General features: G+C 43.5%; 1 protein-coding gene across 1 annotated transcript; it reads left to right on the top strand.

Annotated features, from left to right (window-relative positions):
- The first annotated feature begins 24,094 nt into the window (after positions 1-24,094).
- LOC139550175 (uncharacterized) lies at positions 24,095-47,440 on the top strand. The gene is made up of 3 exons (XM_071360870.1): positions 24,095-25,387; positions 28,636-29,661; positions 46,880-47,440. Exons 1-2 carry the CDS (start codon positions 24,950-24,952, stop codon positions 29,563-29,565), a joined length of 1,368 nt encoding a protein of 455 aa, XP_071216971.1. The 5' UTR covers positions 24,095-24,949; the 3' UTR covers positions 29,566-29,661; positions 46,880-47,440.
- The last annotated feature ends 8,482 nt before the right edge of the window (positions 47,441-55,922 follow it).

Here is a 55,922-nt window from a genome sequence, read left to right as displayed (position 1 = left end):
ATACACTATACACAATACACTATACACTATACACTATACACAACACACTATACACAATACACTATACACTATACACAATACACAATACACAATACACAATACCCAACACACAATACACAATACACTATACACTATAAACAATACACTATACACAATACCCAATACACAATACCCAATACACAATACACTATACACAATACACTATACACTATACACTATAAACAATACACTATACACAATACCCAATACACAATACACTATACACAATACACTATACACAATACACTATACACAATACACTATACACAATACACTATACACAATACACTATACACTATAAACAATACACTATACACAATACCCAACACACAATACACAATACACTATACACTATACACTATACACTATACACAATACACTATACACAATACACTATACACTATACACTATACACAATACACTATACACTATACACTATACACTATACACTATACACTATAAACAATACACTATACACAATACACTATACACTATACACAATACACTATACACTATACACAATACACTATACACTATACACTATACACTATACACAATACACTATACACTATAAACAATACATTATACACTATACACTATACACAATACACAATACACTATACACTATACACTATACATTATACACTATACACTATACACTATACACTATACACAATACACTATACACTATACACTATACACTATACACTATACACAATACACAATACCCAACACACAATACACAATACACTATACACTATAAACAATACACTATACACAATACCCAATACACAATACACTATACACAATACACTATACACTATACACTATAAACAATACACTATACACAATACCCAATACACAATACACTATACACAATACACTATACACAATACACTATACACTATACACAATACACTATACACAATACACTATACACTATAAACAATACACTATACACAATACCCAACACACAATACACTATACACTATACACTATACACTATACACAATACACTATACACAATACACTATACACTATACACTATACACAATACACTATACACTATACACTATACACTATACACTATACACTATACACTATAAACAATACACTATACACAATACACTATACACTATACACAATACACTATACACTATACACAATACACTATACACTATACACTATACACTATACACAATACACTATACACTATAAACAATACATTATACACTATACACTATACACAATACACAATACACTATACACTATACACTATACATTATACACTATACACTATACACTATACACAATACACTATACACTATACACTATACACAATACACTATACACTATACACTATACACTATACACTATACACTATACACAATACACTATACACTATACACTATACACTATACACTATACACTATACACTATACACTATACACTATACACTATACACTATACACTATACACTATACACTATACACAATACACTATACATTATACACTATACACTATACACGATACACGATACACGATACACGATACACGATACACGATACACTATACACTATACACTATACACGATACACGATACACTATACACTATACACTATACACTATACACTATACACTATACACTATACACTATACACTATACACAACACACTATACACTATACACTATACATTATACACTATACACTATACACTATACACAATACACTATACACTATACACAATACACAATACATTATACACTATACACTATACACTATACACAATACACTATACACTATACACAATACACAATACATTATACATTATACACTATACACTATACACTATATACTATACACTATACACAATACCCCGTATGTCAAAGGGGAATTATGCTTTTAAAAATTCTTACAAATTAATAAAAAATGGAAAGATGAAATGTGAATCAATAAGTATTCAACTCTTTTGTTATGGAAGCCTAAATAAGTTCAAGAGTAAAAATGTGCCTTTAACAAGTCACATAATAAATTGCATGGACTCACCCTGTGTCCAATAATAGTGTTTAACATGATTGTTGAACGACTACCTCGTCTCTGTACCCCTCACATAAAAAATATCTGTAAGTTCCCTCAGTCGAGCAGTGAATTTCAAACACAGATTCAACCACAAAGACCTGGGAGGTGTTCCAATGTCTCACGTGTCTTTCTGAAGGCACTGTTCTCAGCACCTTCCTCGTCACGCCCTGACTTCCTCTCCCGGGCCCATGACTAGATCCAGCTGTGGGGAGGTAATAACAACATCTGTGAAGTGGGAACTGGCTCTCTGACCTTTGACCTCATAGTGGTTTGTGAGGGCCACTAACTGCCACATTCCAGGGTCATGTTTAGTAGGTACGGAGAATAGAAAAAGAGGGAGGAGGATGATGTTGTTTTATACAACGGGTGGGTCTAATCCCCAATGCTGATTGGTTTTAAACCGCATTCCAGACGGTGTCATAAGACTCCTGAACAGCTAACCAAATGGCTACCCGGACTATTTGCATTGTCAAGCCCGTGGGGCTCAGTTGGTAGAGCATGGCACTTGCAGAGCCAGGGTTGTGGGTTTGATTCCCACTGGGGACCAGTGTGAAAAAAGTCTGACTTTACTACTGTAAGTTGCTCTGGATAAGCACATCTGCCAAATGATGTAGAGCTGACACCTTAACCATTATGCCAAACAGTGAATACAGGAGATTTGTCATACAGAATATCATCACAAGATCATTCACTGCATGTGCTGCTGATCTAGGTCATTCATTCTAAATTCTCAAACGTAGTAGGTAGGGTGCCATTTGGGATGCAGGTGGTATCCTGGAACAGACTCAATATTCAGCACACAGAACTGTCAAGCTCTTTCAATGGGGCTTTATTCATCTTAAAGCTATCTACTGAATCAGTAACGACCCACAGTAGCTTTGACTTGATGCAATGAACTGGTTAGTAATATCTGATTTTATTTATAGGGAAACTTTCTTTTGGAGGCAGAGACACTGTGGTTGTTCCCCAGATAACACCTTTTGGTTGTGGGAACGTTCCCTGAACGTTGCACCAATGTTCCCCAAAGGTTGAAATCGTTGGTTTTCATAACGTTCTTTGAACATTCTCTTTTGGTTGTATATAGGTAGCGGGGATCATTCTGGGAACGTTCTCTGAAGGTTACATGAAAGTAGCTGGGAGCGTTCTGGAGAATGTCGTGGAAATTCTAAAGAATTAGGAGAGACTTGGATTATACTTCAAGCAATCAAACACTATTCAAATATTGTTAACAAGGGAGCAGGTCAATACAACACACACATACAGGGTGAATCGATTGAGTGCTCGAATAGTACAGAAACGCAAGGGGTTTACGTAGAAACCCCAAAACTGCTTAGTCATCGTTGTTCCACCCTTCCCCGGAAGATCAAGGCATCATAAGCTACCTTGTTTTCTATTTGTGGCCAGGTATATTGGGTGTGTGAGGTCATAGTGATGACGGCAGTTCCGTTTACTCCTTTCTCTACCAAGCTAGCCTCCGTTCCCTTCTATCTCTCCACAGCTGTGCACTTAGAAGAGAGTAAAAGAACAGGATGGACTGACAAACTGTGGTCACTCTCAGAGGCTCTTTGTCTTATGCCGTGTGACCAGGTTACTCAAGAAGCAAAGGTGATTGAAAACAATACAGGTCTGTTCCTCAAGTTTGTCTCGATCCCATGTCCTTGACGACACGCCTAGACCAGCTACGGGGAGTGAACGTGGAAGAGATGAACCATCTTTTCTCAGAAGCACAGCATTGGCACTAAATAAATGTATTTACTATTGTTAAGCATATTAATTGTTAACTATTAATATTAAACAAATCAGGTAAATACATAATTTTTCTCTCACAGAACATTCTCTGAAGATTCTGAGGACCGGAGTTGCCAATGTTACCTAAAGGTTCAAACGGATGGTTTTCTTAATGTTCTTTTGAACATTCTCTTTTGGTTGTATAAAGGTAGTGGGAAACGTTCTGGGAATGTTCTCTGAAGGTAACCAATGTTCCCTAAAGGTTCAAATGGATGGTTTTCTTAAAACATACTCTTTTGGTTGTATGAAGGTAGCGGTGAACAGTCTGGGAACGTTCTCTGAAGGTTACAAAGTTAGGAACGTTCTGTGAAGGTTACAAAGTTAGGAACGTTCGATGAATGTTCTCTGAAGGTTAAAAAGTCAGGAACACACACACACAACCAGGATTACATAACTAATCTGAACAATTAACACAATTATGATTTCTGTTATCAATTAGTTTTATAACACGGGTTCTGCAATCTGATTGGCACAGACACACCTTTACCTCCTCGGACCGAGGCCCAAACTCGGCGTTCCTCACTGCAGGCACTTCATCCACACTCTTGTTTGGTTCAAGCTACTGGAACACGTATTTCATTGGCAGCAACTCCGGTCCCCAGTAGCTCCACTCCTTTGGCGGGAGCTTCATCCGGGTGGACTGAGCTCTGTCAAAACTGCTCTCCCAGTTCCCGCCCCAGCCCTTGCATCCAGCAACTTGAGGGAGGTCTGTCAAATGCTCAGTCTGCTCTGCTCTCACGTGATTGGCCAGGGACCTTGGCAAAGTCTCTGCTCACTCAACAAATAGCTGCAGATGACCCTATGCCTGTTAGCTCTGATTGGAATGAGCTGAATACCCCTTCTGACTTTAAATCTCATAAGGGTTTGGGCTAATGCACCTAAATGTGTGAAGTATGATTTAATTTTAAAAAAAGGACACAATTTACATTTGGGTACAGGACTCATGACATCCTGACATTCTGGTTCTCTCAGAAACCTGGTTAAATTGTTCTGTCTCTGATAAAGGCATTGAAGTAAATTATTATAATCTATTAAGATGTGACAAATTACAGAAAGGGGGAGGAATGGCCGTATATGTAAAACCTATTTCATGGCATCCCAATCTGTAAATATTTCTGTTCCCAAGAAATTTGAGCACTTGGTTGTATTAATTATTTTATTTATTTAAATCACTAGATGTAGATGTGTCCATAAACCAGAATACACATTTATTTGTTGCTGGGATTTACCGCCGCCCTGCTGCCACGGCCGTTGCTATTGGTGGTATATGTGGTCATTTTAGGCGATTTGAATCTGGGTTGGCTATCCTTGGCCTCAGATCAATTTAAGAGTATATGGATTGATTTTAATCTGACTCAATTGATCTCAAAACCCACACGGCTAAATGTGAAAACCCCTGTTAACTCCTTAGTGATTGATTTAATTCTTACTAATAACCTCCATAAATATTTGCCTAGTGGAGTATTTGCATATGATCTCAGTGATCATTGTCCCATTGAATGTATTAGAGATATGAAACAGCAAAATACTAATCCTCGTTTAATTAAGAAGATAAATGTTTTCTCTCCTCAAGGGTTTTCACATGACGTGTTCTACTCTGATTTATTTCTGTCTCCTGTATTCCTCCTGACCCTGAGTTGGCTCTAGAAAATGTATCCTCCATATTTATTTATCTGTCAGATAAATGCACATTTTAAACACTTCAGAGTGAAAGATAAATCTAACCCTTGGTTTTCTTCTAAGCTATCAGGCCTGGGCCAAAGTAAGGACAACTGACTCAGTACTGGAGTGGCAATTTCTCAGACAATTGAGAAACATATGTACTATCTTGATTAAGAAAGCTAAATCAAGCTATTTTTTAAGCTCTATCTCTGACTCTGCTGGTGATCCTTCTAAATGTTGGAAAACAGTAAATGCACTAAAGTGTTAAAAAATCCTCTTCTTCCCTGCCTAAGCAAGTTCTGTCTGCCTCTGGCATCATAACTGAGAAGAAGGGGATAGATTATGCTTTTAACCATAATTTTATCTCGGTAGGCTTTTTATTTGAGAGAAACAGTGGTTTAATTGACCCTGTTCAGTCAACCTGTAACGTCTGCTTCCAACTCACACCCTCAAACACATAGATCTCCTGAACACAGCTCACTTTCCAGCCCACTCTCTCAAACACATAGATCTTCTGAAGACAGCTCACTTTCCAGATCCCAATCACCGGAATTCTGATCACCTGTTCACACACCTGTAGGTCACGTACACACTATTTAGTTCAGTTCTTTGCACCCCATCACTCTGAGATATTGTTTGTTTTGTGGCACACATCTTTCGGAGCACTGAGTTTCCCGTGTTTGATAGTTTTTGCCTGCCTCACTAACGATGCCTTTTACCTATTCCCTGCCTGTACTTTAGCCTATCGGATTTCCTGTTATCAATCTATTGCCTGATCTCCTGGATGACGTTACTAGCCTTTTCCCTGCCTGTACTTTTGCCCTTTTGGACCCCCTGTGTATGACCTTCTGCCTGCCCCTGGACCCAGCTACCTGCCTCCTCCTGTGGTCCTTTGCAATCAACAGCTGCTATGCCATGCGCTTGAAACCAACTCTCTGTCTCCCCTCGTGTTCTTTACACAACCGACTGCTCTTCTCTCTAGCTGACTTGACAGTTAACACGTCAACTTCTAGTGAATCTTTGTTTTCATTTCAGCAATTTACTATCTGTGATGTGCTAGATGCCTTGCTTTAAAAAATTCCACTGGGCTTGATATGCTTGATATGCATTTCTGCTGCAGCTCTCTGCCCTCCTAATTGCTGAATCATTAACCCATATTTTTAACCTGACGATTATATCTGGTACTATCCCCAATGTTTGAAAGGCAGCCCATGTGCTCCCCCTTCACAAAGGTGGTGACCCTTGTGACCTAAATATCTATCATCCTATTTCTAACTGTTCTTGCCTAGCCAAAATATTAGAATCCTTGATTAATTCTCAGCTAAGATCTTTCTTATCTTAGAATACATTTCAAAATGTACATCAGTTGGGTGTTAGACCAGGTCATACCTGTCAAAGGCTTTCGATACTGTTGATCACTCACTGCTAATTCAGAGGCTTTCCTCAAATGGCCTTGAACAGGCTGCATGTAACAGGTTTAAAAATCACTTGGCAGATAGAACTCAATGTGTATCTACTGATGGTGTTAAATCAGGTTTCCTGTATATTACGAAAGGTATCCCGCAGGGGTCAATTTTGGGTCCTGTACATTTTACTGTTTACATTAACAATATCGACTTGTCTGTAAAAAAAAAGATATATATAATTGAAACCTGCACTTGTATGACTATGATACTGTTGTGTATGCTATTGCCCCCCATGGTTGACCAGGCTCTATCTGAACTACAGTCTTCATTGTATTACAGAAACTTTATTGACCTGATATTAGTATTGAATACAGGTAAAACTAAGTATATGTTCTCTAGAGCTCACAAAAAGAACTCTGATTTAAGCATATGTACTTTGGATGGTGTCCACATTGATCGTGTGTCTGCTTACAAGTATCTGGATAGATGACAAGCTGTCTTTTAAAAATAATATTGACGAGTTAAGAAGCTGAGAATAAAAATGGGCTTCTTCTATAGAATTGGTCCTGCCCATCGATTTAAATAGTAGAAAACCAGTTTATTCAGTCGACGTTGATATCGGTCTTAGACTATGGCGACATCATCTATATGACCACAGCTGCTACTTCATTAAAGCTTATAGATGCAGTGTATCATAGCGCACTGTGCTTTATTACAGGCAACAAATGTAGCGCTCATCACTGCATTCTCTACCAGAAAGTTGGCTGGTCCTCTTTGATGTCACGTAGGCTGATAGACCATTGCTATGTTTTCATTTATAAAGCATTTTTACAAAAAAAATCCCACTGTACCAAACATCATTACTAAACTTTAGACATAGGAGTTACCACCCCTGGTCTCAGGGATGGTTAACTCTAGAAATTCCCTTGGTCTCTCCTGAGTTAGGTAAGTCAGCTTTTAGTGTTCTTGCACCTTATTTGTGGGACGATCTTCAAAATGTTCTGAAATGTGATGTTGTGGTGCCTCTGGGGCAGTTCAGAATGCTGATTGAGGACCTTATTACGGATCAATGCGTTTGTTTTTTATGACAGTTTTTTTCTTTCTTTCTGCTTGCGTTCTGTATTTATATTGATGTGTGTAATTTATGTAATTCAGGGCTCATCTATAAAAGAGACCGTGTTCTCAGTATATGACTCCCTGATAAAATAAAGGTTAAATAAAATAAATACCTCTTTTTGAACTTGACGCCAACCGTCCTCGTCACTCTGCTTCCATCTACACTCAGCTTCTCCTCAACAGTCATCGCTGCACCTGCCACCACATCTAATTTATCCTCACTCTCGTCACTCTACATCTTCTCAAGTTCTTCCAAAAGTTCTGTGAAAATGCATATAAATGCATATTCCCTCATAACCATTTACACGGTTCTCCTTTTTGGGGAGATAAACTACTAGTTAAGTATTTACAAAATGATGTGCACTCACCTCCACACACAATTTATCTCCTTCAGCAGTTTGATCCAATATGGCCCCAAGATATGCAACGTTCCCAGAACAACCAAATGGGAACCACTGGGGAACGTTATGTAAAAGGGGTAATTCACCCCCCCCAAAACATTTTTTATGAGGTTATTTGAACGTTCTTAGAACACCGTTTTTTTACTTTACCGAAATAGCAACGTTCCCTAAAGGTTCTCCTTTGTTTCTTAGAACAATACCTTTCCCACAACGTTCCCAGAATATTCTGTGAAATATATTTTTTTCAGGAACCTTTAGAGCAACGTTCTGTGCTAGCTGGGTCTGCAGTTTAGTAGAGGAGGAGGAAAGGAGGACTTGTTTGCTACCCTCTGGAGAAGGAAGTAACACACACACACACACACACACACACACGCACACACGCACGCACGCACACACACACACACACACACACACACACACACACACACACACACACACACACACACACACACACACACACACACACACACACACACACACACACACACACACACACACACACACACACACACACACACACACACACACACAGTGTCTACTTGTACAGTTCCACCACTATAACATTCCTGAGAAAAAAATTTGAAAAAAATTCTGAGAGACTGCTGTTGAATTTTAAAGCTCTGATGTTAACCATAGTTACTTCACAACCTAGATTTTCTTTCTGAAGAGTGGATGAACCATGATGACCTGTCATTCACACAGGGTGAGTGTTAAAGTGATGTGTTTTCATTGAGGCCCCTTTGTCACTGTGTCTATAGGAATCAATCCCAGTGAGACAGACTCTCCTGCCCGTGACGCCAGAGGGATTCAAATAAACAGCAGAGATGAGCTTCTACTCACGTATTGGGATGTGCTGCATCATACTGTATGTATGCAGTGCTTGACTTGGACTAAAATACGTGTTGGTACTCATTTTGAGTGCCAATACTGTTTATATTTAGGTGCAGCGACTCCACAATACTTAAAGCTAATAGTCAATGAGGTGCAGGAACTCAAGGAGTAGAATCATTTCAGACTTGAGTTGCCCTAATGAAAAATGTATCAACCCCTACAAAAACGTCCATTACTTATAATCCACATAATTATTAAAATGTCCTGTTGCTGCTGTACTCATTTCCTGCTGTAGCAAACTGGCACAAATTAAAATCCCACATCTGTAAATCCTCTTCGTCCCGGGGGGACATAAGACAACAACAATCTTTGCAGCATAAGATGGAATATTTACGATAGATGGATATGAGAGATGAAGATGTAGAGAAGAAGGAAGCTCCTCCAGTCATCCTGAATAGACTTTAGTCACTGTAATAATCTGCTAGGAATAACCTTGATGCCTGTGCATCATTTTAAAAAAAATAAAAAAAATAAACTGTTGATGAATAAGATCATCCACACAATAGAAATACATTTTGGTCTCAAATCTTCCCCGGCCGTCCTTTCATATGAGTTGAATTAATTGGGCAGACTCTGTTCCAGACACAGTGTTCAGTTCTGTCACTGAAAGCTACCGTGTACCCAGATAATGTCTGAGTCCCAACTGGCATCTTATTTCCTACATAGTGCACTACTTTTGACCCTGTGGGTCCTGGTAAAAAATCTCGCTTTACATAGGAAATAGGGTTTCATTTGGAACGCAGGTAATGTGAGCCCTTTACAGAGCGTCGTTATATTTGGGTCTTTGTGTCTCTCAGGCCCTCCAGATGATTCTGGTTCTCATTGTGTTGTGTCCTTGTGTGCCGTTGTCAAATAATTACCCCCCCCCCTTCTTTGGGAAGCTCTTCTTATGTCTCTCTCTCTCTCTCTCTCTCTCTCTCTCTCTCTCTCTCTCTCTCTCTCTCTCTTTCTCTTTCTCTTTCTCTCTCTCTCTCTCTCTCTCTCTCTCTCTCTCTCTCTCTCTCTCTCTCTCTCTCTCTCTCTCTCTCTCTCTCTCTCTCTCTCTCTCTCTCTCTCTCTCTCTCTCTCTCTCTCTCTCTCTCTCTCTCTCTCTCTCTCTCTCTCTCTCTCTCTCTTTCTCTCTCTCTCTCTCTCGCTCTCTTGCTCTCTCTCTCTCTCTCTCTCTCTCTCTCTCTCTCTCTCTCTCTCTCTCTCTCTCTCTCTCTCTCTCTCTCTCTCTCTCTCTCTCTCTCTCTCTCTCTCTCTCTCTCTCTCTCTCTCTCTCTCTCTTTCTCTCTCTCTCTCGCTCTCTCTCGCTCTCTCTCTCTCTCTCTCTCTCTCTCTCAATTCAATTCAATTAAAATGTCATATATATATACAGTGTAACAATGTGCAAATAGTTAAAGTGCAAATGTAAAAACATAAATAAATATAAATATGGGTTGTATTTACTTTGGTGATTGTTCTTCACTGGTTGCCCTTTTCTTGTGGCAACAGGTCACAAATCTTGCTGCTGTAATGGCACACTGTGGTATTTCACCCAGTAGATATGGGATTTAATCAAATTTGGATTAGTTTTAGAAATATATTTTTTTTGTATTTAATTTTTTTGAAGGGGGTGATCATCTTTAATACTGCAGATAGATTGTGGCTTCCGTCAACACAATTGTCTGAATCATTTCCAATCCCCCACCTTTTTTTTGTAAATATATACAGCGCATTCGGAAAGTTCAGACCCCTTGACTTTTTCCACATTTTGTTACGTTACAGCCTTATTCTTAAAGGGATTCAATCGTTTCCCTTCATCCATCAATACACAATACCCCTTTAGGTGCCTTTTGGCAAACTCCAAGCGGGCTGTGATATGCCTTTTATTGAGGAGTGTCTTCCGTCTGGCCACTCGATCATAAAGGCCTGATTGGTGGAGTGCTTTTATATATTTTCCTTTATTATTTCTAACCCCACCATACCTCCTGTAATTGGAGTAAACTAATGGACAACAACACTGAGGCTTCTACTTCCAGCTCATAGTAAATACATTTTACGGACACAGTACATTATACAATAGTTATATTTAGTTTGTTTTTAGTCAGCTCCACTTAACCACTCCCATCTAGTGCATTGGGAAAGTATTCAGACCCCTTGACTTTTTTTCAAATTTTGTTACATTACAGCCTTATTCTAAGTTGGATTAAATCGTTTTTTCCCCCTCATCAATCTACACTCAATACCCCATAATGACATCACAATACCCCATAATGACAAAAAACTACAACAACTGAATTTCCACGTTTACATACATAATTATTCAGACCCTTTACTCAGTACTTTGTTGAAGAACCTTTGGCAGCGATTACAGTCTCGAGTCTTCTTGGGTATGATGCTACAAGCTTGGCACACTTGTATTTGGGGAGTTTCTCCCATCCTTCTCTGCAGATCCTCTCAAGCTCTGTCAGGTTGGATGGGGAGCTTTGCTGCACAGCTATTTTCAGGTCTTTTCAGAGATGTTCAATCGGGTTCAAGTCCGGGTTCTGGCTGGGCCACTTAAGGACATTCAGAGACTTGTCCCAAAGCCACTCCTGCGTTGTCTTGGCTATGTGCTTAGGGTTGTTGTCCTTTTGGAAGGTGAACCTTCGCCCCAGTCTGAGGTCCTGAGCGCTCTGGAGCAGGTTTTCATCAAGGATCTCTCTGTATTATGTTCCGTTCAGCTTTCTCTTGATCCTGACTAGTCTCCCAGTCCCTGCCACTGAAAAACATCCTCACACCCTCCTTCCATCTGGCCACTCTACCATAAAAGTCTGATTGGTGGAGTGCTGCAGAGATGGTTGTCCTTCTGGAAGGTTCTCCCATCTCCACAGAGGAACTCTGGAGCTCTGTCAGATCGACCATCGGGTTCTTGGTCACTTCCCTGACCAAGGTCCGTCTCCCCGATTGCTCAGTTTGCCGGGCGGCCAGCTCTAGGAAGAGTCTTGGGGATTCCAAACTTCTTCCATTTAAGAATGATGGAGGCCACTCTGTTCTTTGGGACCTTCAACGCTGCCAACAATTTTTAGTACCCTTCCCCAGATCTGTGCCTTGACATAATCCTGTCTCGGAGCTCTACGGACAATTCCTTTGACCTTATGACTTGGTTTTTGCTCTGTCATGCACTGTCAACTGTGGAACCGTATATATACAGGTGTGTGCCTTTCCAAATCATGTCCAATCAATTGAATTTACCACAGGTGGACTCCAATGAAGTTGTCGAAACATCTCAAGGATGATCAATGGAAACAGGATGCACCTGAGCTCAATTTCGAGTCTCATAGCGAAAAGTCTAAATACTTATGTAAATAAGGTGTTTATGTTTTTTATTTGTAAGAAATTTGCTAAATTTTCTAAAAACCTGCTTTCTCTTTGTCATTATAGGGTTTTGTGTGTAGATTGATGAGGATTTTTATTTATTTAATCCATTTTAGTATAAGTAACAAATTGTGGAATAAGTCAATTGGTCTGAATACTATTATTGTAAATTAAAGATATATTTTTTTGCTAAGAGTATTATATCAATCATCGATTGATCGATTGACTATGACTTTTTAAATCCCCCAGCAGTGCTATTTGCAGAGTTAGCTCCAGGTAAATGTTGGAATTCTTCAGCCATCCCTGAACCTGTGACCAAATACAAGCGACACACGGACAGGACCAAAATAAATGATCTAATGATTCTGTCCCTTTGCAGCAAAATCTGCAGAGCTGGGATGGTTGTAGCCCACATATATAACATGTTATTGGTTGCAAAAAGTTTGTATAACAATTTACATTAAAAAAAATTGGAATACAGCTTTGTTTTGTGTATCAGTTATGTGCTACGGAATCGGTACGCCCTACTATTTAGCTATTTATATGGCACAGCTGTCATTTTTTGCATCCTTAAATGAAACCGGTATTCTTTTTTATTTATCACAATTTTCTTTAGCCAATGTTTTTTTTTAATGCAGGGACAACATAAAAGTTCCTTACTTTCTCCCCTTTCCACTTCCATTTTTGGGGTAATGCTGCAGTTACTGTAGTTGGTTGTAATTTTGAGTAGAACGGACATTTCCATATATTTTTGTTAGCTGCTTGTGTGACAACTCCACCAGTCCTATTTATGATATAATTTACAAAGATTAAACTTTTATTTTTTGTATTCTAAAAATATATCTTTTTTTTGTATATTTGAGTTTAACCATAATATTTCTTGTAATATTTGTTCTGTCTTTTCTGGTGGATTAAACTGAAATTGCAACCAAATTTCTATGACTTGTTTTAAAAATAGTGATATTTTGGAGATTATTGTCACGTTCCTGACCTTATTTCCTTTGTTCAGTCTTTGTTTAGTTGGTCAGGACGTGAGCTGGGTGGGCATTCTATGTTATGTGTTTCTATGTTTGGTTTAGGGTTGTCTAACTAGCCTGATATGGTTCTCAATCAGCGGCAGGTGTTTTACGTTGTCTCTGATTGGGAACCATATTTAGGTAGGCTGTTCTCACTGTTTGTTTGTGGGTGATTGTTCCTGTTCGTGCGTTCATTGTTTTTTCATTGTTCTCTTGTTCAGGACTGTAGCGTCGTTGGTTTCGTTTTGTTTATTGTTTTGTTCGTCTAGAAAAGTATTCTAATAAATATGGATACATACCACGCTGCGTTTTGGTCCTCCTCTCCTTCAACCAACGACGAGAGTCGTTACAATTATTTCATTTTCAAAAAACTGAAAGTGAGAGGTTGTAATCTAAATAAAGGGAAAGATACCATTTTTTAACATGGGGTGAGACATTCATACTAGTCTGCTAGAGTACCAGTTCAGATTTAAGTAGAACTTTTGTATGACTGGAGCCTTTAGTGAGAGGTCCAATGCTTTAATGTTGAATAATTACTGCCCTCCGAATTCATATTCATCAAGCCCGTGTGTCTTGCACACCGTTCCAAATAAAATTGAATATTTTTAGCTCATATAATGCTCTCCGTGTATCATACAGTCCATCCATACTGCAGAGGGAGACACATTCAAAACTAGCGTGCAGACAGCCTGCCCGCTGTCCCACCATAGATGGAGCCCCATCTGTGCAAAAGTCCACCATTCGATCCCATATGGAATCTGTTTTTCGTCAATATTTCCACGCAGCACACTGAACATTCCCTATGCCGTTCATGCTCAGGAATCGCGAGACAGAACAATATGTCCTTGTGAATAGCATCCCCCGACAAAAGTCAATGCATGGGCATCTCGGCCCACACGTCCATTTGGAGAGCATCTGCTGGGGAGTTTCTGAGTCGTTCACTCACAGCATAAATGAGTTGTTTAACATTGTTAGGTATTGATGTGAGTTTCTCTGCCTCCCCACACATTGTTTTCACCATATCAATTGCGGCGGGTAATATCAAAGACTCTGCAATAGTGTGTGGTTTCATAGCGTAGCAGGCCTAGCCGTTCACTGTGGGAATGATTCAAGTGCAACAGTCAAGTGAGGCCTTTTCCCATGATCTAAGGGAGCTCTCTGGTTGAATTGGATCTTTTAGATTTGAATAACTTTTGTTTTCGATTTTTAAAGTTAACCACATTACAATGATTTTATGATACCAATAATGATATTATAATATACCGTACCAGTCAAAAGTTTGGACACACCTACTCATGCAAAGGTTTTTCTTTAAAAAAAAACTTTTTTCTACATTGTAGAATAATAGTGAAGACATCAAAACTATGAATTAACACATATATGGAATCACGTAGTAACCAAAAAAGTGTTAAACGAATAAGTAGTCACCGGGAATACATTTCTATTAACAGGTGTGCCTTAAAGGTTCATTTGTGGAATTTATTTCCTTCTTAATGCGTTTGAGCCAATCAGTTGTGTTGTGACAAGGTAGGAGTGGTATACAGAAGATAGACCTATTATGGCAAGAACAGCTCAAATAAGCAAAGAGAAACGACAGTCCATCATTACTCTAAGACATGAAGGTCAGTCACTCTGGAAAATGCCAAAAACTTTGAAAGTTTCTTCAAGTGCAGTCGCAAAAACCATCAAGTAGAGGATACGTTTATTAGACTGCTTGACGTTTATTAGACATCAACTGTTCAGAGGAGACTGCTTGAATCAGGCCTTTGTGGTCGAATTACTGCAAGAAACCACTACTAAAGGACACCAATAATAAGAAGAGACTTGCTTGGGCCAAGAAACACGAGCAATGGACATTCGATCGGTGGAAATCTGTCCTTTGGTCTGATGAGTCCAAATGTTTGATTTTTTGGTTCCAACCTCCATGTCTTTGTGAGACACAGAGTAGGTGAATGGATTATCTCTGCATGTGTAGTTCCCACTGTGAAGCATGGAGGAGGAGGTGTGATGGTGTGACAGTGCTTTGCTCCAGACACTGTCAGGGATTTATTTAGAATTCAAGGCACACTTAACCAGCATTTCTACCACAGCATTCTGCAGCGATATGCCATCCCATTTGGTTTGCGCTTAGTGGGACTATCATTTTTTTTTCAACAGGATAATGAGCCAACAATCCTCCAGGCTTTGTAAGGGCTATTTGACCAAGAAAGGGAGTGATGGAGTGCTGCATCAGATGACCTGACCTCCACAATCACCTGACCTCAACTCATTTGAGATGGTTTAGGATGAGTTGGACCACTGAGTGAAGGAAAAGCAGCCAACAAGTGCTCAGCATATGTGGGAACTCCTTCAAGACTGTTGGAAAAGCATTCCAGGTGAAGCTGATTGAGAGAATGCCAAGAGTGTGCAAAGCTGTCATCAATGAAACTCTCTGTTATTATCTATGCATAAGTCACTTTCTCTGTTATCTCTGTTATCTCTGTTATCTATGCATAAGTCACTTTAATAACTCTAACTACATGTATATATTACCTCAATTACCTCGACTAACTGGTGCCCCCACACATCGACTCTGTACCGGTACCCCCTGTATATAGCCTCACTATTGTTATTTTACTGCTGCTCTTTAATTATTTGTTACTGTATTTCATATTTTTCTTTAGGTATTTTTCTTTAAAATGCATTGCTGGTTTAGGGCTTGTAAGTAAGCATTTCACTGTAAGGTAAACACAACACCTGTTGTATTTGGTGATTGTGACAAATACAATTTGATTTGATTTGAAAGCAAAGGGTGACTACTTTGAAGAATCTCAAATATAAAATATATTTTGATTTGTTTAACACTTTTTTGTTTTGGTTACTACATGGTTCCATATGTGTTATTTCATAGTGTTGATGTCTTCACTATTATTCTACAATGTAGAAAATAGTAAAAATAAAGAAAAACCCTTGAATGTGTCACGCCCTGATTTGTTTCATCTGTCCTTGTGCTTGTCTCCACCCCCTCCAGGTGTCACCCATCTTCTCCATTATCCCCTGTGTACTTATACCTGTGTTTTCTGTTTGTCTGTTGCCAGTTCGTCTTGTTTGTCAAGCTTACCAGCATTTGTTCTCGACTCATCGCTTTATCCATCCGGATCGATGGTCGGCTACGGGAACGTAGGAGGGAGAATAGGTCCGATTGCGGTCCCAATCACTCACTCAGGGATCCCACCTTGCAGCTGATGAACTCCGGTAGTCTACGGCGTCTGCGTCCCCGAGAGGATCCGAGCTTACCCGAGTCCCTCCAAGAGCCTCCGGAGACTACCAATTCACCTCTTCCCGAGCCGATGCATCTCGGCAGGGCTAGGCTGTCTCCCACCGAACGCGTACGCAGAGACGCAGAGTTGTCTGTATTCCGGTACTGCAGGTCATTTTGTGTCTACCTGTCCCTTCAAGAGACCTAACTCATTCATTGGAGTGAGTACACTGGTGGGTCTTCAAGATCCTTTTTCTTCTCCCCTTACTCACCCCCCTCTTCATGCCACCCTGCTGTGGAGCGACCAGTCCAAGTCTCTCCAGGTACTCATCGACTCGGGGGCAGATGTGAGTCTAATGGAAGTCACCCTGGCGTCCGAGCTGGGCATCCCCACTCAACCCCTTTCCATTCCCATGGGTGTTAGAGCACTGGACGGGCGCTCTATAGGCCGGGTCGCGCACCAGACCACCCCCGCCAACCTACGAGTGTCGGGGAACCACAGCGAGACGATCCAATTCCTGCTGGTTGAGTCTCCGCAGGTTCACGTGGTATTGGGATTCTCTTGGCTCCAGCGACACAATCCCGCCATTGACTGGGCTACTGGTGCCATCGTGGGATGGAGCCCGTCCTGCGGCACTCATTGCCTGAAGTCAGCTCTGCCTGCCCCGGGACATATTCCTGGGGGCTTGGAAATTGCCCCGGACCTCTCCTCCAGCTCCGCAGAATACCAGGACTTCCGGGAGGGGTTCAGTAAGGCCCTGGCCACTTCGCTTCCGCATCACCGACCGGTACTGTCACGCCCTAATCTGTTTCACCTGTGCTTGTCTCCATCCCCTCCAGGTGTCACCCATCTTCCCCATTATCCCCTGTGTACTTATACCCCGTGTTTTCTGTTTGTCTGTTACCAGTTCGTCTTGTTTGTCAAGCTTACCAGCGTTTGTCCTGTCAGCACCTCTTTTCCAAGCCTCTCTTTTTCTCGTTCTCCTGGTTTTTGACCCTTGCCTGTCCTGACCCTGTACCCTCCTGCCTGACCACTCTGCCTGTCCCCGACCCTGAGCCTGCCTGCCGTCCAGTACCTTTGCTCCACCTCTGGATTACTGAACTCTGCCGGCCTTGACCTGTTGTTTGCCTGCCCCTGTTACAATAAACATTGTTACTTCACACAGTCTGCACTTTGGTCTTACCTTGATACATGATAGAATGAGTAGGTGTGTCCAAACTCTTTACTGGTACTGTATATATCTTTTTTTTCTTCAGGATTTTGGAAATTCTCCCGCAACCCCACATGGCCCCTGGTTTGGGAACCGCTGAACTAAGTACAGGCTAAATCCTGAAGGAAAACCTGGCCCGGTCTGCTTTCCAACAGACACTGCGAGACAAATTCACCTATCAGAAAAACAAAAACCTAAAACACAAGGCCAAATATACACTGAAGTTGCTTACCAAGAAGACATTGAATGAGCCTGAGTGGCCCAACTATTGTTTTGACTTAAATCATCTTCAAAATATATGTCAAGACTTAAAAATGGCTGTTTAGCAATGATTAACAACATGACAGAGGATGAAGAATAAATAATTTTTTTTAAAGAATGTGCAAATATTGTACAATCCAGGTGTGCAAAGCTCTTAGAGACTTACCCAGAAAGACTTACAGCTGTAATCAAGGTGATTCTAACATGTATTGTAATGACTCAAGGGTGTGAATACTTATGTAAATGAGATATTTCTGCGTTTCATTTTCAATAAATGTGCAAAAAATGTCTAAAAACATGTTTTCACTTTGTCGTTAGTTCAGGGCGGCAGGTAGCCTAGTGGTTAGAGCGTTGGACTAGTAACCGGAAGGTTGCAAGATTGAATCCCTGAGCTGACAAGGTAAAAATCTGTCGTTCTGCCCCTGAACAAGGCAGTTAACCCACTGTTCCTAGGCTGTCATTGAAAATAAGAATTTGTTCTTAAATTACTTGCCTAGTTAAATATATTCACAAGTCACGAAATGATTGATTACAACACACTGTTTGGCAATGAATGTCTACAGTAGCCTCAGCAGCACTCTGTAGGGTAGCACCATGGTGTAGCCGGAGGACAGCTAGCTTCCGTCCTCCTTTGGGTACATGGACTTCATTACAAAACCTAGGAGGCTCATGGTTCTCACTCCCTTCCATAGACTTACACAGTAATAATGACAACTTCCGGAGGACGTCCTCCAACCTTTCAGAGCTCTTGTAGCATAAACTAACATGTTGTCCACCCAATCAAAATATCTAGTACTGAAAGCATAGGCTACAGCTAGCTAGCACTGCAGTGCATAACATGTGGTGAGTAGTTGATTCAAAGAGAGAGAAAGACAACAGTTGAACAGTTTTGAACAAATTAACTTCTTAAAAAACCAAGAAGTAAGAGAGAGAGAGAGAGAGACAGAGAGAGAGAGAGAGAGAGAGAGAGAGAGAGAGAGAGAGAGAGAGAGAGAGAGAGAGTAAGAGCTGTATTTGGTTGTATTTTTTTTTTTTACTTTCACTTAGCTAGCAAATGCAGCTAGCTAGATTAGCTTACTCAAACACCCGGCTCAAACAGAGAGGGATGCTATGTTAGCTAGCTGGCTATGGCTATCCAACACTGGAACTCTTCCAAGTCAAGGTAAGCTTCTTTTTTAATTTTTAATTTATTGCTAAACTGCTTTCTGACGGTAAACTGCACTGCATGATTGTAGCAGGTTTACTAATGCGTTAGTTCGAGTAGTTCTATTTGCCTATGTTGTGACAACGATGTAGGCTGTGTGTAGCGGTTAGCGGTCATGATATGAAAGTTTGGCTTGGAAAGGTTTTTTCACCTGGTCACAGACAGCTGATGTGTTGTGCAGTGAAGTTCACAAGCGAAGGGAAAAGGTGAGAGGAGGAGAGCGCGTAGATAGATGTGAGAAGGAATTATATAGACAATGAGCAAAGTGATTATGCTGTTTTATGTGACTTATGAACGTGAACTGTGTTTGCGCGTGATCAGGGGTGTATTCAATCCACTGATTCTGTTGAAAAACGTTTCTTAAACGGAAGCAAACGGAACCAAACGGGGAGAAAACATACCTGAATTTGTCCATTAGAAACTCTCATTTGCAACTGTTGGACTAATGATTACACCCTAGATCAGCTAGATGCAGGCAAGAGTGTGCAAGGTGGTATTGAAAGTGTCACTGTCTGTCACCTTGATAGGTCAAAATTCTCTTGACCTGTGCACCTACGTTGTAAACGTTCATTCGTAGGCTAGGTTGTAGCAGGGAAAAGTGAAATATCATATAGTAGCCTAACCTGCCAATGTTACATTGAGCTGGGTGAACGGAATATGAATGGCAGTCATCCAATATGCTGTAATAGAAATAAGGCCATGCTCCTAAAAACAGTAATCATCCTCCTAGGCCCTTAAACGGAGCACCACTGGTATTCACATTATATTTGGAAGGGGTGTCTGGAAGCAGCAGGTATTTTTTTTAAAATGCAGTTTGTCATAATAACTGACTATGATCTGATGCTGGAAAGAAACCTGTCTGAGATTCTAAACCAAAGCCTCGTAGAATCCCTTTGAATCTACACTGCCGTCGGAGTAGCAGAATGTGTCAAGTCTAGCTAGGCTTTTGATCTGACACATAGGTGAGCATCCCAAATGGCACCCTATTCCCTATATAGTGCACTACTTTAGACCAGGAACCATACCTACATAGTGCACTATTTTTGACCAGGGAACATAGGGATCTGGTCAAAAGTAGTGCACAATATTGAGAATAGAGTGTCATTTGGGACGCAAATATACTGTAGCCACATGGCGTGCTGTGTTCCTTCATCTTCAACACAGTAGAATGGATTGTTGCTGAGAGGGATTAATGGGCAATTACAATATTCAGGCCAGGGAACAAGTTGCATAATGAGTAATGGCACAATTAATCATACCATTTCGGATATTATTCATACCTGTTGAATTATTCTACATTTTGTTATGTTACAAGCTGAATTCAAAATGGATTTAAAAAAAAAATTAAATTACACCCATCTACACACAACACTACATCATTTTTTTATTTTACCTTTATTTAGTATAGTTTTATCTAAAAATTATTTAAAAAAAATGTTTCACTATTTTTATTTTTATGAAATTCACTGAGGAAGATGGTCCTCCCCTTCCTGCTCTGAGGAGCCTCCACCAGTGAATACTGTAGTTAGTGATTGTTTTATGTATATATGTATATATATATATATATATTTTTTTTTCTGTTTATTTGGATTAGTCAGCATTTGTTGACAGAAAACATTTGGACAAATTGATAGACTTCCCCCCTACTATACTGTTATGCATGGGCCTGTTCAGTTGAACATCTACTTTTTGTTACCTATTTCCAACAACAGCTGTGACAGACTCCTTAGAATGGTTCCTGAATTGTTCCTCTCAGTTTAGAAGGATGAAGCTCCTCTGAGTTCCTTCTGTGTTTATTTTCAGCGCAGTTAATTTCAGCCTATTGTCTTTAAAGCTGCAACTGTTTTCTTTGACTCAAATAGCACCCTGTTCCCTTCATAGTGCACTACTTTTGACTAGGGCCCACAGGGCCCCATAGTGCACTATGAAGGGAACCGGGTGCTATTTGAAAATAAATACCTCAGTCAAAGAGCAGCAACACAATTTAACTATTTTTTTGATGGCGAAACACTCAACATGTTGATCTCATCTTTAGGCTTTCTAAATGTGAAAATATGCAAACTCGAGATGGTTTTTAAGGAATGTTTTTTTTTTGTGTCACAAATTATGCATGTCTATACTTACTCGTCTTTTAAATTATAATGTCTGTTGCAATGCTGTCTTTCTCCAGTTCTGTTGAGAGAGAGAGAGAGAGAGAGAGAGAGAGAGAGAGAGAGAGAGAGAGAGAGAGAGAGAGAGAGAGAGAGAGAGAGAGAGAGAGAGAGAGAGAGAGAGAGAGAGAGAGAGAATTGTGTGCATAGCTGAACTCAAACTTGGGGTTTGGCTCTCAGCCCCTCAGATTGCATTTGGCCAGAGATGTAATGCCTAAGGTATGTAAGTGAAGTCAAGGGAAATATACTATACTGTCCACACCGTATGTTTAAAACAGAGTTTAATTTAGTTGAACTGTGAAGATGTACATTGTTGCTTTACTGTAAACTCAGACCAGAGAGCGAGATCAAGAGAAAGAGAGGGGGAAAGAGAAAAGAGAGAAGGAAAGATAGAGAGAAGGAAAGAGAGAGAGACTGAGAGTTGTGTTAAAACCCCCCCTCTACAGGAGTATGCCTCTGTCTTTCTACTCCGAGACGTTCAGCCGTGCAGTGTGGCTGATGAAACCCCTCCTTTCTCAGCCTCCTCCTCCTCCTCACTTGGCGGTGGATTCCCTGACTGGCTCTAACCAGGCTGCGTTTAATTGAAGAGTGCCAGGCTGTAGTCGCCGAGCAAGGAGGATTAATGAGCTTAGAAAGCTCTGACGGACTGACATTGACGACAGAAACACAGAGAACTGGATCTCAGGTGGAGGAGATGACATTCAGGTACAGGCGACTGTGTGAGAGAACGAGATAGAGTGAGAAACAGCAGTGAGACTCAGAGAGTGAAAGGTGGAAAAATAGGAGAAGGGGAAGGGAAGAAACGGGAAATGGAGGAGGAGAGAAGGGGAAGGGAAGAAACGGGAAAAGGAGGAGGAGAGGAGGGGAAGGGAGGAAACGGGAAATGGACAACCAAGTGAGGGAGAGAGACGGGAAGCATTCAACAGCAGATGAGACTGAGGAACGAAACGAGGGAGAGGTATAGAGAAGGAGAGAGAGCGAGAGAGGGGGGAGGGAGGTGGAGAAGAGGGGCCCCCGAGCAGGAGAGAGGGCTGCAGGGTGAAGAAGGAGTGAGAGAAAAGTTGGAAAAGTAAGAGGGGTCAGGGGAAAGAAAGGAAAGAGAAAAAACAAGTAGAGGAGAGAAAGAGAAACAACAGGAAGACTAAAGGGGGAGGGACGTCTTCGGTTAAAAAAAGAGGCAAAGCTGAAGAAAAGTGGGGGGGGGGTGGGGGCGTTTGCGGTGGAGTCAGTCGTAGCTAGATGAGGAAAACAGTTAGAGTGAATGACTAGGTCGGAGTTGGAGAGCAGCAGGGAGGAGAAGGAAACCAGTTGTTTTTTGAAGGCATTTTCCACAGCAGCCAGCCTCTACTCCGGATGGACTGTTTTCATTCTGAAATGTACTCAGACAGCACACGGACGGGACACTATGGACTCATTCATCAAAACAATAACGACTACTGCTACTGCCACCACGGTGTCCATTACGGACCCACGTTGTTCCAGGGAGGACCAGGGGGAAACAGACCACCACCCATACACCCAGACCACCCACCATCACTGGACCTCAGGGAAGACTTCCAGCTTCCTCCTTTCCCTGTGGAGACCGAGGATATAGAGCCTGGACTAGAGAAGGGTGAGAGAAGTGGAGGAGGAAGAGGTGGAGGAAGAGGAGATGGAGGAAGAGGTGGAGGAGGAAGAGGTGGAGGAGGCAGAGGTGGAGGAGGCAGAAGAGAAGGTGAAGGCAGAGGAGGAGGAGGAGGCAGACAAGAAGGTGAAGGCAGAGGAGGAGGAGAAGGCAGACGAGAAGGTGAAGGCAGAGGAGGAGGAGAAGGCAGACGAGAAGGTGAAGGCAGAGGAGGAGAAGGCAGACGAGAAGGTGAAGGCAGAGGAGGAGGAGAAGGCAGAGGAGGAGGAGAAGGCAGACGAGAAGGTGAAGGCAGAGGAGGAGAAGGCAGACGTGAAGGTGAAGGCAGAGGAGGAGGAGGAGGCAGACGAGAAGGTGAAGGCAGAGGAGGAGAAGGCAGACGAGAAGGTGAAGGCAGAGGAGATGGAGGAGGAGGCATACGAGAAGGTGAAGGTAGAGGAGGAGGTGAAGGCAGAGGAGGAGGTGGAGGAGGAGGTGGAGGAGGAGGCATTGAAGCTGAAGCTGGAGGTTGTTACACTCACAGGGCCCCACAGAGGAGGCCAGTGTTCACAGGGCAGGGTCAGTATGTCCAACCTCAGCCAGACCTATTTAGCCCTAGCCAAACCTATGACTACAACCCTGCCCAGTGGAGCTGGCCAGTGGAGCCCTCAGGCCCTGGTCTGAGACACTATTCCCCTGTGAGAGAACAATGTGGCTGTGTGGGACAGGGTGGAGGTGACGCTGTTGGGACGGCGACCGGGACACACCCCTTCAACAGCAGCAGACATGCGTCAGCCTTGTCACTCCTGGCGGACCCAGACCCGGCACACAGACAGACAGACAGACAGACAGACAGAGACAGACAGACAGACAGACAGACAGACAGACAGACTAGCTACAACTACAATCCAGAGGGGCACAGGCACGCTAGTTATGGAGCGGAAGAGCAGATCTGGGATCAGTCAAAACACAGACAGGCCAGCTGCAGTTACAGTACAGAAGACAAACCAATACACAGGCAGGCTAGTTGTGGAGTGGAAGAACAGATCTGGGGTCAGTCAAAACACAGACAGGCTAGCTACAGCTACAGTCCAGAAGACAAGCCAATACACGGACAGACTAGCTACGGTCCAGAAGAACAGATCTGGGATCAGTCGAAACACAGACAGGCTAGTTACAGTCCAGAAGACAAAGCGATACACGGACAGACTAGCTACTGTCCAGAAGAACAGATCTGGGCTCAGTCGAAACACAGACAGGCTAGCTACAGTTACAGTCCAGAAGACAAACCGATACACAGACAGACTAGCTACTGTCCAGAAGAACAGATCTGGGATCAGTCGAAACACAGACAGGCTAGCTACAGTTACAGTCCAGAAGACAAACCGATACATGGACAGACTAGCTACGGTCCAGAAGAAAAGATCTGGGATCAGTCGAAACACAGACAGGCCAGCTACAGTTACAGTACAGAAAGGCAGGACTGGAGATTTACTGCTGGTGGTAAACACGATCATTTGGACAGGTGTGTACCACTGGAACAAGGAAATTTACACCCCCACATGCCAAATGGATGCTGTGGCATTGGTGGTTCCAGCCCCAGGCCTGTGTCCTCTCGGGGCAGGGGAGATAGACCTAACCACCAGGAGGGGACTACTAGATTAAAGGCTGGAGGAGTTGGAGGTGGGATAGGAGAGGACGGCTGTAATGGGCGACATGTCCCTGCTGGCTCTAGCTCTGAGGGTTTGGTCAGGAAGAAGCAGAGTTTGGTCCGGAAGAACCAGGGTTTGGTCCGGGAGAACCAGAATTCGATCCAGGAAAAGGAGGGTGTGGTCCATGAGAACCACAGTTCGACCCAGGAGAACCAGGGTTCGATCCGGGAGAAGGATGATTCAGTCCGGACGAAGGAGGGTTCTGTCTGTGAGCAGATCAGACAGGTGGTGTCAGACCTGGAGGGGGTCCTGGGTGGTCTCAAACAGGTCCACGTGGAGATGAAGGAGGTAAGAAGCCTCTACTGTATGTTAACCTGCAGTGAGCCTGGTCCCAGATCTGTATGTGTTTTAGCCAACTCTGACTGTGGTAGTAATTTTTGTATTTTCTATTTTATTGAACCTTTATTTAACTAGACAAATCAGTTAAGAACAAATTCTTATTTTACAATGACGGCCTACCCCGGGCCAAACCCTCCCCTAACTCGGACAACGCTGGGCCAATTGTGCTCCGCCCTATGGGATTCCCGATCACGGTCCGTTGTGATACAGCCCGGGATCGAACACGGGTCTTTAGGGACACCTCTAGCACTGCGCCACTCGTACCTTGGCTAGCCTCGCAAGCCACACTACATAACGCATGTTTATGTAAGCTCAGAAGTTCAGTGTGGCTCGCGCGGCTAACTAGTTGTCATGCTGCTCATGTAGTCTGAGAAGTTGGCTAAAGCAAAAAAGCTGTGTTTAACCTGATGAATAAATAGAAAATGAAATGGACAGTACTCCATTAAGCTTTGATAATTCATTCATTTACCCTGCATAAATGCAATGAAGGATTGAGGCATATCAATCATGATATGAGAGAGTCCTGTCCATATCTCATTTTCTATGGAGTGTACTTAGGGGGGATCATACAACCAATTTTAAGGACACATTTTTGAGTGAGTGCCTATTATGAATGGTCATGAATGAATGGTATGACAAAAAAAACTAACATGACAACAATAGTCCGAGGAGTTGGCTGAAACGCACACAGTGATCTGAGGACGAGGCCACGTTTGCCTCCATGTATACGTTTCAGTAGGGTTGTTTCAGTATGCACATTTGAGGTAAAGCAGACACTGATGGACCTATGAGAGTCCTCTTTCTGTTTATGGGTAATTCCACAGTAACAGAATGATGCTCAGACTCAGATGATTATTCACTTTAAAATGTCAAACAAAACAACCAATGAAAACCCATTTACTTGAAGCACTGCGCAGAGGCAAAGTTTGGTAACAGAATGACGGTTTGTGCTGTTTGTGCTGTCATTCTGTTACCAAACTTGGCATCTGCACAGTGCTTCAAGTAAATATGTTTCCATGTTTTTTTGTTGTTGTTTGGCACACTCTACATTATAAAGGGAAAAATCTGAGTCACAGCATTATTCTGTTACGGTGTAATAGCCTTCATGCATTCAGCTCGGTAGAAAAAAACAACGATGGAAGGAGATACTGTAGCGTTGCTCATAATTGGAGTCATTTCTTGCACTTGCATTGATTGAAAGTGAATCACATTGACCGTTTGGCTAAAACCTGGAATTGATAGAGACACAAGAAACACATTAAAGAGCCTGTCTTGAGGTTCTTAACTATGCTTAGCTTTTATGGTGTCAATATGCAATATGCATATAATATATACTGTACATTTAAAAGAAACTGTGAATGGCTCAATTGAAAGCCTTACGTTGTAAAAAGCATATCTCATGACTATCAAGAGACATGGTCCAGTATAACATAATGTAGTATAACGTATTAATATACTGTAGTAATGTAGTATAATGTAGTGGTAACAAATGTAGTAATGTAGTATAATGTATTAATATACTGTAGTAATGTAGTGTAATGTACCAATATGCTGTAGTAATGTAGTGTAATGTATCAATATCCTATAGTAATGTAGTATAATGTAGTATAATGTATTAATATACTGTAGTAATGTAGTATAATGTATTAATATACGGTAGTAATGTAGTGTAATGTATCAATATGATGTAGTAATGTAGCATAATGTATTAATATACTGTAGTAATGTAGTATAATGTATTAATATACTGTAGTAATGTAGTATAATGTATGGGTAATGTATGTAGTAATGTAGTATACTGTATTAATATACTGTGGTAATGTAGTATAATGTAATGCTAACTAATGTAGTAATGTACTATAGTGTATTAACATACTGTAGTAATGTAGTAAATGTGTTAATATACTGTAGTAATGTAGTAGAATATATTAATATACTGTAGTAATGTAGTATAATATAGTGGTAACTAATTTTGTAATGTAGTATAATGTATTAATATAGTGTAGTAATGTACTATAATGTAGTGGTAACTAACGTAGTAATGTAGTTACTGTATTAATATAGTGTAGTAATGTACTATAATGTAGTGGTAACTAACGTAGTAATGTAGTTACTGTATTAATATAGTGTAGTAATGTAGTATGATATAGTGGTAACTAATGTAGTAATGTACTATAATGTAGTGGTAACTAATGTAGTATGTAGTATAATATATTAATATACTGTAGTAATGTATGATAATGTATTCATATACTGTGGTAATGTAGAATAAATAGTGGTAACTAATGTAGTAATGTAGTATAATGTATTAATATACTGTAGTACTGTAGTATAATGTATTAATATACTATAGTAATGTAGAATATGTAGTGGTAACTAATGTACTAATGTAGTATAATGTATTAATATACTGTAGTACTGTACTATAATGTATTAATATACTGTAGTAATATAGAATATGTAGTGGTAACTAATGTAGTAATGTAGTATAATGTATTAATATACTCTTGTAAGTAAGGGTTAATCCACGAGGGGCTATGCGTTCTATGGACTATAATGAATGACGTGGAAGGTGTGAAACACAAAGTGCTAGCGGAGTGGAACGAACGTTCCACGGAGTTGCATTATTTTCCAGAGAACGCGTAGAGCCCCGAGTTGATTATCCCTTTTATACCTTGGCTATAATTGAACACATTTGCCACTAGAAATGGGTTTGTCTGCAGATAGTAATGTGTTCAAGTAGATAACACGTTTACTAGATAGCTAGCTACAGTAGTTGATAACTAAACAAACAGACTTGCTAGTTTAGCTAACCATAAATAACGCATGCTCTAGAATGCCATTCAAGCCAATCAGAAACATGGTATAATGTAATATAATGTAGTGGTAACTAATGTAGTATAATGTATTAATATACTTTAGTGATGTAGTATAATGTATTAATAACCTGTAGTAATGTAGTATAATGCAGTAATATACTGTAGTAATGTAATATATTGACTCACTGTACTGTCCAGTAGGTGGTCCAACAGATGTATTGTCTGACAGCTAACAAAAGACTTCTGTTCTAAAATATAATAAAATATAAATACATTGTCAAACAAAATCTAAAATCTCATGACTCTTAAAAAACATATAGTATAACAGACATATAATTGTTTATTGACTATGTTTATTGACTCTGGGTCGTCCTTTAGGTGGTCCAACAGATAGATCGTCTGACAGCTAACATTGACCTGGAAGAGGAAGAAGGATCATGTAACAAGTCCCCTAGTAGTGGTGACGGTCTCCCCAACCCCAGAGACTGTAAAGGAGTCCTGATGTTCAACCAGGGAGACCAAAGACCACAGTACAGAGACATGGACCGTACCGTCAACCAGAAGACTACTAGGGTCCAGGTGCACACCCGCTGGACTGATACAGGGGACCTGGTCCACAACCATAAGACTCCTGGGAAACATGGACCACAGTGCAGAGACACGGATCATACTGTCATCATACATGACCCTCCTCCCGACCCCAGAGACGTCCCTGGGGTCCTGGTGTACAGCCAGAAGACTAATGGAGATCAGGGAGTCTCCCTACTGTACAGACACCCTGACCATACTGTCACCATACGAACTAACTCTCTGTCCCCTGTTCTCACCGCATCTGTCATCAAGACCAACCGGGTTGGGGTCACAGCCCTGAGCCCCATGGGCCCCCTGATCCCCTCCAAAGACCCCAAACAGGACAGACGGGGGCTCAACGGACACCCTCCTCTACTCGGTCCGGGAAGAGAACTGAACCATGTGGCCCCCCAGACCCCCCTAGAGCTAGAAATGACCCCCTCCCTACCCCTACCCTTATGGACTCAACTGTCTGACCCCACAGCCATGGTTGGATACAGTGTCCCCACTCTTAGGAACCAGAAACCTCCACTGGACCCACGCCACAACGGACGGGTGGAGAGGCTCAGTAAGAGTCCGGCTCAACCACCCTACCCTGCCCACCCAGCACTGCCGGTCCTGCCCCACCTGGCTCAGCCACCCTACCCTACCCACCCTAACCACCCAACCCACCATGCCCTGCCTCCCAGTGACCTGAAGACAGCCCCCTACCCGGGGAAAGGCTGCAGCATGGTATGAGGGGGACAGGAGACAGCCTCACTGCCATGGGGGCCTCGAACATATAATACAAGGACAGACCTACACTGATAAGTAGTCTGAGAAAGAAAGCTTGCGGTAAGTGTGTGTGTGTGTGTCTGCTAATGTTCATGTCACATGAGTTCCTTCCTAGCAGTTCTTAGTCATGACTTCAGAGAAATAGAGAATTACACAACATTTACACAGATTTACTCGTGGTTTACACAACCTGACTGCTGATGGACGTTATGCATACACGTCATGGTAGTATAGCAATGTGATTCTACAAAAATAACATTTCAGCAGCCATATCTGTGAATATGCAAGATGACTGTGTGTGTATCTGTTTGTCTGTGTGTGTCTGTGTGTGTATCTGTTTGTCTGTGTGTGTGTGTGTATCTGTTTGTCTGTGTGGGTCTGTGTGTGTATCTGTTTGCCTGTGTGTGTATCTGTTTGTCTGTGTGTGTATCTGTTTGTCTGTGTGTGTCTGTGTGTGTCTGTGTGTGTATCTGTTTGTCTGTGTGGGTCTGTGTGTGTATCTGTTTGTCTGTGTGGGTCTGTGTGTGTATCTGTTTGTCTGTGTGTGTATCTGTTTGCCTGTGTGTGTATCTGTTTGTCTGTGTGTGTATCTGTTTGTCTGTGTGTGTCTGTGTGTGTATCTGTTCGTCTGTGTGTGTATCTGTTTGTCTGTGTGTGTATCTGTTTGTCTGTGTGTGTCTGTGTGTGTATCTGTTTGTCTGTGTGGGTCTGTGTGTGTATCTGTTTGTCTGTGTGGGTCTGTGTGTGTATCTGTTTGTCTGTGTGTGTATCTGTTTGCCTGTGTGTGTATCTGTTTGTCTGTGTGTGTATCTGTTTGTCTGTGTGGGTCTGTGTGTGTATCTGTTTGTCTGTGTGGGTCTGTGTGTGTATCTGTTTGTCTGTGTGTGTATCTGTTTGCCTGTGTGTGTATCTGTTTGTCTGTGTGTGTATCTGTTTGTCTGTGTGTGTCTGTGTGTGTATCTGTTCGTCTGTGTGTGTATCTGTTTGTCTGTGTGTGTCTGTGTGTGTATCTGTTTGTCTGTGTGTGTGTGTATATCTGTTTGTCTGTGTGGGTCTGTGTGTGTATCTGTTTGCCTGTGTGTGTATCTGTTTGTCTGTGTGTGTATCTGTTTGTCTGTGTGTGTTTGTGTGTGTCTGTGTGTGTATCTGTTTGTGTCTGTGTGTGTATCTGTTTGTGTCTGTGTGTGTATCTGTTTGTCTGTCTGTGTATCTGTTTGTCTGCTGATATTTATGTCACATTAGTTTCTACTTCTTGCTATAAGTTAGTCATCATGACTTCAGAGAAACGGAGAGTAAAAAAAAAAAAAGAGAGTTTAATCATTTATTGTAATGAGACACCAACCATCTGGGATAGATATTGGATACAACTGCCGCTAGTCTACCCTCTCTTTCGGTAAGTATTTATAGGATAACAGACATGACTATCTATCTGAGTCATTGGCAGGACTACAAAATAACTCCCCCACTCGTTTCTCCAGTTAGGACAAGATAGCGCCGACAGACACAGTCGCCCTGTTTCCAGTTCTTAGCCAACTTTGCAGTATTATTATTTTTTGCATGTGTTACTTCTTACATTATTTGTTCAGAACATTTCTTGTATTATTACCTACAGCCCGGGAAATAACTTTTGGATATTAGATTGATGGTCACTCACCAGATACTTGAGCAGATATTAGACTTTGTTTGAACTTCCCGAGGAAATTCATCCCGCGGGCTGCACCAAAACGCTGACGCCCGAGATAGACTCAGATGGCGTATTACTCGCTAACGGTCAGTCCCTAGACAATAGAGTTGACGAGCTCAGGGCAAAGATCTCCGTCCAGAGAGATATCAGGGACTGTAGCATACTCTGTTTATACAGCGCATTCGGAAAGTATTCAGACCCCTTGACTTTTTTACACATTTTGTTTGGTTACAGCCTTATTCTAAAATTGATTAAAATCGTTTTTTCCCCTCATCAATCTACACACAATACCCCATAATGAAAAAGCAAAAAAAAAAAATGATAAAAAATAAAAAACTTAAATATTACATTTGCATAAGTATTCAGACCCTTTACTCAGTACTTTGTTGAAGCACCGTTGGCAGCAATTACAGCCTTGAGTCTTCTTGGGTATGACGCTACAAGCTTGGTACACCTGTATTTGTGGAGTTCCTCCCATTCTTCTCTGCAGATCCTCTCAAGCTCTGTCAGGTTGGATGGGGAGCGTTTCTGCACAGCTATTTTCAGGTCTCTCCAGAGATGTTCGATCAGGTTTAAGTCCGGGCTCTGGCTGGCCCACTCAAGCACATCCGAGACCTGTCCCAAAGCCACTCCTGCGTTGTCTTGGCTGTGTACTTAGGGTCGTTGTCCTTTTGGAAGGTGAACCTTTGGCCCAGTCTGAGGTCCTGAACGCTCTGGAGTAACTTTTCATCAAGGATCTCTCTGTACTTTGCTCCGTTCATCTTTGCCTCGATCCTGACTAGTCTCCCAGTCCGTGCCGCTGAAAACATCCCCACAGCATGATTCTGCCACCACCATGCTTCACCGTAGGGATGGTGCCAGGTTTCCTCCAGACGTGATGCTTGGCATTCAGGCCAAAGAGTTCCATCTTAGTTTCATCAGACCAGATACTCTTGTTTCTCATGGTCTGATAGTCTTTAAGTGTCTTTTGGCAAACTCCAAGTGGGCTGTCATGTGCCGTTAATTGAGAAGTGACTTCTGTCTGGCCATTCTACCATAAAGGCCTGATTGGTGGAGTGCTGCAGAGATGGTTGTCCATCTGGAAGGTTCTCCCATCTCCACAGAGGAACTCTAAAGCTCTGTCAGAGTGACCATCAGTTCTTGGTCACCTCCCTGACCAAGACCTTTCTCCCACGATTGCTCAGTTTGGCCAGGCGGCCAGCTCTAGGAAGGGTCTTGGTGGTTCCAAACTTCTTCCACTTAAGAATGATGGAGGCATCAGGCCTCCCGAATGGCACAGTGGTCTAAGGCACTGCATCACAGTGCTAGCTGTGCCGCTAGAGATCCTGGTTCGAGTCCAGGCTCTGTTGCAGCCGGCCGCGACTGGAAGACCCATGGGTCGGCGTACAATTGTCCCATTGTCATCCGGGTTAGGGGAGGGTTTGGCCGGCAGAGATGTTCTTGTCCCATCGCGCACTAGCGACTCCTGAGGCGGGCCGGGCGCACTAAGCTCTTGGGTCTTGGGTCTGAACCCCTCCCTGTGCAACTGGGTCATGGACTCCTGATGGGCAAACCCCAAGTGGTGAAGGTAAAGCAACAACACCTCCGCCACGCTGATCCTCAACACAGGGGCCCCACAGGGGTGGGTGCTCAGCTCCTTATACTCCCTGGTCACCCACACACGTCTCCAACTCAATCATCAAGTTTGTTGACAACATAACAGTGTTGGCCTGATTACCAACAATGAGACGGCCTACAGGGAAGAGATGGTGGAGTAGTGACAGGAAAATGACAGTGACAGTGACAGGAAAATGAGTCTCCCTTAATGTCAACAAAATGAAGGCTCTGAATGAGGACTACAGGAGACAGCAGAGAGAGACACGCCCCCATCCACATCAAAAGTGAAGAGGCGACAGAGTTCCTCTGTCCAGTGTCTGTGTTCTTTTGCCCATCTTAATCTCGTCTTTTTATTGACCAGTCTGAGATAAAGCGGGATCACTGTTGACGTTGAGACTGGTGTTTTGCGGGTTCTATTTAATGAAGTTGCCAGTTGACGACTTGTCAGGCATCTGTTTCTCAAACTAGACACTCTAATGTACTTGTCCTCTTGCTCAGTTGTGCACCGGGGCCTCCCACTCCTCTTTCTATTCTGGTTAGAGCCAGTTTACGCTGTTCTGTGAAGCGAGTAGTACACATCGTTGTACGAGATCTTCAATTTCTTGGCAATTTCTCGCATTGAATAGCCTTCATTTATCAGAACAAGACTAAACTGACGAGTTTCAGAAGAAAGTTATTTGTTTCTAGCCATTCTGAGCTTGTAATCGAACCCACAAATGCTGATGCTCCAGATACTCAACTAGTTTAAAGAAGGCCAGTTTTATTGCTTCTTTAATCAGAACAACAGTTTTCAGCTGTGCTAATATAATTGCAAAAGGGTTTTCTAATGATCAATTAGCCTTTTAAAATGATAAACTTGTATTAGCTAACACATTGTGCCATTGGAACACAGGAGTGATGGTTGCTGATAATGGGCCTCTGTACGCCGATGTAGATATTCCATAAAAAATCTGCCGTTTCTAGCTACAATAGTTATTTACAACATTAACAATGTCTACACTGTATTTCTGATCAATTTGAATGGACCAAAAATGTGCTTTTCTTTCAAAAACAAGGACATTTCTATGTGACCCCAATCTTTTGAACGGTGGTGTATATGTATATATATACAATGGCAAGAAAAAGTATGTGAACCCGTTGGAAATACCTGGATTTATGCATAAATTGGTCATAAAATTGGATCTGAACTTCATATAGGTCACAACAACAGACAAACACAGTCTGCTTAAACTAATAACACACAAGCAATTATACATTTTCATGTCTTTATTGAACACACCGTGTAAACATTCACAGTGTAGGGTGGGAAAGTATGTGAACCCTTGGATTTAATAACTGGTTGACCCTCCTTTGGCAGCAATAACCTCAACCAAATGTTTTCTGTAGTTGCGAATCAGACCTGCACAACGGTCAGGAGGAGATTTGTACCATTCCTCTTTACAAAACTGTTTCAGTTCAGCAATATTCTTGGGATGTCTGGTGTGAACTGCTGTCTCGAGGTCATGCCACAGCATCTCCATCGGGTTGAGGTCAGGACTCTGACTGGGCCACTCCAGAAGGAGTATTTTATATGTTGAAGCCATTCTGTTGTTGATTTACTTTTGTGTTTTGGGTCGTTGTCCTGTTGCATCACCCAACTTCTGTTGAGCTTCAATTGGCGGACAGATAGCCTAACATTCTCCTGCAAAATGTCTTGAAACACTTGGGAATACATTTTTCCTTCGATGACAGCAAGCTGTCCAGGCCCTGAGGCAGCAAAGCAGCCCCAAACCATGATGCTCCCTCCACCAGACTTTACAGTTGGGATAAGGTTTTGATGTTGGTGTGCTGTGACTTTTTTTCTCCACACATAGTGTTTTGTGTTCCTACAAAACAACTCAGCTGTATATTCATCTGTTGACAGAATAATTTGCCAGTTGCGCTGTGGAACATCCAGGTGCACTTTTGCAAATTTCAGATGTGCAGCAATGTTTTTTTTGGACAGCAGTTGCTTCTTCCATGGCATCCTCCCATGAACACCATCCTTGTTTAGTATTTTACGTATCGTAGACTCGTCAACAGAGATTTTAGCATGTTCCAGAGATTTCTGTAATTCTTTAGCTGACACTCTAGGATTCTTCTTAATGTAACGGCGGTCCTCCTCCTCTTCTACCGAAAAGGAGGAGTATTGATCGAACCAAGGCGCAGTGGAGTTTGAACACATATTTATTAAACGAAAACACGAACTTAACTAAACTAACAAAACAACAAACGGTGTAGACAGACCTATACGACGAACTTACATAAAACAAGAAGAACGCACGAATAGGACAAAATTGACTACACAAACCGAACAAACCGTAACAGTCCCGTATGGTGCAAACAATTACACAGACACGGAAGACAATCACCCACAACGAACACTGTGACAACGCCTACCTAAATATGACTCTTAATTAGAGGAACGCCAAACACCTGCCTCTAATTAAGAGCCATACCAGGCAACCCAAAAACCAACACAGAAACAGAAAACATAGAATGCCCACCCAACCTCACGTCCTGACCAACTAACACACATAAACTAACAGAAATAGGTCAGGAACGTGACATAACCCCCCCCATAAGGTGCGAACACCGGGCGCACCAGCACAAAGTCTAGGGGAGGGTCTGGGTGGGCAACTGACCACGGTGGTGGCTCAGGCTCCGGGCGAGGTCCCCACCCCACCATAATCAATCCTAGCCTCCATCTACCCCTAAAAATGTCCACCCATATCTTACCCCCACAAAATCCTCTTAGTAACATCCATGACAGGGACAGCACCGGGACAGAGGGATAAATCAAGACAGAGGGATAGCACAAGACAGAGGGATAGATCAGAATAAAGAGGTAGATCAAGATAGAGAGGGAGATCATGATAGAGGGGCAACTCCGGACTGAAAGGCAGCTCCGGACAGAGAGACAGCTCTGGACTGAGGGGCAGTTCTGGGTATATAGCCGTTTCTGGCTGAAGGGCAGCTCCTGGCTGACTGACGAATCTGGACGCTCATGGCAGGCTGACGGCTCTCGACGCTCATGGCTGGCTGACGGCTCTCGACGCTCATGGCTGACTGACGGCTCTCGACGCTCATGGCTGGCTGACGGCTCTCGACGCTCATGGCTGGCTGACGGCTCTCGACGCTCATGGCTGGCTGACGGCTCTCGACGCTCATGGCTGGCTGACGGCTCTCGACGTTCATGGCTTGCTGACGGCTCTCGACGCTCATGGCAGGCTGACAGCTCTGGACGCTCATGGCTCTCTGACGGCTCTGGCCGCTCATGGCTCGCTGGCGGCTCTGGCAGATCCTGTCTGGTTGGCGGCTCTGGCAGATCCTGTCTGGTTGGCGGCTCTGGCAGATCCTGTCTGGTTGGCGGCTCTGGCAGATCCTGTCTGGTTGGCGGCTCTGGCAGATCCTGTCTGGTTGGCGGCTCTGGCAGATCCTGTCTGACGGACGGCTCTAGCGGCTCCTGTCTGGCGGGCGGCTCTAGCGGCTCCTGTCTGGCGGACGGCTCTGTAGGCTCATGGCAGACGGGCGGCTTTGCAGGCTCATGGCAGACGGGCGGCTTTGCAGGCTCATTGCAGACGGATGGCTCAGACGGCGCTGGGGAGACAGATGGCTCAGACGGCGCTGGGGAGACGGATGGCTCAGATGGCGCTGGTGAGACGGATGGCTCAGATGGCGCTGGTGAGACGGATGGCTCAGATGGCGCTGGTGAGACGGATGGCTCTGGCCGGATAATGCGCACTGTAGACCTGGTGCGTGGTGCCGGAACTGGAGGCACCGGGCTAAGGACACGCCCCTTCATACTAGTGCGGGGAGCAGGGACAGGGCACACTGGACTCTCAAAGCCCACTCTATACCTGGTGCGTGGTACCGGCACTGGTGACACCGGGCTGAGGGCAAGCACATCAGGATTAGTAGGGGGAGAAGAAACAGTGTGTACAGGGCTCTGGAGACGCACAGGAGGCTTAGTGCGTGGTGCCGGAACTGGAGGCACCGAACTGGATACACGCACTACAGGGAGAGTGCGTGGAGGAGGAACAGGGCTCAGGAGACGCACTGGTAGCCTAGTGCGTAGTGTAGGCACTGTAGGTACTAGGCTGGGGCGGGGAGGTGGCGCCGGAAATACCGGACCGTGCAGGCGTACTGGCTCTCTTGAGCATTGAGCCTGCCCAACCTTACCTGGTTGAATACTCCCGGTTGCCCGACCAGTGCGGGGAGGTGGAATAACCCGCACCGGCCTATGTAGGCGAACCGGGGAAACCATGCGTAAGGCAGGTGCCATGTATGCCGGCCCGAGGAGACGCACTGGAGACCAGACGCGTTGAGCCGGCCTCATGACACCTGGCTCAATACCCAATCTAGCCCTACCAGTGCGGGGAGGTGGAATAACCCGCACTGGGCTATGCACTCGTACAGGAGACACCGTGCGCTCTACTGCGTAACACGGCGCCTGCCCGTACTCCCGCTCTCCACGGTAAGCCTGGGAAGTGGGCGCAGGTCTCCTACCTGCCCTTGGCCCACTACCTCTTAACCCCCCCCCCAATAAATTTTTGGGTGTTACTCACGGGCTTTTTGGGCTTCCGTGCAAGACGCGTTCCCTCATAACTCCGGTTCCTCTCTCCGGTAGCCTCTGCTCTCCTCAGTGCCTCCAGCTGTTCCCATGGGAGGCGATCCCTACCAGCCAGGATCTCCTCCCATGTGTAGCAACCTTTTCCGTCCAATATATCGTCCCAAGTCCATTCCTCCTTCTTTTCCTGTCCCTTACTCCGTTTACTCCGCTGCTTGGCTCTGGAATGGTGGGTGATTCTGTAACGGCGGTCCTCCTCCTCTTCTACCGAAAAGGAGGAGTATTGATCGAACCAAGGCGCAGTGGAGTTTGAACACATATTTATTAAACGAAAACACGAACTTAACTAAACTAACAAAACAACAAACGGTGTAGACAGACCTATACGACGAACTTACATAAAACAAGAAGAACGCACGAATAGGACAAAATTGACTACACAAACCGAACAAACCGTAACAGTCCCGTATGGTGCAAACAATTACACAGACACGGAAGACAATCACCCACAACGAACACTGTGACAACGCCTACCTAAATATGACTCTTAATTAGAGGAACGCCAAACACCTGCCTCTAATTAAGAGCCATACCAGGCAACCCAAAAACCAACACAGAAACAGAAAACATAGAATGCCCACCCAACCTCACGTCCTGACCAACTAACACACATAAACTAACAGAAATAGGTCAGGAACGTGACACTTAACCTCATTGAGCATTCTGCGCTGTGCTCTTGCAGTCATCTTTGCAGGAGGGCCACTCCTAGGGAGAGTAGCAACAGTGCTGAACTTTCTCCATTTATAGATAATTTGTCTTATTGTGGACTGATGAACAATAAGGCTTTTAGGGATACTTTTGTAACCCTTTCCAGCTTTATGCAAGTCAAAAATTCTTAATCTTAGGTCTTCTGAGTTCTCTTCTGTTCAATGCTTCTTGTGAATTTCAAACTCAAATTTTGTGAGTGTGTTTTATAGGGCAAGGCAGCTCTAACCAACATCTCCAATCTCGTCTCATTGATTGGACTCCAGGTTACCTGACTCCTGACTCCAATTAGCTTTTGGAGAAGTCATTATCCTTGGGGTTCACATACTTTTTCCAACCTAAGAATGTTTAAATTATGTATTCAATATAGACAAGAAAAATACAATCATTTGTGTGTTATTAGTTTAAGCAGACTGTGTTTGTCTATTTTAGATGAAGATCAGATCAAATTTGGTGACCAATTTATGCAGAAATCCAGGTAATTCCAAAGGGTTCACATACCTTTTCTTGCCACTGTATATATACATTGCTCATTTTGATAATTTGTATTTTTTAAATTTTATTCTAGATTATGTGTGTATTGTTTTTATTTTTATTATTACTAGGTATTAATGCACCGTTAAAGATAGAAACACAAGCATTTAGTTAGGTATTACTGCACCGTTACAGCTAGAAACACAAGCATTTAGTTAGATATTTGTCACGATCGTGTGGAGGAGAGACGGACCAAAACGCAGCATGTGGAAAATAAGCCATCTTCCTTTTATTATAGAAGAAGGCAAAACGAAACAAAACACTTACAAACTAACAAAACAAATAAACGACCGTGAAGCTAATAAACGTAGTGCACACACACATGCTACAAACGTTCAGACATAGACAATTCCCCACAACAAACTAAAGCCTATGGCTACCCTAAATATGGCTCCCAATCAGAGACAACAGAAACCAGCTGTCTCTAATTGGGAACCCATTCAGGCAACCATAGACTTTCCTAGACAACTACACCCAACATAGACACAGCTAGACAACTATACTAAACATAAACCCAACTACTCTAAATAAACCCCCTAAACCTTACAATCACCCTGGACACTACAAAAACCCACATAAATACCCATGTCACACCCTGACCTAACTAAAATAATAAAGAAAACAAAGAATACTAAGGCCAGGGCGTGACATAGCCCCCCCCTTAAGGTGCGAACTCCGGGCGCACCAGCACAAAGTCTAGGGGAGGGTCTGGGTGGGCATCTGACCACGGTGGTGGCTCAGGCTCAGGGCGAGGTCCCCACCCCACCATAGTCAATCCCCGCTTCTTTATCCCCCTCACAATGCCCACCCTCCAAATAACCCCACCTAAATTAAGGGGCATCATCAGGATAAGGAGCAGCACCGGAATGAGGGGCAACACCGGAATGAGGGGCAACACCAGAATGAGGGGCAACACCAGAATGAGGGACAACACCAGAATGACTGGCGGATCCTGGCTGGCTGGCTCTGGACGCTCTTGGCTGGTTGACGGCTCTGGACGGTCATGGCTGGCTGACGGCTCTGGACGGTCATGGCTCGCTGACGGCTCTGGACGGTCATGGCTCGCTGACGGCTCTGGACGGTCATGGCTCGCTGACGGCTCTGGACGGTCATGGCTCGCTGACGGCTCTGGACGGTCATGGCTGGCTGAAGGCTCTGGCTGATCCGGTCTGGCGGAAGGCTCTGGCTGATCCGGTCTGGCGGAAGGCTCTGGCTGATCCGGTCTGGCGGAAGGCTCTGGCTGATCCGGTCTGGCGGAAGGCTCTGGCTGATCCGGTCTGGCGGAAGGCTCTGGCTGATCCGGTCTGGCGGAAGGCTCTGGCTGATCCGGTCTGGCGGAAGGCTCTAGCGGCTCCTGTCTGGCGGACGGCTCTAGCGGCTCCTGTCTGGCGGACGGCTCTGTAGGCTCATGGCAGACGGGCGGCTTTGCAGGCTCATGGCAGACGGGCGGCTTTGCAGGCTCATGGCAGACGGACAGTTCAGACGGCGTATGGCAGACGGGCAGTTCAGGCGCCGCTGGGCAGACGGGCAGTTCAGGCGCCGCTGGGCAGACGGGCAGTTCAGGCGCCGCTGGGCAGACGGGCAGTTCAGGCGCCGCTGGGCAGACGGCAGACTCTGGCCGGCTGAGACGCACTATAGGCCTGGTGCGTGGTACCGGAACTGGAGGTACCGGGCTAAGGACACGCACCTTCAGGCTAGTGCGGGGAACAACAACAGGGCACACTGGACTCTCGTGGCGCACTCTAGGCCTGGTGCGTGGTACCGGAACTGGAGGTACCGGGCTGAGGGCACGCACCTCAGGGCGAGTGCGGGGAGAAGGAACAGTGCGTACAGGGCTCTGGAGACGCACAGGAGGCTTGGTGCGTGGTGCCGGAACTGGAGGCACTGGGCTGGAGACACGCACCATAGGGAGAGTGCGTGGAGGAGGAACAGGGCTCTGAAAACGCACTGGAAGCCTGGTGCGTGGTGTAGGCACTGGTGGTACTAGGCTGGGGCGGGGAGGTGGCGCCGGAAATACCGGACCGTGCAGGCGTACTGGCTCCCTTGAGCACCGAGCCTGCCCAACCTTACCTGGTTGAATGCTCCCCGTCGCCCGACCAGTGCGGGGAGGTGGAATAACCCGCACCGGTCTATGTAGGCGAACCGGGGACACCATGCGTAAGGCTGGTGCCATGTAAGCCGGCCCAAGAAGACGTACTGGTGGCCAGATATGTAGGGCCGGCTTCATGACATTTGGCTCAATGCCCAATCTAGCCCTACCAGTGCGGGGAGGTGGAATAACCCGCACTGGGCTATGCACCCGTACAGGAGACACCGTGCGCTCTACTGCATAACACGGCGTCTGCCCGTACTCCCGCTCTCCACGGTTAGCCTGGGAAGTGGGCGCAGGTCTCCTACCTGCCCTTGGCCCACTACCTCTTAGCCTCCCCCCAAGAAATTTTTGGGTAGTACTCACGGGCTTCTCAGGCTTCCAGCCACGTCTCCTTGCTGCCTCCTCATATCTCCGCCTCTCTGCCTTCGCTGCCTCCAGCTCAGCTTTGGGGCGGTTATATTCTCCTGGTATTTCCCGGTCCAGAATTTCCTCCCAATTCCAATAGTCCAGTGTAGGTGGGTCCTGTTGTTGTTGCACACGCTGCTTGATCCGATGATGGTGGGGAATTCTGTCACGATCGTGTGGAGGAGAGACGGACCAAAACGCAGCATGTGGAAAATAAGCCATCTTCCTTTTATTATAGAAGAAGGCAAAACGAAACAAAACACTTACAAACTAACAAAACAAATAAACGACCGTGAAGCTAATAAACGTAGTGCACACACACATGCTACAAACGTTCAGACATAGACAATTCCCCACAACAAACTAAAGCCTATGGCTACCCTAAATATGGCTCCCAATCAGAGACAACAGAAACCAGCTGTCTCTAATTGGGAACCCATTCAGGCAACCATAGACTTTCCTAGACAACTACACCCAACATAGACACAGCTAGACAACTATACTAAACATAAACCCAACTACTCTAAATAAACCCCCTAAACCTTACAATCACCCTGGACACTACAAAAACCCACATAAATACCCATGTCACACCCTGACCTAACTAAAATAATAAAGAAAACAAAGAATACTAAGGCCAGGGCGTGACAATATTACTGCACTGCTAGAGCTAGAAAAACAAGCATTTAGCTAGGTATTACTGCACTGCTAGAGCTAGAAAAACAAGCATTTAGCTAGGTATTACTGCACTGCTAGAGCTAGAATAACAAGCATTTAGTTAGGTATTACTGCACTGCTAGAGCTAGAAAAACAAGTATTTAGCTAGGTATTACTGCACTGCTAGAGCTAGAAAAACAAGCATTTAGTTAGGTATTACTGCACTGCTAGAGCTAGAAAAACAAGTATTTAGCTAGGTATTACTGCACTGCTAGAGCTAGAAAAACAAGCATTTAGTTAGGTATTACTGCACTGCTAGAGCTAGAAAAACAAGCATTTAGTTAGGTATTACTGCACTGCTAGAGCTAGAAAAACAAGCATTTAGCTAGGTATTACTGCACTGCTAGAGCTAGAAAAACAAGCATTTAGCTAGGTATTACTGCACTGCTAGAGCTAGAAAAACAAGCATTTAGTTAGGTATTACTGCACTGCTAGAGCTAGAAAAAAAAGCATTTAGCTAGGTATTACTGCACTGCTAGAGCTAGAAACACAAGCATTTAGTTAGGTATTACTGCACTGCTAGAGCTAGAAAAACAAGCATTTAGCTAGGTATTACTGCACTGCTAGAGCTAGAAAAACAAGCATTTAGTTAGGTATTACTGCACTGCTAGAGCTAGATAAACAAGCATTTAGTTAGGTATTACTGCACTGCTAGAGCTAGAAACACAAGCATTTAGTTAGGTATTACTGCATCGTTAGAGCTAGAAACACAAGCATTTAGCTAGGTATTACTGCACAGTTAGCATTAGAAACACAAGCCTTTAGCTTGGTATTACTGCACCGTTAGAGCTAGAAACACAAGCATTTATCTAGGTATTACTGCACTGTTAGAGCTAGAAACACAAGCATTTAGTTAGGTATTACTGCACCGTTAGAGCTAGTAACACAAGCATTTATCTTGGTATTACTGCACCGTTAGAGCTAGTAACACAAGCATTTATCTAGGTATTACTGCACTGTTAGAGCTAGTAACACAAGCATTTATCTAGGTATTACTGCACTGTAAGAGCTAGAAACACAAGCATTTATCTAGGTATTACTGCACTGTAAGAGCTAGAAACACAAGCATTTAGCTTGGTATTACTGCACCGTTAGAGCTAGTAGCACAAGCATTTCGCACACCTGTCATAAGATATGGAAATCTATGTTCGCGACCAATAGACTTTGATTTGATTTAAAGTTTTGCATACGTCCAAAATTGCACCCTATTCCCTTTTTAGTGCACAATTTTTGACCAGGACCATTGTGCTCTAGTCCAAAGTAGTGCACTATATAGGGAACAGTTTGCATTTTTGTGTCATTCACAGAACTCACATTTGTGAAGATAGTGATCTATTTGACAACCATCAAACATCACTAATTAAAGAATTCTTGCGATTTCAATTAATTGAAGTTATAAAAGTCTCAAAAGTTTTACCTCACAATTTAGAAAAAAGACAAATCATAAAGAGAGAATGTTCCTGTTTGTGTGAAATACCTCCCTCTTGTGCAGAATATGTGTAACTGCAATATAGTTTTTTCTGGTTTGTGCCTGATTTCTGTGAATTGGGCCAAGCACAATCTGGTTTTAATTAAAAAGCCTTTGGACAGATGCCAGAGCAGACAGAGTGAGGCAAACCAAAACGTTAGCTTGTTATATTTCAAATGTTCCCATAAACATGAGCACTTCTAGACATCGTTCAAACATGGCGAGAACCAAGGCCTGCGGGGCTATAGCGAACCACTCCCATAGAGAGAACGCCTGTGGGGGCTATAGAGAACTCCTCCCAGATAGAAAAGGCCTGTGACTTCATGTTAAAGCTTTCAAAATAGGCTTTGAAATATCGTAGAAGTAGATTCATTTTGTGCAGATATTGTTTATGGTAAATCTCTTGTAACTACGCAATTGTGATTGAATTTTATGACAGTGTATTTGGTGTATTCTGAAAACACAATTTGTTTAGACTGTGTTATTATCAGTTGAAAAAGGTTACAGTGAAAATATAATTAATTCCATTGATTTTCTTAATATATGTCTTCTCTATTCTTCTCTGCTGTTCTATCCTCTTCTCTGCTGTTTTATCCTTTTCTCTCCTGTTCTCTCCTTTTCTCTCATGTTCTCTCCTCTCCTGTTCTCTCCTCTTCCCTCCAGTTCTCCCCCTTTTTTGCTCTTTTCTCAATTTGTCTCCTGTTCTCTCCTGTTCTCTCCTCTTCTCTCTAGTTCTCTCCCCTTCTCTCCTCTTCTCTCCCCTTCTCTCCCCTTCTCTCCTCTTCTCTCCTCTTTTCTCCTTTTCTCTCCTGTTCTCTCCCTTTTTCTCCCCTTCTCTCCTCTTCTCTCCTTTCTCTCCTGTTCTCTCCTGTTCTCTCCCGTTCTCTCCCTTTCTCTCATCTTCTCTCTCCCTTTCTCTCCTGTTCTCTCCTGTTCTCTTCTCTTCTCTTCTGTTCTCTTCTGTTCTCTTCTGTTCTCTTCTCTTCTTGCCACTTCTCTCCTGTTCTCTCCCTTTCTCTCCCCTTCTCTCCTCTTCTCTCCTTTCTCTCCTCTTCTCTCCTGTTCTCTCTTGTTCTCTCCTCTTCTCTCCTGTTCTCTCCTGTTCTCTCTTGTTCTCTCCTCTTCTCTCCTCTTCTCTCCTGTTCTCTCCTGTGCTCTCTTGTTCTCTCATCTTTCTCTCTTCTCTTCTCTTATCTCCTCTTCTCTCCTGTTCTCTCCCATTCTCTCCCCTTCTCTCATCTTCTCTCCTATTCTCTCATATTATTTTCTTTTCTCTCCTCTTCTCTCTTCTTCTCTCCTGTTCTCTCCTGTTCTCTCTTGTTCTCTCGTTCTCTGCATCTCTTCTCTGCTGTAGTTAACAACATTTCCACCTAACTTTCTTTGCCAAGCTTCCGTACAGTAGTGAAATTGTTTTCTGTGCTTACCTTGCCTGTGTCCCAACTGGATCCCTATTCCCTATAGGCACCAGTGGAGGCTGGTCGGAAGGAAATATAAGAGGACGGGCTCATTGTAATGGCTGGAATGGAATTAATGGAAATGGAAACATGTGGCTTCTATATGTTTGATGAGTTTGAGTCCATTCCATTAATTCCATTCCAGCCATTACAATGAGCCCGTCCTCCTATGGCTCCTCCCATCAGCCTCCACTGATAGGCACAACTTTTTTCCCGGCTCATCCAGCTACAGTAGCAAGGCTGAATGAGTCATGATAACCCAAGGACACATAGCTAACCCATGAGTTTATCCTCCTTCACTTCATCTATTCTGAAGTATAAACTGGGTGGTTCAAGACCTGAATGCTGATTGGGTGACAGCCGTGGTATATCAGACCTTATACCACGGGTATGACAAAACAGTTATTTTTACTGCTCAAATTACGTTGGTAACCAGTTTATAATAGCAATAAGGCCCCTCTGGGGTTTGTGGTATATGGCAGATATACCACGGCTAAGGGATGTGTCCAGGCACTCTGTGTTGTGCCGTGCAGGGGAACAGCCCTTAGCCATTTGTATATTGGCCATATACCACACCCACTTGGGCCTTATCGCTTAAATATCCATCACTACATTAAGACTGAACAGTACAGAAATACCTCTATGGAATGGAAAATCCAATATATATATAACAATATTTAGAAAATATTGTGTTATACGTTGTGCTATATTGTGCTATACGTCGGCTTCACTGTGGACTAGGGTTGAGGTCAATTCCATTTCTTTTCAGTCGTTTCAGGTAGTAAACTGAAATTCTCAGAATTTACTGAATTGAAATGGAATCGATCCCAAACCATTGGTAGAAAAAGTAGTCAATTGTCAAACTTGAGGAAAAGTATAGATACCTTAATAGAAAGTTACTCAAGTAAAAGTGAAAGTCACCCAGTAAAATACTACTTGAGTAAAAGTATAAAAGTATTTGGTTTTAAATATACTTAAGTATCAAAAGTAAAAGTAAAAGCATAAATCATTTCAAATGTCTTATGTTAAGCAAAGCTGTCACGACTTCTACCGAAGTCGGCTCCTCTCCTTGTTCGGGCGGCGTTCGGCGGTCGACGTCACCGGCCTTCTAGCCATCGCCGCTCCATTTTTCATTGTTCCATTTGTTTTGTCTTGTTCCCCGCACACCTGGTTTACATTCCCTAATCACATTGTGTATATATATTCCTCTGTTCCCCCCATCTCCTTGTGTAGTATTGTTTTGTGTTACGTGTTTTATGTGACGCGCCAGGCTGGTTTCCCATGTTCCGTGTTTAAGTATGTTTATTTGGTAACTACAGCTTTTGTGACTGTTTTCGCGCTTTGCACTTTTGCCATTTTTGGCTGGAGGTTTTGTCTGCTGTTTGCTCCTGCCTAAATAAAGTATGCGCCTGTTCACAACTCTCTGCTCTCCTGCACCTGACTTCGCTACCAGTACGCACACCCGTGACAAAAGCGTACGGCACCATTTTCTTGTTTTTAAAATGTATGGAGAGCCAGGGTCCACACTCCAACACTCAGGCATTATTTACAAAAGATGCATGTGTGTTTAGTGAGTCTGACAGAACATTTGCAGTAGGGATGACCACGTGTTCTGAATTTCACAATTTCCCTGTTCTGCTATTAAGCATTCAAAATGTAATGAGTACTTTGGGTTGTCAGGGTAAATGTATGGAGTAAAAAGTACAACATTTTCTTTAGGAATGTAGTGAAGTAAAAGTAAAAGTTGTCAAAAATATAAATAGTAAAGTAAAGTACAGATACCCCAACAAATGACTTAAGTAAAAGTACTTTAAAGTACTACTTAAGTGCTTTACACCACTGCCCCAAACCTTCTGGGGAGATGCTGTTGATGCGTAATTTAGCCAAACAGTTTACATCATTCATTGAAATGACCATTGACCATTGTATGTATTGCAGATTGGCCTTTTAAATGCTGTGTTTTTCTCTTCCTCAGGAGCCCTGACGTGGTGAAGAGATGTCAGTCAGTGGTGGACACGGTCAGAGCTCGCCCTGAAGGGGGGGATATTTCCAAGGGAAAACGCTCCAGACAGACAGGAGGGAAATTCCACATGAAAGCCTGCGATGCACAGGCCTTGAGATGCACAGTATGAAGCAAGCACTTCAACAGACATTAACATGTATGTGTGGTGTCCGGGGGGGTTGGCCAAAACATAAGACAGCAAATATTAACATTTCTGATACAAATTGGACAATAAAGTTGTATTGTATTGTCTAACCCAACCCTACTGATCACACCTAGATCCCTTTGAGCTAGACACCCAAAGGTAATCGACAAAATAATCTCTAGACAAATGAGAATGGATGTTGGAAGTTATATGATTATATTATCTATATTATCTATATTCATGTTTATAAATGTTAATTTTCTAAATGAGAAAATTGTACTGTCTGAAACATTCAATTCCAAAAAAGTTAAAATTGTCAACTGAATGTGTCACATTTCTTACCTTTGTGTATAAAATAAAGATAGCAGTGACCTAATAATTGGTATTAATATTGATTTGAAATGTTTTATGTTCTGTTCTGGCACCGATGCGTGTGTTTCCATTCTCCATTCTCCGATGCGTGTGTTTCCACAGCTGTCTGTATTCCATGGCACTAGTGTCTAAACTGCCTTTTCTGCATCTGAAATTACAACTTATTCCCTATATAGTGTACTATTTTTGATCAGTGCCCTATGGAACCCTATTCCCTATATAGTGCACTACTTTAGACCAGGGCCCTATGGGTCCTGATCAACAGTAGTGGACTAAATATGGAATAGGGTGTCCTTTGGAACCCTGTCTTTATGATATGGAACAGACTACTGCGTGTTGGAATCGTCTGCAGGTAGGCCTGCTACCCTCTCTGTCTCTCTGTTTATTAAAAGAGAGTTTCACCACTTCTCTCCCAGAGCCCCTACAGATAGGCTGCTACCGTACATCCCTCTGTCTCTGGCTGCGTTTACACAGGCAGCACAATTCTGTTCCTTTTCCCACTAATTGTTCTTTTTGACCAATCACATCAGATCTTTTCACATCAAATATATTTTTCTGAGTTGATCTGATTGGTCAAAACACCAATGTGTGAAGAAAAAAAAGATACGAATTGGGCTGCCTGTGTAAACGCAGCCCTGTTTCCTCTCTCACCACAGAACAGCTCTGTTTCTCCTCTCTCGTCTGTTGACGTCAAGCCCAGTTTCCTCCCGTCACTCCCGTCTCCTCCACCCTCACCACAGAACAGCTCTCTTTCTCCTCCTCAAGCCCTGTTGACTGATAACCGATGTACTGAGTCTGTACCACTACAAACTGTTAGAGCGACTTTATCACGGTGTTACGTAATTCCGGACGGATTCTTGCTTGCTTGAACGCCACTAACTCAGATACACATGAAAACATGAAATGAGCCAGGGAATCGGTAGAACATCACTCAGAGATGCACAAAAAACTAAATAACATTCAAAATGGGTGAACCTTTCCTTCAAGCAAAATCTGAATAAAAATGTTGAAATCTTCCAATTACTAAGAAACCGTCTCTCATCGTATTCATTGGATAACGCCTGTTTGGGAATTAACATGCTCTCATATTTCAAAGTTGTTTGACTGTTCTACTTTTCTAATGTTTTTTGGAACTTTTTTTCCCACCGACACATGATTAGGTGTGTGAAGACAGGCCAGACAGGCTCAGTTCCGAATGAAAAGAAAAAGCTTGTCTTCAAAAACCAAGCTCTACTCAGAGAGTCTGTCTACAGTACAGTGTTGGATGTTGGATGTGCTGATTTCTAGAGAACACCACAGACATATAAACCCCCCCCCCCCGTGGGCTTTGACCTTTCAGCCAAGGCTGTCTGCATATATCTCCTCTATTCATCTCATCAGCCACATGACACTAGCTGGGAGGCTGCTGCCTGTTGGCTGTGTGTCTCCTCTGTAAACAATGAAAGACTGGTATGTCTGGAACCAAGAACAATACTACGAGACAAATGGTGCACTATTTCCCATGTGCACCACATACTGTAGGGACTAGGAATAGGGTACCATTTGGTATGAACATAGACTTTCTCTATAACAGCCTCTGACGTCTGTTGGACTGTTGGTTGCTTCCACCCAAAACTAACACAGGAGTAGACTGGATATCAGGATACCCTGCTGAAGCTGTTAATACTGCAGACGTGGATGAACGGGAGGATATTCTTACTTACTGTTGGCTGGGTCTGGTGTCTGGGGAGCTTCCAACCAGGGGAAAAGTACAGCTTTCTGGGTAGTTCGATCTGTCTGTATGTCTGTCTCTGGCACTCTGTCTGTCTGTCTGTACACCAGCCCACATCACTGCACGACACATAACATTGGCAGTACAGTACAGTGTTTCGAAACCATTTCTGTACCAGTGACTGGTAATCAGCTCATGTTTAAAACAAATACAACATGTAAAACCACCACTGGAGATACAACTCACCACTATAACTGTTTCTCTTCTGTAGCCATTTTGTTTTCCTCCCAGTTGTGCTGTCTATCTGCCTCAGCATCTTCTCTGCCGTCACTGTACTTCTTCTTGTTCTCTGTCTGTCTGCTTGTCTGCTTATAAAGGGCAATTCCACCACTTTCAATCTCATTTTCATTATCCAGTACCATACCAGTGTCTACATACTGTGAAAACGGTACATTTCTATGTTTTGTAGAAAAACAAATAAAGTAATGACATCATGCAATAAAGTAATGACATCATGACATAAAGCAATGACATCATGACATAAAGTAATGACATCATCAAAAGTAGTCTGCGTAGAGGTGTAATAGTAGAGAGAATGATTTATTTCAGCTTTTATTTCTTTCATCACATTCCCAGTGGGTCAGAAGTTTACATACACTCAATTAGTATTTGGTAGCATTGCCTTAAATGGTTTAACTTGGGTCAAACGTTTCGGGTAGCCTTCCACAAGCTTCCCACAATAAGTTGGGTGAATTTTATCCCATTCCTCCTGACAGAGCTGGTGTAACTGAGTCAGGTTTTTTGGCCTCTTTGCTCGCACACGCTTTTTCAGTTTTGCCCACAAATTTTCTATAGGATTTTTAATTAATTTTATTTCACCTTTATTTAACAAGGTAAGCTAGTTGAGAACAAGTTCTCATTTACAACTGTGACCTGGCCAAGATAAAGCAAAGCAGTGCGACACAAACAACAACACAGAGTTACACATGGAATAAACAAGCGTACAGTCAATAACACAATAGAAAAAAAAGAAAGTATATATACAGTGTGTGCAAATGGAGTAAGGAGGTAAGGCAATAAATAGGCCATAGTAGCAAAGTAATTACAATTTGGCAAATTAACACTGGTGATAGATGAGCAGATGGTGATGTGCAAGTAGAAATACTGGTGTGCAAAAGATCAGAAAGGTAAATAAAAAAATATGGGGATAAGGTAGGTAGATTGGGTGGGCTATTTACAGATGGGCTATGTACAGCTGCAGCAATCGGTTAGCTGCTCAGATAGCTGATGTTTAAAGTTAGTGAGGGAAATAGAAGTCTCCAGCTTCAGCGATTTTTGCAATTCGTTCCAGTCATTGGCAGCAGAGAACTGGAAGGAAAGGCGGCCAAAGGAGGTGTTGGCTTTGGGGATGACCAGTGAGATACCTGCTGGAGCGCGTGCTACGGGTGGGTGTTGTTATCGTGACCAGTGAGCCGAGATAAGGCAGAGTTTTACCTAGCATAGACTTAAAGATGACCTGGAGCCAGTGGATCTTGCGACGAATATGTAGGGAGGGCCAGCCGACTAGAGCATACAGGTCGCATTGGTGACAAAACGGATGGCACTGTGATAGACTGCATCCAGTTTGCTGAGTAGAGTATTGGAAGCTATTTTGTAAATGACATCGCCGAAGTCGAGGATCGGTAGGATAGTCAGTTTTACGAGGGTATGTTTGGCGGTATGAGTGAAGGAGGCTTTGTTTGCGAAATAGATTTAATTTTGGATTGGAGATGTTTAATATGAGTCTGGAAGGAGAGTTTACAGCCTAGCCAGACACCTAGGTATTTGTAGTTGTCCACATATTCTAAGTCAGAACCATTCAGAGTAGTGATTCTAGTCGGGTGGGCGCGGGCAGCGAACGGTTGAAAAAGCATGCATTTAGTTTTACTAGTGTTTAAGAGCAGTTGGAGGCCACGGAAGGAGTGTTGTATGGCATTGAAGCTCGTTTGGAGGTCAGTTAACACAGTGTCCAAAGAAGGGTCAGATGTATACAGAATGGTGTCGTCTGCATAGCGGTGGATCAGGAAATCACCTGCAGCAAGAGCGACATTGTTGATATATACAGAGAAAACAGTCGGCATGAGAATTGAAGCCTCTGGAACCCCCATAGAGACTGCCAAAGGTCCAGACAACAGGACCTCCGATTTGACACACTGAACTCTGTCTGAGAAGTAGTTGGTGAAGCAGGCGAGGCAGTCATTTGAGAAACCAAGGCTGTTGAGTCTGCAGATAAGAATACGGTGATTGACAGAGTCGAAAGCCTTGGCCAGGTCGATGAAGACGGCTGCATAGTACTGTCTTTTATCAATGGCGGTTATGATATCATTTAGTACCTTGAGCGTGGCTGAGGTGCACCCGTGACCAGCTCGAAAACCGGATTGCACAGCGGAGAAGGTACGGTGGGATTCGAAATGGTCAGTGATCTGTTTATTAACTTGGCTTTCGAAGACTTTAGAAAGGCAGGGCAGGATGGATATAGGTCTATAACAGTTTGGGTCTAGAGTGTCACCCCCTTTGAAGAGGGGGATGACCGCGGCAGCTTTCCAATCTTTAGGGATCTCGGACGATACGAAAGAGAGGTTGAACAGACTGGTAATAGGGGTTGCAACAATGATGGCGAATAATTTTAGAAAGAGAGGGTCCAGATTATCTAGCCCAGCTGATTTGTACGGGTCCAGGTTTTGCAGCTCTTTCAGAACATCTGCTATCTGGATTTGGGTAAAGGAGAAGCTGGGGAGGCTTGGGCAAGTAGCTGCGTGGGGTGCGGAGCTGTTTTCCGGGGTTGGGGTAGCCAGGAGGAAAGCATGGCCAGCAGTAGAGAAATGCTTATTGAAATTCTCGATTATTGTGGATTTATTGGTGGTGACAATGTTACCTAGCCTCAGTGCAGTGGGCAGCTGGGAGGAGGTGTTCTTATTCTCCATGGACTTTACAGTGTCCCATGCTAGTGCAGTCCGCCACAGGATGTTTTTGTGCTGGTCGAGGGTAGACAGGTCTGGAGTGAACCAAGGGCTATATCTGCTCTTAGTAAAAAAAAAATTGAAAGGGGCATGCTTATTTAAGATGGTGAAGAAATTACTTTTAAAGAACGACCAGGCATCCTCGACTGACGGGATGAGGTCAATATCCTTCCAGGATACCCGGGCCAGGTCGATTAGAAAGGCCTGCTCGCAGAAGTGTTTTAGGGAGCGTTTGACAGTGATGAGGGGTGGTCGTTTGACCACGGACCCATAGAGGATGCAGGCAATGAGGCAGTGGTCGCTGAGATTCTGATTGAAAACAGCAGAGGTGTATTTGGAGGGCAAGTTGGTCAGGATAATATCTATGAGGGTGCCCATGTTTACGGATTTAGGGTTGTACCTGGTGGGTTCCTTGTTAATTTGTGTGAGATTGAGGGCATCTAGCTTAGACTGCCGAGGTGTTAAGCATATCCCAGTTTAGGTCACCTAACAGAACGAACTCTGAAGACAGATGGGGAGCAATCAATTCACATATGGTGTCCAGGGCACAGCTGGGAGCTGAGGGGTGTCTATAACAGGCAGCAACAGTGAAAGACATATTTCTGGAGAGATTAATTTTTTTAATTAGAAGCTCAAACTGTTTGGGCATAGACCTGGAAAGTATGACAGAACTTTGCAGACTATCTCTGGAGTAGATTGCAACTCCTTCCCCTTTGGCAGTTCTATCTTGACGGAAAATGTTGTAGTTGGGTATGGAAATCTCAGAATTTTTGGGGGCCTTCCTAAACCAGGATTCAGACACGGAAAGGACATCAGGGTTGGCGGAGTGTGCTAAAGCAGTGAGTAAAACAAACTTCGGGAGGAGGCTTCTGATGTTAACATGCATGAAACCAAGGCTTTTTCGGTTACAGAAGTCAACAAATGAGAGTGCCTGGGGACACGCAGGGCCTGGGTTAACCTCCACATCACCCGAGGAACAGAGGAGGAGTAGGATGAGGGTACGGCTAAAGGCTATCAAAACTGGTCGTTTAGTGCGTTGGGGACAGAGAATAAAAGGAGCAGATTTCTGGGCGTGGTAGAACAGATTCAAGGCATAATGTACAGACAGGGGTATGGTGGGGTGCGGGTACAGTGGAGGTAAACCCAGGCACCGAGTGATGATAAGAGAGGTTGCATCTCTGGACGGGCTAGTTATGCTGGGTGAGGTCACCGCATGTGTGTGAGGTGGGACAAAGGAGGTATCTGAGGCATGTTGAGTGGGACTAGGGGCTACGCAGTAAACTAAAACAATGATAACTATCATAAACAACAGTGTACAAGGCATATTGACATTTGAGAGAGACAAAGCGAGGCATAAAGCAATCACAGGTGTTGATTGGGAGAGCTAGCTAAGTCAACAATGGGTAAGACAACAATAGATAATCAGCTAAGACAACAACAACAGGTAAAAGGCGATGAATTGGCAGAGAGGGTCAGTTAACTACACACAGGGCCTGAGTTCGAGGCTGGGGCCGACAGCTAATCAAAAAAGAAACAAAATGGAGTACTGTGATTAATGAACAGTCCAGCAGGCATCAGCTATGTAGCCATGTGATCATAGGGTCCAGTGAACAGCAATAGATGGAACATGGAAGCCACGGGGTTGTCGTTACTACGCTAGCACGCGGGAGACACAGCGTTTAAAGTTAGCAGGTCGGGGTAAGTAGAAGCGTCTGCTTCGACGTCCGTCAAAGGCCGGTTGAGGGCACACCGGATAGAGTTACGTCGGCAGACCAGTCGTGGTGGTATTGCGGGGCGCCGTGTCGACAAAGGGTCCGGGCCAGATGGCGAAAGAGGTATTGTAGTTGTAATAATTTTGTTTGCTAGCCGGGAGATGCGCCTGGCTCGCGGCTAACTGTTGCTAGCTTCGGGGCAGGGGTGTTAGCCACTATAGCTACTCGGTAGCAGCTAGCTAGCAGCGATGATCCGATGCAAAGGTCCAGAGCTTACGGCAAGGATCCGGTGGAGTAGTGGATTCTAGCCGTGTTGGGGTAGAGTCCGGGAGGCATCGGCTGAGTAGCCGAGTGATCACAGAGTAGGCCGGGAGGTGGGCCTGGCTCAGGGCTAGCTTCGGGGCTGGGTCACTCGGTGGCAGCTAGCTAGCTGTGATGATCAGGAGTAATGGTCCAGGGTTTACGACAGGAATCCGACGTTGTAGTGGAGAAAACAGTCCGATACTGGCAGGCTGGCAAGTATTATCCAGGCTAAAAAAACGTCTGGTGTCTGTGCAGAAGGTAAAGGCCGCTAGCAGTGGCTAACAATGACTAAATAGCTAGTAGCTAATTAGCTGGTTAGCTTCTGATGGCTAGCTGCTGATGGAGGTTCTGGCTATAACGTCTAAAAATAGAGGATCTGTGTCACATTGGGTGAGGCGGGTTACCGGAAGGTATATTTAATTTAAAAATAGAAAAGAGATTGAAAGTAAATGGAAATATATACAAAAAATACAAAAAATACAAAAGTAAATGAGAGGACGACAAACCACATCTACACTGCTACGCCATCTGGGTTTGAGGTCAGGGCTTTGTGATGGCCACTCCAATACCTTGACATTGTTGTCCTTTAGCCATTTTGCCACAACTTTGGAAGTATGCTTGGGATCATTGTCCATTTGGAAGACCCATTTGCGAACAAGCTTTAACTTCCTGACTGATGTCTTGAGATGTTGCTTCAATGTATCCACATACTTTTCCTACCTCATGATGCCATCTATTTTGTGAAGTACACCAGTCCCTCCTGCAGCAAAGCATCCCCTCAATATGATGCTGCCACCCCCGTGCTTCACGGTTGGGTTGGTGTTCTTTGGCTTGCCAGCCTCCCCCTTTTTCCTCCAAACACAACGATGGTCATTATGGCCAAACAGTTCTGTTTTTTTAAAATCAGACCAGAGGACATTTCTCCAAAAAGTACAATCTTTGACCCATGTGCAGTCTGGCTTTTTATGGGGGTTTTGGAGCAGTGGCTTCTTCCTTGCTGAATGGCCTTTCAGGTTATGTCGATATAGGACTCGTTTTACTGTGGATATAGATACTTCTGTACCTGTTTCCTCCAGCATCTCCACAAGGTCCTTCGCTGTTGTTCTGGGATTGATTTGCACCTTTTGCACCAAAGTACGTTCATCTCTAGGAGACAGAGCATGTCTCCTTCCTGAGCAGTTTGACGGCTGCGCGGTCCCATGGTGTTTATACTTGCGTACTATTGTTTGTACAGATGAACGTGGTACCTTCAGGCGTTTGGAAATTGCTCCCAAGGATGAACCAGACTTGTGGAGGTCTACAATTTTCTGAGGTCTTGGCTGATTTCTTTTGATTTTCCCTGATGTCAAGCAAAGAGGCACTGAGTTTGAAGGTAGGCCTTGAAATACATCCACAGGTACACCTCCAATTGACTCAAATGATGTCTATCAGAAGCTTCTAATGCCATGACATCATTTTCTGGAATTTTCCAAGCTGTTTAAAAGCACAGTCAACTTAGTTTATGTATACTTCTGACCCACTGAAATTGTGATACAGTGAATTAGAAGTGAAATAATCTGTCTGTAAACAATTGTTGGAAAAATGACTTGTGTCATGCACAAAGTAGATGTCCTAACCGACTTGCAAGTCCTAACCGACTTGCCAAAACTATAGTTTGTTAGCAAGACATTTGTGGAGTGGTTGAAAAACGTGTTTTAATGACTCCAACCTAAGTGTATGTAAACTTCCGACCCTACTAAAAAATTGTCCAGCCGATCTTGCCCTTGCAGCCTCT

This window comes from Salvelinus alpinus, chromosome 23 (assembly GCF_045679555.1).
Source record: "Salvelinus alpinus chromosome 23, SLU_Salpinus.1, whole genome shotgun sequence".
Lineage (NCBI taxonomy): Eukaryota > Metazoa > Chordata > Actinopteri > Salmoniformes > Salmonidae > Salvelinus > Salvelinus alpinus.
This window is presented reverse-complemented; position numbering and strand designations above follow the sequence as displayed.

Bases quoted from the DNA above. Each gene is read 5' to 3' on its own strand.
- LOC139550175 (XM_071360870.1), top strand. From the start codon at position 24,950: ATGCCAAATGGATGCTGTGGCATTGGTGGTTCCAGCCCCAGGCCTGTG. The intron at 25,388-28,635 runs GTAAGAAGCCTC...GTCGTCCTTTAG, and splicing joins TCCACGTGGAGATGAAGGAG to GTGGTCCAACAGATAGATCG.